Source organism: Suncus etruscus, chromosome 9 (genome assembly GCF_024139225.1).
Source record: "Suncus etruscus isolate mSunEtr1 chromosome 9, mSunEtr1.pri.cur, whole genome shotgun sequence".
Classification (NCBI taxonomy): Eukaryota; Metazoa; Chordata; class Mammalia; order Eulipotyphla; family Soricidae; genus Suncus; species Suncus etruscus.
Genome location: NC_064856.1, coordinates 42,639,203 through 42,711,291, shown reverse-complemented (window position 1 = coordinate 42,711,291; position 72,089 = coordinate 42,639,203). Strand labels below are relative to the sequence as shown.

Genomic DNA, 72,089 nt, shown 5'->3' with positions numbered 1-72,089 from the left:
ATAGTTCTTGTTTTTCCATTTTCTAGTCTAATGTCATTTGTAAAGACATTTTGGTTTTCAAATTTATTTTTATTTTTTATATCTCAACTAATTCAGTTTCAAAACATGAGCTTTAAGTTGAAAGTTTGAAAAACTGAAAAAAGAAGAAAAGGGAACAGCTTCATGGTGTACACAAGAAACTTTAGGCTTGAGCTCGAAAACATCTTTACAAACTAAGTACAATCTCAAAAGTAACAAGGCACCACTTTTTGAGATCCACAGTAAAGTGTGTTAGCAACTTTTTTCCACAACCAAGTGCATCTAAGCATCAAAACTAAACTCTGCAAATTTTAGCAAGTACTGCAACAGATGAGTTAACACCACAACTATAGTAACAACAACAACAAAGTCGTGGGAAGGAGATAAAAATCAATTTAATATAAATCAATAATAAATACATAACCTAGATGTGCATAATAGAACAGGAACTCTTCTGTGTGAAGCCCTACAAAATTAATTAAAATCTGCCAATATATTGTTCAAACATATCATGTCTGGCATTACTTTATTGAATCTTGGTCTTCTTTGCTGCTTGAGTCAGTGGAAAATTTTAACTTTCTAATATCTAAGTTGTTTCTGAATAGAGAAAGATTAGAGTTTATACAGATTCTTATTAATTGAAGTTCATCCACTATTTGTTAAGTTCTTCAAAATTGGTAATACTGATTTAGAAAAATAAAATTGTGACCAGCAAGAAGCTAGGTTTTTACTTACCAAGACACTATTTTGCATAGATAATGTTACAAAGTTCACTATCATACCAACTCCTGCTTAACCTCATTTTTCTACCTTTTCAGAGACCAAAATATTTATACAGATAGTTGCTCATTGGCTTAGCTGTGTATCCAGATTATACTTTTGAAGAATTTCTGTACTCTGGGTAAAATCCAGATATTAAGGGGAGAAATTACTTAATTTCTTTTAACACCACATTACATGCTGATTTTCAGTTCTCTTAGGCCAGATTAAAGAATTTTGATGAATCTGAAATCTTGCCTGAACTTTCAGTTTAGGCTATCACTTTTTGCTTGCAACTTATTTAGTTAGATACTATATATGGTCCCCCAATATTTCCAAGAATAATTCCTAAATACAAAGTCAAAAATAAGACCTGGAAGGGCTGGAGCAGTGGCACAAGCAGTAGGGCATTTGCCTTGCACATGCTGATTGAAGATGGACCTCTGTTTGATACCATATGGTCCCAAGCTAGGAGCGATTTCTGACCGCACAGCTAGGAGAAACCCCTGAGTGTCACCGGGTGTGGCCCAAAACCAAAATAAATAAATAAATAAGGACTGGTGCATTGTGTTTTAAAATCTATCCCCCATGTACAATTTAGATGTTGAATGCAGATATTCCTGTATAATTTACTTTTAAAAATGCTCATCAAATCTATACTTGCAAACAAATCTTCAGGTAGCATAAACATATAGGAAAACGCATCAAGTATTATGCTAATTTTGCTGTGAGTCTTCAACAAGAAAATTGAATTCGCAGCCTTTTTTTTTGTTTGGTGTTGAGCTACACCCAGTGGCTCTCAGGGTCTATCTGTGATACTGCTCCAGCCCCTGAATTTGAAGCGTCAGTAGGAAAGTTTGTGGTCTGTTTTAAGAGAAAATATACACAGGAGAAAACTGAATCTATCTATAACTAAATAGAAACTGAGCCATTGTGTCTGAAGCATTTAAAATATATTACGAAAATTAGAGCTTGGCCAGAGAGTTTAACTGAAGGTGCTTGCCTTGCATGCTGCCAAACCAGGGTTGAAAACTTGGCACTGCCTCATTGGGAATAACTGTTTTGCACAAAGCTGGGAGTAGGCCTTGACCATTGTTGAGTATGGCCAAAAACAAATCAATGCAAACTTATCCAAATTACAGTGAGCTATTTTCTTTATTTGTTTTTTACATTTCCATAATTGTATTTTATTTCGTTATCTATAGAATAATACATTTATATTCATAGTCATACATTTTGAAAAGTAGTAAGGTTTATTGATAGAAAATTTTGCATATTTCTATTATTTTTATATACAGCTTGTCCCCAAAGTCAGGAGTAATTTCTGAGCGCATCGCCAGGAGTAACCCCTGAGCGTCACCAGGTGTGGCTCCAAACCCCCCTAAATCATTTTGGTATACATATGGGAGATTATGTATTTAAGTTTGTATTCTCCATTATTAAATTAAAATTTTCTCTTTGATAATCTCATTTAACTATTAATTGTTTGCTGTTGTCTTCAGGAAATACTTTCTCTTTAAAGTAAATCTGTTTTTATTTTCTACTTTATAAAACATTTTATAGTAATATGATAATATATGAGAAAGTTTACAAACAATGAAATATTTTTGAAATAAAATATATACCTATCAGAAAAATTTCTACAGATTTTAATCTATGTATGTTTCACATCACCTAAATATTTTGTTACTAGAAGAGAAATAATTTCTAAATATCTGCTTTTAGTTGAGTATATGCATTAAATTTGTTATTATTCTTTTCAACATTAGTCATCATTAACAATAAAATATGGCACATTATAGTTTTTCAGTAATTTTAATTAAATAACAATAAATAAAGCAGTTACAAAATTTTCCATAAGAAATTGCTTATATTTATAAAACTACATGAAGTAGTACCCGAATATTGTCCCAATTTTTCCTTCCTATTTAGTTTCTCCCCAATCACTGGACTCTCAACTCTACAACTCTACTGAAATCCATTTACACTTTGAGTTCAATAGCTTTCCTAAAAGATAAGTAGAGTACAAGTCATTTTATATAAAATATGATTTGTTTGAATATGATACACTTAATTTTGGGTCCAGTTTACCTTACAGATTTCCTTTTTTACAATTTTTTAGGTTTTGGTCTCCACATATGCACAATTTGAGTAGTGTGATATATATTTGATCGAAATTAATCAATTGTAGTGTATCAAAATTTGAAAGTCTAGTAACATGTAAATTAATACCCAAATGTTTGCCAAAATGCTGAAAACTGAGAGCACTGCATTTTTTTTCAAGATCTTGTCTAAAGTTATTCCTCTTTCTAGTAGTCTGTGCAGGTATATGCACACAGATGTATGTGAGAGAAAAAAAGATATTAAAAATAATCCCAGAGAAAAGTGATTAATTCTCTTTTTTTCCCAAAAGATATAAATTTTAGAAGTATTTGACCTAAATTTTTTTGAAAAAAAAAATCCTGGGCATTATTATAAGAACTGCTTTGAATCTGAACAATACTTTTGAATCAGTGGAATAGAACGAAATATTATGAGACACGACCACAGGTATATTAAAAGTTAACATTTAATAAAGGAGGAAAAAATGTGAAGAAGGTCAAGGAAAGATTCTTCAACAAGTGGTGCTGGAAACCTGGCCAGCTATTTGTAAGAAAATAAAATCAGACCTCTTTCTGACACCATAAACAAAAGTTAAATCAGACATGAAGCCATAAGGTATAAAGTGGAAAATATAGACAGAACTCTTTATGATATAGAAGCTGAAGACATATTCAAAGATAAAACACTACCAAAAAAAAAAAAAGCTAAAGCAAGGACGGAGCACAGTGGTGGACAATTGCTTTGCATGAGACTGACCTGGGACAGACCTGGAATCAATTCCCGGCATCCCATATGCCCCCCCACAAGTATGCCAGGGGTGATTTCTTAGCACATACCCAGGAGTAACCCCTAAGCACTGCCGGGTGTGACCCAAAATGAAAAAAAAAATAAAAAAGCAAAGTTAAACAAAGGGACTATATACGGAAACTTCTTCACCTCAATGGAAATGAAGACAGAATAGAAAGAACACCAACAGTATGGGAGAATCAATTCACTCAAAACTCGTCTGAGAGGTGGTTAATCTTTAAGACATATATAAGACCCTAGTAGAGATTAATAAGGAGGATCTGGAAGACTGATCTTTGGTAGGAAGCTTGTCACAAAGAGTGGAAATATGCAGTTAAATCAGAGACTGAAGTGACAATTATATTTCGGAATGGTCACTCTGGACAAGAACCTGGTGCTAAAAGGAGCTAAATTGAAATGCGTGGTACACCTTCAATAACTATATTGCAAACCAGTGTTTAAAAGAGGCAAAGGGAAAGAGAGAAAAAAAGAGAAAGAAGAAAAATATTTTCCATAGAGGCAAGGGTGAGGGTGGGGCAGAGATGTGGGTGGGAAGCAAACTGTGGGCATTGGTGGCAGGAAATGTGGTAAATATTCACTTGGTATATATAATACATATATATATGAATACTATACACATATGTGTACATACCAAGCTGTGTCAATCATGGATATACAGACCATGAAGCTAAATATGTTAATCTCAGGGAGTGCAGGTCAAGTCTCTGATCTACCAAGGCCATGCCATCCGCATTCTCCCACCACCCAGCATTTCCACTTTGTCAATGACCCAGCTTCACCATTCAACCAAAAAGATCTGCAGAGATAACAAAACAACCCAAAGTTTCAAGAATGCTGGTATTTGGGCAGACACCTTAAGGTTTTCTGAAGTGAGGGTGGGCACCATTCTACAGCCTAATGTGCTTACAAAAGTCCTAGAAGCTGAGAGAATGTCCCACAAAGGTGTCGATATCAGTCATATAGCTTGGAATTCTTGGGCCTTGCTTACACATCTGCAGCAGTGCAACAACTCCATTTTTTTCAATACTGTAATCTCAGTAGGGTACACCAATGTAAACATCAATGTGGTTTCAAAGCCATCTATTGTTGAAAAACAAATCATAAAAAATCAACTAGCAAGAAATCGCTGATCAAATCTTCTGACAATGAATGATTAAATTACCTCATTGCAATATACATAATTTTCACAATTTTTCTTATTGATGTATTTTTTAAATAATTTTATTTTCTCCCACCTATAAACAAGCAACATAAAAAATCCCAATTTCTAACCCTCATATAACAGCAACCATAATAATGTTTAGTATGTAAAAACATTTTAATTTTTTTACATTTTAATTTTTACAAAAATTATGAAGGATATATACACTATTCATCATAAAAATTGAAATAGTGAGCTCAACTTCCTGTATGAGACAAAGAGTTATTATATATGAGACTGTATTCAAAGAAAGGAATCATTAACCTCAAAGTCTATTTCATGAATTTACCTTTCTACCACACCTCTTTCCACACAGTTACTTGTGCATCTTCTTTAGACTTCTCTGTATGAGCCAATATGAAAATGTCAAGTGTGAAAGCTCCTGAGACCTTTTCATCTGAGAAAATGAGAACCTAGAGAGAAAAGAAAATTAGGCTATACATTTAATGTAGAACAGAGGTCAAACTTGAGAGCTCTTGTCTATTGAATTGCAGCAGTTTAAATAGCTTGAAAGTCTCTTCTCACACATAATAATCTCTGTAAATTCAATTCAGTTATATCAATGTGATTATGAACTATGTAATGACTTATGGAAATTTAAATTTAGGAGCAAACAGATTGATTTGTGGTCTACTGACCAGAGCTTATTCTGTAGAGACAGGCACAGGTTTTCTTTTTATGTAAATCACTTCCAGCACAATTTTTCTCCTAAATTATATGAAACTGGCATTTGCCCATGTGCATTATTTCCTGGGAAGCCAGAATCTTGGCTAGCACCTGAAAGCTCAATGTAAATTCAAATGTGGATGTGAGGGGAAAGGTCCAGAGACTGAAGTCATTTAAATTTTTGTGTGTGTCAGAAGTTAACAAATGCATAGAGATTTCAAGACCATTTAGTGTGCTTCAATAGAAAACTTGTGGGAAGTAGAATCAGAAAGAACAGGGTTCAAATTTCACATGTCTAACTTTTGTCCTTGGGAAAGTTGGATTCTTTATTTTCAGAGTTTAAACATTTTTCATTCTTTGAAAAGCATCTGTGAAAAAACTCAGCAAAAGTCAATCAGTTGTGTAACAATGAAAAATGAACAGTCTTTTACTAAAGCTCTAAAAACAGAAAAAATATAAACATAAATAAATAACAAGCAATTTAATAAAAAAAGATAATTTTTCAGCCTGGAAATCCCATAATGTAAGAAGGATCACCCTGGTTGTCCTTTTTCAATTCAAAATATAGTTTACTACCTGAAAATAATAAATGTAGTCAACTCATCTGTCAAACACTGAAGCAAATATTTAAAATATAAAGCAAAGGAAGAACATAAGTTAGTAGGAATCCAGAAATATATTCCTGTTTCATTATAATTCAACCTTATCTTTCAAAATAAGCAATCTTTAGGTTATAAACTTATTTTCCCCCGTTTTTGGATTATAAAAATATCTAAATTATTGTATTATAGATTCTCTAGAAATAAAGGACTTGAAAAAATTTTTCATTTCATATATAGGCCTTTCAAGTGTAGCTTAAATGCCACTGGGGCCATATTCAGTGTTGTTAAGGGAGCATATGTTGCCAATATGTGAATTTCTGTTCTTTTCACACATGCATGGGATACGGTCTACCCCCTCAAGCTATTATTTTAGTTGACACCAAGTCACTGTAGAGTTTTTTTAAATAGACATCGTCACACTCACTTAACACGGTCATTTTGAAAATTCATCAGCCTCTAAAATCGTGGTTGGGTTTTGTTTACACATATATAATTTCTGTATATAAATATATATGTATATACATTACATAAATATCGCAGGTCATTGCCAGTAGTTCTCAAGGGTTCTGGAGCATCCATGACTTTAAGAATACCAGAACTAGTTTATTACTTTTATATATGGGAGCAATCTCCTTTGTTCTGTATCTATTGATCATAAATACAGAGAAATCATAAACTTTTCTCTTATATTTAATGTGTAAAATTACATTTGTTTCTGTTATTAAAACTAATCTTGATATTGGAAAAATAGTATAACTATAATATCATTTTTAGACTATATTATTATTTTCAGGCACTATTTTTATTTGTTGGTAAATTACTTATTGATAATTTCTCTCAATTTTTATATATGTATTTGATTTGGGATATATCATGCTACTTATTACACTGACTTGAAAAACAAAACAAAAATTGGTAGACATATAGGGAGAAGAAATATTTTATCAAAATAAATGTAAGAAGTTGCAAATACTATCATTCATTATTAATACAATTTATGAACTATTAATATAATGAAGTTCCTAAACTAATATCTATAGTCATTATATAGCCAGTATTATTTATAATGGCCAAATACTGAGTTGCACTTCTCATAAAGGTCAGTACTGCTTGCCCTCACTACTTCTCCTATATCAACTTTGTTCTAAGGCATAAGCAGTGATAATATTCAAGAAAACAAAAACAAATAATATTCATATTACAAAATATAAAAATGTAATTATTCACTGGTGACATAATTATTTATATATAACTGTAAAACTAATAAAATTATTTATATTTGCTTTTACAAAATAGAATATATAAAGCAGCACTTAACAATACTATATGCTAGCAATAAAATATAAAGTTTTAACTTTAAACCATTGCCATTTATAATGTAATCAAATTGGAAATTTTATTTCATTTATACACAATATATACAAATGTGTATCATAATGTGTCATGTTCACTTCCTATTTGTATAAACTTCTATTTTCACATCAATAAACATAAAGCATAAGTTCTCACACTCAAAAATTTATTTATGTATATGTCATTAACATGATGTCACTTAGTAGAGACTCAAAATATGGCAATATTTTCTGTACTTTTATTTTCAGAAGAAAACAGAATTCTGGGCCCGGAGAGATAGCACAGCGGCGTTTGCCTTGCAAGCAGCCGACCCAGGACCTAAGGTGGTTGATTCGAATCCCGGTGTCCCATATGGTCTCCCGTGCCTGCCAGGAGCTATTTCTGAGCAGACAGCCAGGAGTAACCCCTGAGCACCGCCGGGTGTGACCCAAAAACCAAAAAAAAAAGAAAAAAGAAAAGAAAAGAAAACAGAATTCTATATAACCTAATTGTATCACAAACTAATGTATCACAACAACTTTTTAAGAGTAGAGTATGAATGGGAAACTTTATGGTAAATAGGGACATGACTGAATACAGAGAAAAAAAATCTGCTTCTGGAGTTTTGGGGATTAACAAAGAGTGGGAGATGACTATGAAGAATAGGTATCAAGGAGTAATTTAATCAGTTCTAATGCCATAATGCTGAGCATAATTTCCATTATTTATGTTTATCTGATATATTGCTATTGAGATCCATTGAATAAAGTCAATCAAAAATCATAATATGACTTGCTATATAATAGAAGTCTTGAGGTCCCATATAGAGATATTCTAGTTAGTTCTTCAAAACCTTCTATGTGAAAAAGAGGACAAAGAGACAGGGGCTAAATTTGTGTGTCAAGTGGAAGTTAAATGAATTATTTCTATCTTCTAAGAAAGTTTCTCAGAAGATACATATTTTTAAAGGAGATAAGTATACCAAAGGTCCTTAGCTTCATTTTTCTTTAAGCCACCTGGTCTATGTAAGTTCAGTACCCTTTAATAATTTGGTCATGTCTTTTAGATAAATTAGCTGCAAGCTGACTTAATGATACCACTGTTATGTTACCACCTATAATTGCGTACTCATTTTTCAACACTTGACATGAGCAATTAAAATACTGTGAAGTATCAGGACCTTTACTAATTTTCTAATTTATTATGAAGTGCTATTAAAAACACAAGTAGACACTAATAAGTTGTCTATATAGGTAAAAAAACTTCTACATAAATAAGCTTATTCTATATTTCATGTTGATACCTGATTGGCATATTTGACTGACTGGACCAAAGAGTTACCCAAATTGCTCTGTCCTACATGTATCTTGACATCAGATCATTTGTACTTGGAGTGTTAGGCTGAAAGCAACTCTCATAACCTTATCCAATTGTTAAATAAAACCTTCCCCCAAACCTTCTTAAACACCTTAAAAATGGAGTTTTATAAGATCTCAGTGAAGATTTCTCTGATTTTTCTTTTTTTTTTTTTCCTTAGCAAATATAAAAGTAATTGACTGTTCTCTTTATGGCAGGAGGAAGGCACACCTAGTGATGCTTAGAGGTACTCCAGGTTGGTGTTTCAAGATAACAACTGATTATCTTTAGGGTTCATGCATTGCTGGGGCTCCAACTTGGGACTCAATCAGACCGAAAATGTACTCTGATCTTTAAATGATCACCCCAGCTCCAAAAATGGTTCTCTCTTCAGGGCAACTATTCAAAGGAGAATTTTATTTTTTTTTTTTTTGAAATTAGGATCTACATACCATTGAATGTTCGATCTGGCTTTTTGTACACAACATGAGTTCATTACCTGTTCATGACATTTTTACTTCCTGACCCTTTATCCCCTCTAGTTCATAACTGGTCAAGCAATAATTTTAAATGCATAGAAGGCAGTTTTGTTTTTCTTTTCTTCTCATTTAATTTTCTTTAGTTAGATAAAGGACCATGATTTATGAAATTGTTCATGGTTGAATTTTAGGTATACTTTAACAGTAATCCCATCACCAGTGTCAACTTTGATCCACAATGTCTTGGACCTAGTTTATTTTCTATTATTGAAATATGAACAAGATCCTTGATAATTTTTTCTCTTAATAATTTATTTTTCTTAACCAAACACCCAACAGTTTCAACTAAGTTGAAGTGAAATGCAAGATCTTTTAGCATATTAAGCAGTATTTCATTGTATATAACCAATCTTTATATCAAGTATCTTATATTGAGCACTCATTTAAATTTTAAAAAGTATTTATTAAGAAATTTAGACATACTTATGTGATTTATATGATACAGACAGCTATTATTCAAATAAATCTTTACTACAGTTGACGTTTTATTGTGCCTCATATTTATAATTATGGTATCTCTATTACTAGCTCAAAGTTGAAAAGTAAAACTAAACTAAAAGGTTTAATCACAGATTTACTAGGACTAAAAAGAATAAATATATGTAAATACTTTGTATATGACACTATGGAAGATAATTTAATACTAATTTTCACAATTATGATATAATTTTCTTGATTTTATTTGTGTTCTTTAAATGAAATTATTACTCCAAAATGAGTAGGAACAAATTTGTGCATCTTAGTGAATAAAATTTATCTCAAATAGATCATCCAAAATGACTTTGATTTTCATGTAAGTTGTTCTACCTCAACTATAAGTAAATAAAAATATATACTTCTTATGAATAAGTGAGAAATTTTTATTCAAAATGTCCAACTTATTTATTCTATCTTCCATTGCATATATTCTAATTAAAAATTTTAAGAAAACCATATAAATTAAACAAGCAATATGTGTAATTTAATATTCTAATATCATTCAAGAAAAATATATAATATTTTTATTATTCACATTTCAGTGAAAGTGAAATGCTCAAGGAAGGGTTAACTGACTGGCTCAAAAACACATAGTAAATATTATAAGCATCTACACTCTAAAGAAACTGTTATTTCTCCAAATATGACCAATTGATGTAAATTATATTGAATATATATAAATCAATCTTTCCTTAATTTCCTATTTTAGATAGCAGTTTTTATAAATTAAAATTTTAGTTATATAATTAAATATAAATTATTTTGCCTTCTAGTTCTACTGTAAATCAAGAGATCTTTTAGCTTATTAAAGTTAATAGCCTTAAATATGCAATGACTTCCAAATTATTTGGTAAATGAGTTCAGCAACAAATGCACTGATGGTCATAACATTAATATAATCATAAAAGTACCATTACATTAATTAGAACTTTGTAAATGCAGTAATTAAGATATTCTGTGACAGCTGTCTTTCCTGTCCCTGAGTGTTCCCAAGAAATCTCCCAACACCACTTACTCTGAACCATCATCTGCCTAGAGCTGGGAGAAGCCATCTGTTGGTATATAAAATGCTAAAGGGTTTCAAACCCTCATATAACTGAATATTTTGAGAGGAGATTAAAAAGAAGCATCAGTAACCCTTCTAAATGTACTTCTTGTTGCTGTTGTTGTTGGTGGTGGTGATGGTGTTAAGTGATGGTGGTGATAGTGGTGGTGGTGGTGATGGTGTGTGTGTGTGTGTGTGTGTGTGTGTGTGTGTGAGTAGAGATGTGAATGTTTTAAGATAAAAAAGGGTATGATGAGACTTGTTTTTACTCTTGCATCAGCATTAAATAGTAAAAATAATTCTGGTATGTGGAGTCAGATCTGATCTAATTGCTGTTTTGTAATAAAAGTCAACATACTGAAGCTCTCTGAACCTGTTTTCACATCTTCATGAAGAAGAAACAGTTTGTGTATGTATAGATATATATAATATACAATATATTCTATTTTCATTACTGTTAATAAAATAAAAAGATAAATTTATGTGCAATGCCTTATACATTTTCACTAAAGTTTAATTTCATTTCAAAAAATCAGCAGAATGACTCGAGATAATAAGCTATTACACTCAAAATTACTTTTAAAGTTGGACTATATATTTATTCAACTTGTGAAATAGCACGAAGACTTAATAAAAGGAAATTTATTTTCAATAAGTGATACAGAAAACATATTAGGGAAAAGAATTTGCTGTCAGTTTTGAGAGTCTACACCTGGCTCTATGCTCAGGAATCACTCATGGAATGATCCCAGAACCGTATATAATGCCATCTGCCTTATGCTAGATAAGTACCAAGTACCTTATCCCCTGTAATATTCTATGGCACCAGAATAATTATTTGTATAATCTTTATTAAAATATTTTAGATCAGATATATGAATTCCCTGGAATTTAAAAGTAAAGTCATAAGAAAAAATAAAAAAATAAAACATAGGTTTACTATTTGGAAAAAATAAAAGAGGAAAAATATTTTGTTTTCTAATTGTAATACTATAATACACCCCTTACAATTAAGATTTTTCCTGGCCTTTTTGTGTAGAAAAAATGAGCAATTATCAATATTTAACTGATTTTTAACATTATAAATCATTGTTGTATTAATTAAACACAGTATGTTTAGATAAAATTTAAAACATTTAAAATACCAATAAAGTGATTGTAATACAGTTTAAGTGTAGTCATAAAATTGTAATCGTCTGCTATAATTATCTGTGAGTTTTATAGAGCATAATTTTAAAACTTGATACTGATTATTTAGCAAATGTGGATGCACAGCAATTTATTCCCCTTTGGAGAATGATTAGCCATTGCTCCCTTGAGTCTCTGTAAAAACTTATTTCAAGATTCAAATAATGCCCATAATCATTACCTTTCTTATAATAAAAATATATCATGATACTAATTAGCAGCCAACTTTATTTCTTTGATGAACAATTGCCAAGTTATATAAAATGCAGGATAATACTGTCTCATTTTACCAAAAATATTCCCATTTTTTCCTTGATAACTAATGTCATCATAAGTTCCACAAATAGAACATCCACTTAGATTTTTATGGAGAGGCAGATTAGATTGTATTGCCAGTAGAATATTTACTATGCACACTGTCAAACAGGGTTTAATCCACAGCAACCCATATGGTTCCCTGAGCCTGCCAGAGGAAATTACTGAGTGTAGAGACAGGAGTAACCTTTGAGTATCATTGGGTTTGGCCCAAAAACCAAAAATATAAAACTTTCTTTAAAGTGAAAAAATGAATTGACCTTATTAATAAATAAAACTGTCATAGTGAAAACATTGTGTCTATCTCATGATATGCCCTAGTTATAACATTAATTAAAAATTAAATCTGTTATATTTTTTGAAATCATATTTTTATATTTTCATTTTTGTTCAAGAGATTTTAAATTAGTAAGACTATAGGCTACTATTTTTGATTTGATATAAAGAAATTTGCCATAAGAAATTTGATATAAAGAATTCTTAAGAAGCACCTCTTTAAAGTGTCTAAAGCAATTCATTCTAGTACTAGTACACTAATTTTATTGGTTTAATCATAAGAAACAATTATGTTTTACATATGTCTTTAGCTAAATTATACGGACAAAAATCATAGTCAATTACACATTACATTTCTTTTGCCTATGTATGTGTTGGTTTCTTTTTTTTAATAATATTTTTTTATTTAAACACCTTGGTAACAAACATAATGTGGTTGGGTTTCAATCATATAAGAGGACACCCCCATCACCAGCGCAACATTCCCACCACCAATGTCTCAAATATCCCTCCTCCCCACCCCGCCCCTACCTGTACTCTAGACCGGCATTTTATTTCCCTCATACATTCTCATTGTTAGGATAGTTCACAATGTAGTTATTTCTCTAACCAAACTCATCACTCTGTGTGGTGAGGTTCATGAAGTGGGCTGTAACTTCCAGCCCTCCTCTCTTTTGTCTCTGAAAATTATTGCAAGAATGCCTTTCATTTTTCTTAAAACTCATAGATGAGTGAGACCATTCTGTATCTTTCTCTCTCTGACTTATTTCACTCAGCATAATAGATTCCATGAACACATTACATTTCAATTTCTACTATCTCTGAAATATAGTAGAATGTTCTACTTGAGAAAAACTTTTAAAATACCTTGACATCATTTTTATTAGTCCAAAAGGAGTCTAATACTAAAAATAACATAGAAAGCAAGTATAAATTAAAAATAAAATTAGTAATGGATATTAAAATATGTACTATTTATATTCATTGACTACATTTTAACCCTTTAAAATTATTTAAAGGACATATGTACATCCTTATTAACGCCAGTTCTTTTTACAATAATCCATTGTAAAAAAGATTTTGTGATAACCCAGGTTACCAACAATAGATAAGTAGATAAAAAGAGGAATATACATAGAAAAAATACAATTGAACTTTAAAAAAAGGGGTAAATCTGGGACTCTAGATAGTACAGAGTATAGGTATGGGCTCTTCCTTGCATATAATTAACACAGATTTGACTTCTGGCACCCATATCATTTTGAAGTCCTTCCATGTGTGATGTCAGAGAACAGAACCAGAAGGTCTGAGCATCACGTTTTGTGTCCCAAGCAACTCCCCCCCCCCCCCGGAAAAACAAAGGACAAAACCCTACATTTGGAAAAATGTGAGTAAAACTGAACACATCATGCTAAACAAAATAATTCAGGAGAACGAAGAGTAACAGATTGTTTTCTTTAAATGTTCAACATAATAAATTAAAGGAAATTTTAAAAAAAAGCTTGAGCAAATAAAACCCTTGTGTTCTCACTAAAAATTGAAGGTTATCAGATAGAAGGAGGTTTGAAAAGGTGAAAAAGATCAGTGAACTCTGGTGAACATGTGTATTTTGGTAATAGGAATCATGGAATAAAGACCATTTGAAGTAGTGTATGAAACTACATAATTTATTCGATATTTATTTTTGTATTGTTGTGTATTTCAATTCCATTTTTCCTGTCCTCTCTCAAACTGAGGTTGAGTGCCTCTAGAAGGACTACACCCATTTCAGTTTATTTGATTTTTACCCCCACTTTATTGCTTTTCTTTCTTCAAGCAAAACCACATAACTTGAACTATCAAGTTCCCCCTCTCAAACAGAGGGGAAAATAAGGGAGGGTACCAGGACCAACCAGATATATGATCACTATGTAGTAAGCTAGACACAGAGAGGACCATTTATTCTAGCAGCCCGGGGGGGGGGGGTGTGAGGATGGGGGATATGGGATGCAGGATTGAAATAGGGGTGGAGGGAGAGCAAATTTGGTGATGGGATTTTCCCTTATACAATGTTAATATGTACCTAAATACTACTGTGAAAAACATGTAAGCCAATATGATCAAAATAAAAATTATAAATAAATAAATAAAAATATGGGCTTGTAAAACAATGGTCATTCAATAACTAATGCATTAATATATATGTAACAAAAATAATTTTGTTATTTTACTTCAGTGAAAAAATAACTATAAATAGTTAACAAATAACTATTATGTTTTATTATACCATGTTAAGAAGCTGTCTAGCCTGGAGGAGGAAATGATTCAAGGGTGTGAGCTAATGCTTGTATGCTGAAGTTCTAGATTCCATCTCAGGTACATAAATAAAAATTTCTTCTCTTTCTTCATGTTTTTTTTTCTAGATTAAAAAAAAAGTCAAATGTACTTCACACTATTGGTTTCATTTAGATTAAAAGTGTAATTGAAATCAAAATTGATTTCCCTTTTTAATTTATTGTCATGAAAGTTCCAAGTCCGAATCAGTGTGAAATAAATAACTGATTCATTCTTATTCTTTTTATTTTTTTCAGTTTAATTTGTAGTCATCCTGCCTCTTATGGTAGAGTGGATCTCCCAGTAATATGCTGTGGTAAGCTATTTTTTCTGCAAATTGTCACCTTGTTTTTTAAAATTGTTTCTTTAAGGTTTATTCAATGGTATACCAGTTGCTGACAATAAATTGTACATTTTCTTAAAATAAAGAAGCTCAAGTTTTTCTCTAGCATTATAACTAAAGAAAATTTGAAATTTGTTTTGTAAAAAAAAAAGAGTTTCAAGATTTTAATATTATTCAGTATTTCTGTATAAAAAGTGGTTCTGACAATGTCCTCATTTTTAGGACTGTTAATAATATTTAAAATATAAAGTCACTTACCTAAAGTCATGTACAGCTTGGCAGCTCACAAATTAATTTTGATATTCTCTATAGTGCTCACTGTATTTATCCATGCTATTAGAAACTAATGTAACAATGACAAAATATAAGTCACAATACAACTTGTTTGAAATCCTGATCTTTTTTGGTTAATTTTGTTTTTTATATTTTCAATAACTCAAATGCAAAAAACATACATTTTGAGTGTCCTTTATACTGCCCCCAAACACCCTTATAAGCTTTCATGCTTGTAAACCATAGAGGTATATTTATTATTCCAAAACCGTATTATGTAATAATCTCCTTAGAGATATAGAAAATTGTGTTAAGTCAATAAAATTGTTATTATAATTGAAGTATTTGAGTGTAAATTATATTTACTCTTGCCATCACAAATCAATGCTGATTTTTAATAACTCATGAGAATTGATTAATTTGAAGGTCATCCACTTTTAGAAATAAAGCAGATGACAACACATCTATGAAACCTGAATGAAAAAATTTGTGTTTGACTGTACAAAGGAAGTGCAGTTTATTTTATAACATCAAGCTATTCAATACAAATAGCTACAAACTCACTAATGACATATCTAGAAACCAGAATTTGTCTGCTTTGACACTGGGTTTTTTGAATTAGTGACTTCAGCAAAGATTTGAGTAGTTGAAGTACAGTCCATTTAAATTATTTCTGAATCAGTTTGATGTTTTTTACTCAAAAGTCCAAAACACTGGGGGTCGGAGCAATGGTGTGGACGGTAAGGAATCTGCCTTGCCTTTGTCCTCGCTAGCCTAGGACGGACTGTGGTTTGATGCACAGGCGTCCCATATGGTCCCCCAAACTAGGAGCGATTTCTAAGCACATAGCCAGGAGTAACCCCTAAGAGTCACCGGGTGTGGACCCCCCCCCAAAAAAAAAAGTCCAAAGTACTGGCTTATGACTAATGAATAGTCATATGGTGTTTGTTTCTTGTTCAGAAACTGAAAAAGTTCAGAGTAGTATTGATTACCATTTGAGTATACACAAGTTTAGCCTCTCGACAACTTCAGAATTTTAAGGACAAAATCTCTTTTTCTTTCATTCTTCTTTCCTTCTTTCTTTGCATCTTCCTTTACTTCTTCCATTTATTTTCCTCCTTCCTTTCTTCCTTTTCTTCTTTCTTTTTTCTTATCTTTCTTCCTCCCTTTCTTTGTCATTTTTTATTCTTTTCTTCCTTTCTTCCTTCTTTTCTTCCTTTTTTCCATTACTTCCTTCCTTTCCTTCTTTCTCTTTCATTCATTCTTTCTTTCTTTCTTTCTTTCGTTTTTCAGGGAAACAGTGGTTCCCAGGGCTTCCACTTGCCTTCGCACTCAGAGATCACTACTGAAATGACTGTTGGTTCTTATATAAAGCTGTGGTTAAACCCAGTTTGGCATCAAATAAAACTCGTGCCTACCTTTTAACTCAAAGTCTAATCCACTTTCTGCTCCAACCCAAACGCTCCCACTTTCTGCATCCACATTTTGATAGATTGTTTATTCATCTGAATATCATAAGACATAGTTTAAAATTCTAGCAATGCCAAATCATGGGAATGTTTTAACAACTAAATTGAATAATGCTACATGTATTATTTCCTCAGGCTGTGACAAATTATAGGAACATAACATATTTTACATATTATTTTAAATTATTCTTACTTTTGCAGATCTGAAAAATAGCCTAAAATTATCAGCATTCTTACAGAATTAAATATATTACCTCTTTACTGCATAGCTAATGAATGATATAATCATGACCAGAAATTAGGTGTTTTTATTTTACAAACTATAGTGTATATCTATAAAGCTTTATAGCATAAACTCTAAGGTATACTATTTTCTGTATTAAACTATTGTTTTGAAATATTTTCTAACTTCAGACCCACTGCTTAAATTAATCTATAATTTATTTCTATATTCTGAGTATTAATCTACAATTGACAACTAAGACAATATTTCACAAAATATGCATATTTTCCCACAAGGAGCATCAATTGGGGAAAGTAATTGCCTCTGTATTTATCTTACTTTTAAGTTCAATATATCATTTACATGGCAAATAATTTTAACCCCCAAAAGAGTTTTATATGCTTTTTTTAAATTTTCTAAGTTATGTCTAATGATTTCTGCATCTTTCTTGTCCATATAGCAATAAAATAAAAAAAATAAAAAATAAAAACTGTTTTCTAAACCTTTGTTGGCAAGTTCACACAGATCAGAGCTATCAATAAAAAAATTTTAGAAGAAATACTGTCATTAAAATGTAGGAGAAAAGAAGAAAAGAATGTCCCTTTTATGTATTGTGGCATAAAAGGGACAGTTTCAGTCTTTGTAATGATTTAAACTCAGATCCCAGACAGTTCTGAATATGGAAAACAGTTGAAACCAAATTAATTATCAATAATTAATAATATTATCTTGCATATTACAATATTTAGATTGCTTTTCACAGTTTTCTTAATGTGATTATTTACTGGTGTAGGGCAGCTGGATTAGTATGTAGTAGTAGGTGTTAATTTGTGAAACATTTCACTCAACAGCTTAAGAGAATCTATAAAGTTAGTGTATATCATAACTCATCAGGCCTTGTTTATATTAGTAATGAAAAATTTCACATATATTAGAGAAACAGTTGTGAACTTTAGATGAGCAGAGCAAAGAGAGAGTATTGACAATCATGAACAATTGTAAAAAATATACACAGTGATAACTAGATGATCAAACTATATGGTTCAACATTTTGAATCATCATATATTTCACATAAAGTATATAATAATACTTAATGAAAATTTTAACAATGACTTAGCATAAAACAATTTAATTTCTTTATTTCTTAGTTCTGGAGGTTAAACCCAAGCCCTACAAATACAATTCAAGTGATATACCCCAAGAAAACGTCCTTGAACTTCATAGTACTTGAAGTTTGATAAAAATTCACAATAAATTCTTCTTTAAGGTCCTCACTGTAATGTGATATATTAAAGGTTTTTTATTAGTATGAACACAATATAAATTATGCTATTAAAAGCATAAAGTGATATAAACTAAAGAATAATATGAATGAACTACATAATCTTTCCATGTGTTAAACCTTAATCATCAGTAGAAATTATAAAGAAGGGCTAATATTAGCTCAAATATAAAATACACTACTTTTATAAATACAGTAATAAAAATGTGTTCCAGCAAGATAATTCAGATCCCACCAGAATGAAAGATTGAAAATAGAAGGAAAGCAGTTTGACTGGTGAAGTGTATGTTGTGTTAAGAGAGAAGAGTAACATAGATGTAAGTATGAATAATGTATTTGTTTTTGTTTGTTTTTGGGTCACACCCGGCAATGCTCAGGGGTTACTCCTAGCTCTATGCTCAGAAATCGCTCCTGGAAGGCTCAGGGGACCACATGGGATGCTGGGATTCAAACCACCATCCTTTCTCATGCAAGGCAAACGCCCTACCTCCATGCTATCTCTCCGACCCGGATTAATATATTTTTAAAGATGACTTTATTTGATAGTACAAAGTAAAAGAATTTTTGTATTTTAAAGTTAAACTGATTATAATAAAGAAAATATGACATATGACCTTTAAGTTTATGGCATGCATCATTAATAAGTGACATTGTTATTTTCCAAGAAACTTGGGGTGATGCAATTTTTGTTAAATTATACTTTACCCAAAGAACAGCTGAAATTACATTGCTATACATACTTCTATCTCCTCCACTTTTATATAAGGATATCTAAATTTTTTAATAGTCATATTTAAGTCTACCTTGCAAGCGCTAGCATAGGATGAACCACAGTTAGATCCCCCAGTGTCCCATATGGTTCCCCAAGGCCAGAGAGATTTCTGAGCGCATAGCCAGGAGTAAACCCTGAGTGTCAAATGGGTGTGCCCTCCAAACTCAAAAACAAAAAAAAAACAATAAATAAATAAATAAATAAATAAATAAATTTTTAATAGTCATAGATTGGATTAATCTATGTGAATGTGTATAAAAATAATGAACAAAGAATAAGTCAGTGCATAATTAAATTGTTTTATATAATTTAATTTAAATATTACATAGTTTCTCAAGGGAAGAAAAATTGATACTTCACATCACCTTTAGAGTTGGAAATTTTCATATAGGATAATATATATCTTGGTAATATTGCTGTGTTATAAGAAATCATGGAAATAGAGGCTCTAATATAATCCATTTCATTTTCACAACAATAATCTGTTTACTGTACCAATCAATTTCTTACTTGCTATTTATTTTTTCATTGCCTCAGTTCCAATGAACTAAACAACATGAGTTGTGTAGTCTCTATTTCCAAATGAAAAGAGATGCTCATTTTTTCTTTAAAAATATTTGGTATTGGGCCAAAGAGATAGCATGGAGATAGGGTGTTTGCCTTGCATGCAGAAGGATGGTGATTTGAATCCCCGCATTCCATAAGATCCTGAGCCTGCCAGAAGCGACTTCTGAGCATAGAGCCAGGAGAAACCCCTGAGCGCTGCCAGGTGTGACAACAAAAACAAACAAAAAATATTTGGTATTGTGGCATATTTCATAACCAAAAATATCTTCACAATTAATGAGGGTGTGTGTGATGGTAAATGGATCCAACAAGTTGTTCCTATGCTTTGCATATCAGATAAAAATATCAGATGCTAAGGTCTGAATGATAGCACAGCAGGTAGCGTGTTTGCCTTGCATGTGGCCAAACCCTGTTCTAACTTTGCCATCCCACATGGTCCCCAGAGCCAATCAGAAATAATTTCTGAGTGCAGAGCCACGAATAACACCTGAGTGCCACCAGATATGACCCCCAAAAAAAGTAAGATCGAGAGAGGTATTATCAGCATCTTATGGTCATTTTATATGACATATACACACATTACAGAGGGGAAATACTCTTGATTTTCAAGTATACATTTTTAAAATTATATATACATATATAATTTATGGACAAAAGCAGTAGTATAACAAGTAAATATGTGCCTTGTATATGGCTGACACAGGTTGAATATACCTGACACCTCAAGTGTTTTCCTGATTTTGCCAATAGTGATCCCTGAGTGCAGTGACAAAAATGTTGTAAACTTTGAGCACTGTCAGGTGTAGCCCAAAAAAAGAAAATGGGGAGAAACCCTTTATAATGGCTACATGAATAAATATAGCTGTTAGAGAAAACAAAAGAACATAATCAGATCCTACAAGATTATAGGCACTTAATGGGGCCGGAGAGATAGCATGGAGGTAAGGCGTTTGCCTTTCATGCAGGAGGTCATCGGTTCGAATCCCGGCGCCCCATATGGTCCCCTGTGCCTGCCAGGAGCAATTTCTGAGCCTAGAGCCAGAAATAACCCCTGAGCACTGCCGGGTGTGACCCAAAAACCACAAAAAAAAAAAAGAAAAAAGATTATAGGCACTTAAATTTTACATAATCTTCCAAAAATCTGGCTAGTATTTACTGGCATTTGTGGAAATTAACAATACCATCAAACAGAAAAAGCATATTTGGCATAAACATAACTTAGTAGATATTTGCTATTAGTTTTCCCTTCTTGCAAACCTTTGCTATTTTTTAAGAATTTCAGAGATACTCTTATTAAGATTATTGAAAGTTATTAAAGTCAAAAAGGTGAGGTCGAAGAGATAGCATGGAGGCAAGGCATTTTGTCTTGCAATCAGAAGGTCGGTGGTTTGAATCCCGGCAACCCATATTGTACCCTGAGCCTGCCAGGAGCAATTTCTGAGCATACAGCCAGGAGAAAGCCCTGAGCGCTGCTGAGTGTGACCCAAAAACAAAAACAATAACAAACAAGATCTGATCAAATGTCATCTCTTGGGTGAAGCCTTACTATAGATGGAATAAATCCTGTTTAAAAATAAATAAATAATAAATAAAGTCAAAAAGGTATGACTCACTAATAAACAGAATAAAACTAAAATTATATATTTGACGTTCGTATATCCTATGTAGTAAAAGAAGTTTCTGTTTGTCATTTTATCAAGAAGTAGTCAGAATTTTGACTATATGAATTCTAGCCTTTATGTTGTTGACAAGCTTTTTAGATTCATGCTCCAGTGTTTATTAAAAGTTGATAATAATGGATTTTATTTGACAAGTTTTTTGAAGCTATTTAATTGTGCTTTGATTGTGTATTATAGATTAGGTCTTAGAAAATTGCATACAAGAAAATTTATATTTCTAGGGCAACTTCACACAGTGGTAATGTAAAATATAATGTAACAGAAAATGTGTGAATATGTCTTCTCAGTGCAACTCCAGTTTCTTCTCTTTTGCTCTAGGCAACTGAATTGACAGGAGTGAAATTTAAATGTCTGTCATCATTTTGCTTCATTTTTGTTTTTCTCTTTATTGATGACCACTATTTGTGTCGTTCAAGTAGTTCAAGTAACTGGGAAACATTTATGCCAGGGAAATGTTTATTTATTTAATCTATAGTTAACTCATCTATAAGATACACATAAAATTTAAAAACATTATTTGGGCTGGAGGGCTGAAAGAAAAATATTAAAAACATTCTTAATATCGAAAGTCTAGTTAAAACATTAAAAGATCTAAAAAACATTAAAAGATCTATATTTGTTTGTTCAACATTTTCTTACTTAGCATTTTTTAACTTAGCAGATCAGTGTTCAATCACTGGCACTGCATATATTCCCAGATCCCCAAGGGACACCATCCCTTAATGTGGAGTCAGGAATAAGGCCTGGGCACCACTGAGTGTGGCTCCAAAATATTAGATAACAGGAAATTAGCAAAAAAAAAAAAAAAAAAAGGCAACCCTCCCTGAATTTTGGATATTTCCTATATTAGTTCAATAATACATAAGAATTTAAACCAAAAAGTATGTCAATATTTGGGCTGATATTATCAGAATTTTTTTTTTGGAGTGCTTGTAGGCACCGTTTTCCTACCTTGTACTTCTAGAAGTCCACAACTCGGTCAATACATCTCCTTTCAGCTAGCTTCAGACTCACTAGCTTCAGGCTAGCTTCAGACTCACTCTGTTTTCGAAAGGGATGTAAAACAAACTGTAAAATATTATGGGTACACAGGGTATACAGCTGGAAACTGGCAATCTCAGGAAAAGAGGATGGATCAAGCCCCTGCCCTGGCAAAGCCATGCTTGCTGCGCCCATCACCGACAGTCGCTGCTTCACCAATTCCCCTGCTTCACTGTTCTTCTTCAGCTCTCTGCAGAGATATTAATCTACTAAAACTCCAGATATGCTAGTATTTAGGCTGATATCACCCCAGGCATTTTTTTTGAAGTGAGAGCAAGCACTTCTTTACCCTTGTTTTCATACTTCTTGAAGCTGTCTCATCGAAAAATAGACCCCATCAAAGCCACAATATCAACAATAGTGTTTGGAATTCAGCTTGACAACTCCATTTCTGTTTAATTCTGTCATCCTTATAGAAATACACAAATTTAAATTCAAATGTGTATCTGAATCCACCTACTGCTGTTCATAAACAAAACAAATAACAGGATGATCAACTAGTAACAAAAGCTTGATAAACCTTCTGACAATAAATTAATGACCTTGTTGTGAGATATGAAAATTTTCACAAATTTTCTTGTTGCTGTACTTTGTTCTTTTCCTTTTATTTTATTTTATCTTTCTTTTTTTCTCTTTTTTATTTATAATAAATTTGCTCCCATGTATCTGGAAACAAATCAACTATGTCAACTATGTAATACACAACCTTTGAGTAAAGTAAGTTATATTAAAAGGTGGAGTCTCTGGAGTAAAGATAATTCCAAACTAAAAGTTAAAAGTACAGGGATCGGAGAGGTGGCGCTAGAAGTAAGAAGTCTACCTTGCAAGCGCTAGCATAGGATGAACCACAGTTAGATTCCCCAGTGTCCCATATGGTCCCCCAAGGCCAGAGAGATTTCTGAGCGCATAGCCAGGAGTAAACCCTGAGTGTCAAATGGGTGTGCCCTCCAAACACAAAAACAAAAACAAAAAAAATATATATATAAATAAATAAATAAATAAGATAAAAAATAAAAAGTTAAAAAGTACAAAATGAATCATTTTGTAAGAAAATTTTGTAGATAAATTCATTTTGCAGGAAAATTTCATTTATGAGGATCTGTTAGTGTTGGTGGCCATCAGTGGTGAAGGGCTAAGAGTAGGAATGCAGTTTCAGGAATTGCACTAGGAGTTTAACACTTGCAATGATCTACCTTTACCTCAGTTGGGATTTTTTTTCTTTTTTCTTTTTTTGTCCAAATACACCTTTCATGTTGCTTTCAGGTTTTTATTTCCATTCTCATTTATTTTATTGCTTTACTTTTAGTTGTTTTTGTTTTGTCAGTAAATTTTTTTCAATTGATTCAGCTGTAGAATTAAATGATTTGTGATTTTCTTTTTTTTTTTTTCTTTTTTTTTCCCTTTGGTTTTTCAGGCCACACCCGTTTTTGATGCTCAAGGGTTACTCCTGGCTAAGCACTCAGAAATTGCCCCTGGCTTGAGGGGACCATGAGGATCGAACCGCGGTTCTTCCTTGGCTAGCGCTGGCAAGGCAGACACCTTACCTCTATCGCCACCTCGCCGGCCCCGATTTGTGATTTTCTTATTGTTGTTTTGGTAAGCTATACTCAGGTAGTTATTCCTTGCTTTATGCTCAAAGGCCACTATTGAAGGTACTGAGGGAACAAATAGCGTCATTTATGCCCAAGGTGCTGATATTTTTTGGTCCTATAGTCATATATCTTTTAACTTGTTTTTACTAATTTACAGTAATTTCTTGTACTGTTTTTACTAATTCTGGTATTTTATATATTCATTTACTTTTTTCTCCAATTATTTTTTTCATAATTTTCTAAATGGTCCAGTTGCTCAGGAGCACATTGCTTAAATCACATAGCTGAAGTTTTTCTAATTTCTATTTTTTTTAAACTTACTGTTCAATTTTATAGCCTTGTGATTAGAAGTAAAGAAATGTATGAATGACACTCCATGAGTTTATATTTGTTTTGTTATCACCATTCCCATTTATTCCTGAAAGATAAGCAAGTGCCTTTTAAAATATATGTATTTATTTTTATGGTGTGTAACATTTGAGGATTATTTATTTATTTATTTATTATTTATTTTATTTATTTATTTTTTCTACCTGATTTTTATTATTTTTTATTATCTCTGTTAAGTTGATCTGTTCATGGTGAAAGAAGGTGCTGAATATCAGCATCACTTTTATTAATTTTTGTGGAACTTTATTTTATTTTTATTTTTTATTTTGTAGTTTCACCAGTTTCTTTAACCATTCATCTGTTGTTGGACACTTGGGCTGTTTTCAGATTCTGGTTACTTTTTTAAGTGTCTTTATTTCAGGACCAAAGACACCATGATTTACAAAGTTGTTTAACATTGGTTTTGTGGCATACAATGCTCCCATCTCCACATTCCTCTATCTCCCTCCACTGCTTACCCCAAATTCCTACTTACACCAGCCCCAAACCTTGATGGTTCCATTTTTTATTTAATTGTTGTAGTCTGGGCCCATGCTGATGGTAGTGTTGTGTCACATGCTTTAGATACTGGCAGATATTTTACCTCTATCTCACAGAGGGGCCTATGGCCCTTGTCCCTTTGTAATTTTTAATAAGTTACTTAATTTGGTGCATCTATATAAGAATAATTAAAATACCTTTTTATTAGTACTTTTAATATTGCATGGTGTTCTTACTATTTAAAATTATTAATTGCTATAAAATTGTTTCCAAACTTTTAAAATTTTAGCCCCATTTTCATATTTAATATTATTTTTCTTATTATATTTCCCCTCTGATTTCTTATTGATAAATTTAAACTATTCATATTTAAACTGATTATTGAAATACAAGTGCTTTAATTTTATATTTCATTTTTTTGTTCTACTTCAGTTTATTTTTTTTCTTTTGTGTTTGGCATATATGTATTGTGCTATGTTGGAATTAAATTTTAAATATCTTACATATTACCTCAGGGGCTTTGTTCTTGAACTTATTGTGAGGTTTTGTGTGAAATTAAGTACTAGAGACTTGCTCTTTCAAGTCTGTTCTATCTTGAACATATATATCTTTATTTCCCCTCACATATCTCTAAATAAACTCCTTTCTATAAAAACTCTTGATTCACTAAAATGAAAAGTAAACTAAATAAAGCATGTGAAACTATTAGGTAAATTTTTTTAATGCTCTTCATTTAAAATTTTATATTCATCCAAGTTGTCATATGTTTTTAGTATTTTGCTATTCACCTCATTTTATTAGTTACTTTAATGATTTTTAGTAATATTAATGTTTATTGGCAAAGCTGATGAATTATTTGTTTTAACATTTATCTGAAAGCTCTTTATCTCTCCATTTTTATCTCCCTATTTTTGTGTGATAATTTTTCAAAATGTTATTAATAAAATAAAATACTCTTTTTTCAGTTAAAAATACTATCAGCACCTTAAATTTATACTGAAATTTTCTGCTTGAATACATAAAAATAAAGAAAGTATATCAACAGATCTACTGTTTATGGTTAATTTTTTCTCTACGTGCTTTTAATGCTTTATATTTTCCTTGGTTTATACCACTTTTGCTATATTTGGGTTTGTTTCTAGCTGAACTTATTTAGTTTAGAACTATCTTAATCTCATATATATCTGGTGTCAAGATTTTCCTCAAATTGGAGAAATGTTCAGCTACTATTTCTTCTGTTTTTTATATGGATTTCTTCTTCTGTAATCTTTATGAGAATGTTTTTGATGTTATTCAATAAATATTTTATGATTTATTTTATACTTTAATCTTGTTTTTGTTTCTGCTTGCATGTTTGTTTGGATCTTTTCCACTGTTCACTGTAACAGCTCATTGAATCTATTAACTAGTATGCTTGTATACTGCTGAATCAGCCAGTCTTGCATATTTTAAGTTTACCTATATTTTTCTTTTATTTTTTAAATCTATCATTTAAAGTTTTCTATAATGGACTAAAGATAAGGGTACTTGTCTTGCAGGCCGTCAATATGGCTTTAATATCTAGCTCTGTATACAGTCCCCAAGTCTATCAGAACTAATTTCTGAGCACAGAGCAAGGAGAAGTTAGCCCCACACAGAACTAGTTGTGCCTCCAAAGTAAACAAACCAAGAAAACAAAAAGAAATAACTTTACATATAGTCTTATTTGTTATAGTTCTCATTTTGATCCTCAATATTTTTATCCAATAGATTTTTAGAAATATGTATTTAAATTCCTCTTAAATTACTAGGTTTGTTTGCATTAAAATTTTTACCCAGGATTTCTTTTATTTGTTCATTTGAAATACATTTTCTTTATTCTTTATTTAAGATTTTATGAAAATTCCTATACATTGAGATGAATAATTTTCTTTCTACATGATTGTGACATTCAGGTCAGGATCAATAATACTCTGACATTAAATTAAAAATATTAAAGAGAACAAGATTAGAGAGCTATTCAGGGGAATGTAATCAGCAGTTTGGTGTTTATGCGAATGTGAAGATAATAAATTTAAAAATAAAATTAAATCGTTTTAGTTTTTTAAGTTGATTTGTTTTTGTTGTTTTGTTCCTACCTTAGAAAGAGAAGTGAAATAAAGTCACTCTGTTTTTTTTCCTGTGGAAACTCATGCTCCTAACTACAGCAGTAAATAGGATGACAGCAGTCTGGAGGTAAATTAGTCTGGGTATTAGAATGTAAAATGTTTCAAAAATGCACCCAGGAAAGAAGAATAAACATAGCAGGAAAGAAGAATAAACATAGAAGGAAAGAATAGTATTTCAAATATCTGCTGGCTGCAAAAATGAGCCAGGCTAGTAAGAGTGTTTAAAGTCCTTGAAATGTGAGGCTTCCATGGGCAGCAACTACAACAAGAATGACAACAAAATAATAGGAAATTATTGTTTAATTCTGTATGTTAAGGATGCCTTCTGATAACTATATAAAACACCCAGCTTCTGATTCATGTACATAGAATATTGATGCACTTAATCATTGTCCTTAATGACTGTCAGCAATGACTGGTTCACTTGAAGGAATCCAACTGGGTGGTGAGGTGATCTTGTATAAAATAAGATCACTGAAGTCTTCACAGGTGACCAATAGTTTGTCTCCATGTGTTTTTCTTCTTATGTGTTTGTCTCATTCTCTGCCACAAACCTCTGTTAAATTGGAATTGAAAGTACAAATTTAGGGCCCAGAGAGATAGCACAGTGGCATTTGCCTTGCAAGCAGCCAATCCAGGACCAAAGGTGGTTGGTTCGAATCCCGGTGTCCCATATGGTCCCCTGTGCCTGCCAGGAGCTATTTCTGGGCAGACAGCCAGGAGTAACCCCTGAGTACTGCCGGGTGTGGCCCAAAAACAAAAAAAAAAAAAAAAAGAGAGAGAGAAAGGAAGAAAGGAAGGAAGGAAGGAAGGAAGGAAGGAAGGAAGGAAGGAAGGAAGGAAGGAAGGAAGGAAGGAAGGAAGGAAGGAAGGAAGGAAGGAAGGAAGGAAGGAAGGAAGGAAGGAAGGAAGGAGAAAGAAAAAGAAAGAAAAAGAAAGAAAGAAAGAGAAAGAAAGAAAGAAAGAAAGAAAGAAAGAAAGAAAGAAAGAAAGAAAGAAAGAAAGAAAGAAAGAAAGAAAGAAAGAAAGAAAGAAAGAAAGAAAGAAAGAAAGAAAGAAAGAAAGAAAGAAAGAAAGAAAGAAAGAAAGAAAGAAAGAAAGAACAAATTTCATTGTTTTAGACACATTACCTCTATACTCTAAATGCAAGGATATTTTTTGGTTTGGGGGCCACAGCCAGCCGCTCTTAGGGCATACTCTTGGCTGTATCACTCAGAAATCACTTCTGGCAGGCTGCTCAGTGAATCATATGGATGCCTCGAATTCAAACCAGGGTCAGCTGCGTGCAAGGCAAATGCTCTTCCCACTGTGCTATCGCTCTGACCCCAGAAGTGCAAGAATTTTTTTATCACGTTTTTCAGCCTTAATATTTCTGTTTAAAGGTTTCTCATTTTTACTTTCATATGCTCTTGAGTCCTCTGGGCTGTCTGTTTCATTGTTTCTCTAAGTTCATTGAACATTCATAACACTTCTTCTCTAAAGGGGGCATTGTTGGTGGGAATATTGCACTGGTGAAGGGGGTGTTCTTTTTATGCCTAAAATTAAACTACAATCATGGTGCTTAAATAAATATATTATTAAACAAAAAAGAAAGAAATGCTATGTAGGTGACAGGTGTTGGTTGGTTCTCCAGAACTAAATGTGGTGAGTTCTGTGTATTTTTCCCATTTTGAACTTTGTTGTATAGTACTCTTAGTAAGTTTTGTGGTATATATGTGTGTGTGTGTGTGTGTGTGTGTGTGTGTGTGTGTGTGTGTGAAATATATATGTAGAAAATATTTTATGAGATTTATTTTTGTAAATATAAACATCTTGATTTTAAATATATCAAAAAATTCCTCAACTAAATTATTTATATATAATCATCAATTAAATTATTTATAAGGTAAAATATTAGCCTGATCCCTAAATTTAAACGTTAGAAAGTGCCAGACCATTGTAGAAGCAAAAACCACACAGGGGAAAGGTGACAAGTCATGTTAGAGAGGTAAAAAATTGCTACAAGTAGAAATATATCATTTATTTCTGAAACATTATATGCCACAGGGAGGGTTCATGGACTCTTATGAATCCTCAGATTTCTTGTAGTGAATGTTTGGTTCTCCCTGGGAGTCTCTGGATCCAGGGTAGATACAGCTAAAAGAGAGTCAGTATTGGGAAAGGAAGTCAACAATCTTTACCAGAGTCTCCTCATTTTCACCATCCAAACACTGCCAGGATCTCTTCACAGAAGTCTTCTTTCTGGTAATAGTTGCCGTCACAGTTTTCCTGTAAGGATCCCCAGAGTTCTGCCCTCTGTCTCAGGGCTGGAGCGAAATCTCCTCTTCTTTTCACAACTTTCAAGCTATCTGCAGGGATCACTTTCTAGGAGGAGCAGCACCCCTTAATTAGCTACACATTACAGTCCCTGAATTGCCAGTTCTCTTAAGCCCTCTTGTCTTGGAGATTTCTTTTTCATAAGGGAGAAAAGTAAGTCAACTTAGTGCTAAGGTCTAGGCATGAACATAAGTATTCAAGGGCTCACTGGGGGGTTTCATTCCCAAGATCCCATTGTTTTGCCTAAACCAGTGCTTTTCCATTATTTTCTGTCATGCCCCCCATAAGAAGAAGAAAACATTTTTCACACAGCTCCGCAAAAATAGTAAATAGTATCTTTATTAAAAAAAAAAGAAACTTTAGCCTGCAAAATAAAAATATATAAAATCATTTGAGCTGAATTTTTAATGAGAGGTAATGTTTGGATTAATGGCTACAATGAGCACGTTTTGCAATGCATAGTGAAAGGCTTGGTAGTCCAAATACTGCTCCAACGCGGAGAAATGAAGAGAGTTACTCAGGCAAAAGCTCAAGTGGGGTTCTTTACTCTGGCCGGCCAGGGTTCATCCCTTGTTCAGAACCGAACAGGGGCAAAGGACCACATGGCGTTCTGCATTCCTCCTTATATACCATAAGAAGGGGGCGGGGGAAGGAAGGGGTAGTGATGACTTCCTTAAGGGTGGGACATCCGCCAAGGTAATACGAGTTATATGTGGGGGCGGTAGTGATGACTTCCTTAAGGGCAGGACATCCATCAAGGTTGGTGGGGGTGGGGTAGTGATGACTTCCCTTTTCAATCCCCACATTTTGTAGTAAGGCTTCTAATGCTAGAAGCCAGTGTGATAAGGGGCCTCCATCTCCTGATATTCCTGGTCAGAATTTCCTGCGTGAGCTAATTCTTGGTATTGTTGGCGTAATACCATGAGTTTGACTTCCCCAACCTGAGCTCAAATGAATGTTGTGAGGCGATTGATTATGCATGGCCCAATGGCTACCAGAAGTAAGAGGCCCAAAAGGGGCCCCAGTAAGGGTATTAGATAGGGGAGAATCCCACCCCATAAAGACCATAAGGGACTGTCTAATAGCTCCTTTCTTCTTTTGGCCAGCTCCTCTTGATGGTGTCTGATTCTGTCCCACACTGTTCCCGATTTGTTAGTATAAAAACAACATTCTTCTTGCAAGGCCATGCAAAGCCCTCCTTTTTTCTGCCAAGATTAAATCTAACCCTCGCCTGTTTTGTAATACCACTTCAGCCACAGAGTCGAGCTGGTCCTGCAGATCACTAATAGATTTATATACTGTCTCCACATCTGAAATTAGCTGTTGCAAGAGTCTGTCATACCTGTCTATTGATATTGCTAGCCCTGCTCCCCCAGTCGCCAACCCACCTGGTACTCCCGAGCCCTACCAGTAGGGGCAGGAACACCACGGCTCACCGAGACTGACAAGTACTGCCTAAGAGATCTATGCTAGGCAGAGGGATGGGCTCTGTCTCCGGAATGATGTCAATGTTAGGAAGTACTAATGCTGGGGCACAAATTCCAGTCCAGTTTTGAGGTAAAAGAGAGTAAGCCAAATTTCCCCCCAACAATTCCATACCCGGAGGTAAGCAACCTGGGCTGGGGGGGGGGGGAGCAGGTAGGACTTCTGAGCACTGAGCAGCTCCTACCTGACCCATGTCTACAGATTCAGTGCCACTATGCGAATAACAAACAGAAGATTCAAAGCTAAAAGGAATTACCTTACAACTAAAAGAAGCAAAGGTTAGATTACCTAGTTGGACAGGGACAGCCAGAGGCCAATTCTCCCCCCCCCCCCCCCCCGTCTTCATACAAAGCCAACAATCAGCAGCTAAGAAGTTTGTGAGTTTCTTCTAGTATATTCTGAGTATTTGGATTTAACTTCTCAGCAGGCGAGGGAGGGATGCCAGGGGCCACTTAGGCATTCGGGTCTCCACCTCCTTTGTAACCCAGTCTATGGCCTCCTTCTCTCTTTCCTGGTCTCACAATAATTTTGAATTGACCATGTAATGCATCTCAACAGAAAAGAGACAAAGAAAATAAACATGTATGAGATTGATGAGACTACATTAAGATATTGTATAGGGTGCCAGAGAGATAGCATGGAGGTAAGGCATTTGCCTTGCATGCAGGACAGTGGTTCGAATACCAGCATCCCATATGGTCCCCTGAGCCTGCCAGGAGCAATTTCTGAGCATAAAATCAGGAGTAACCCCTGAGAGCTGCACAGTATGAAAAAAAAAAAAGAAAGATAAACTGTATTTTCATTACATAGTTCAAAAAAAAGGGAGATATACAGGGTAGAATGCTACTTAAAGAAATAATTACCCAGTTTGGATAGATATTACAGCAGGTAATTTTGCCTTGCATGCTACCCCTCATGTTCAATCCCAGGTACCACATAAACCCCTAAATCTCACTAGAGTAATCTCTGAGCACAGAGTCAGGAGTATGCCCTGAGATCCAAGGATGTGCCCTCCAAAAATAATGAAAATAAAAGGAAAAATATAAAGGAAAAAATTAAAATAAATGTCTAATTAAATCTGGATAGCAGAAGTGCAGAGCCCCAAACAATATAAACTAAAATGGATATATGTAAGCACATAATATTATATTACTACTAAAATCTTAAAATAGATTATGATAGGATAAAGGGAAAAGTTTGGCAGGGAAAATTTATGCCGGATACCAAGTGTTATCCCAGGGTAAAACACAGCATGTGGAAAAAAGAAAGAAAAGAAATAAAATAAAATAAGAAAAAGTACAAATCTCTTCCTCAGACCATGCACAAATGTCAAATCAAAATAGATTAAATGGGGGGCTGGAGAGATGGCATAGCAGTAGGGCATTTGCGCTGCATGCTGAAGGATGGTGGTTCAAATCCCGGTATACCATATGGTCCCCCAAGCCTGCTGGGGTCGATTTCTGAGCATAGAGCCAGGAGTAACCAGGAGTAGCTAATAGAAGCTAATAGTATGGTTAATCCTATTTGAATCACATCTATTATCTAATAAAGTTATAAAATCATTACTACTTAATATTACTTAAAATCATTATTACTTAATACTTACTATAAAACTGCTTTAAAATGCTATAAAGCTCCTTAAAAATACACTTTAAAATATAAAAGTTTTGAGATGTTATATACATCATCCAATAGATCATTAAGAGAAAATGCAGCAATTTCAAAACTCCTCTCGCATCTCACACAAATTTTAGTTTATTGCTCCTTCAGTTATCTTTCAAGGCTTACCTAGAACAATACCAAGTTTAATAAATGACAAGGGCAAGTTCTTAGCTTCCTGGGTTCTGCCTTTTGCCAGGGCTTCAAGGCTTGGGCTGTTCTGTATGTCAGTTTATTGTTTCAACCTTTGCCTAGAACAATACCTAGTTTAATAAATGACAAAGTAAGGCATTCTTAGCTGCCCAGTTTCTGCCATTTATTGTTTCAAACCTTGGTGCTCTAGTTAGACTTTATATAAAACCCATGAGCAGAAGCATGATTAATATATTTCAATTCCATCATTTTATTTTTAACACTGGTACCCCGGGATTTTTGCCTGGAATTTAATTCAGGAGAATTTAAGGCTATAGAAATCAAATCAAATCCAGGCCAACACATGCAAAGTCTGAAGACACTCTTTAACAGTAAAAGAATATGCATAATATGTATAATGTACATATAAGGTACATCAATTTATAAGGTATATAGAAGAATATATAAATAAAATTTATGACTTTGAAGATAGAGGCATTTTAAGGGTAAAACTTCACTGACCAAGCAAGTGGAAGCAAAGATATACAACTGGGATTACATTAAATTAAGAACTTCTGAACCTTAAAGGAAATGAGCAGAATACAAAGAGAGCCAACAGAGTGGATTTCTTTTTTATTTGTTAAAGATTTAATATCCACTTGGAGATGTTTACAAGAGAAAAAAATACAACCCCATCAAAATATTGGGAGAAGTAATGAACAGAAGCTTTCTCTATAAAGAAATCCAAATGGCCAATATGTATATGAAAAATTGCTCTATATCTATCAATAGTCAGCCAGGAAGTAAAATCAAAACAATTTTCCAGGAAAGACAAATGAAAGCAATCTTATACCACAGAGATTGACACTCATCATTAAAACAAGAATCAATAGTATTGGCATATATGTAGAGAAAAAGGAATTCTTACTCATTGTGGTAAGCATGTTGATTTGTTCAACAGTTTTGGAAGTATATGGGCATCTATCAAAGAGCTAAAATTTTAGCTTCCTTGAGATTCACCAATTTCACTCCTGGGAATATACTCTAAGGGTCCAAAAAATACAATGCAGAAAAGACATCTGTACTACTATGTTAATTACAGCATTAATCACAAGAGCCAATATCTGGAAACAAAATAAGTGTCCAACAACTGATTACTGGTTGAAGAGATAAAAATATATATTCAAAATGAAATAAATTAGGACCATAAGAAATGATAAATTCATGCAATTTGCTGATTCACAATGAATCTGGAGAATATACTGAGTGAAATAAAGAGAGGAACAAACACAGAATGATCTCAGCCATATCAATTTTAAAGAAATATAATAGAGAAATAACAAATTCCCAAAGGCAGGAGAAACAAAGAACAGAGCTAATCATACTGGGGACTACTGAATGGGGAAAGTGTGAGGAATAGGGCTAATAAGTGACCACTAGTACAATGATAGAGGGATGTGTTCGCTCCACATCAGAAGTAGGAGCTAAAAGGAGAAAAAGAGATACCTGTGATGCTCTATCAGTAGCATTAATATAAACTACAAGGCAGCAAAGTATATATGCCATTCTGGCATAGAAGTAGGCTGGGTAGCAGGAAAAAAAAATGGGGACACTGATGGAAGGAAGTGGATTCTGGTGGAAGGATTAGTTTTAAAACATTCTATGCCTGAAACATAATAATGAATAACTGTAAGTTTGTGATTCAATAACTCATTTGTTCTTTAAAAGATGTGCTTCTTATCCACTAAACATTGCTGGAAACTTTCCTTGGTTTCCCCACATATGCTTCAAAACATAAAGCAAAACTACGAAAACCAAACAAAATAAACAAACAACCCCCCCCACAACTTCAATATTATTTGTAACTTTCTACAGGAAAGCAAATTGCATATAAGGCGGTTCCCATAAGATTAATCATGGAATGTGTGTGTGTGTGTGTGTGTGTGTGTGTGTGTGTGTGTGTAGTTTTTGGGTCACTCTTAATGGCACTCAGAGGTTATTCTTAGCTTTGCTCTGAAAAATCATTTCTGGCAAGTTCAAGGTATCATATGAGATGCTGTGGATCAAACCTGGGTTTCCTTATTCAAGGCAATTGCCCTATCTTCTATGCTATCACTCCAACCCCATAACTATGGTCTTTTACAAAGAAACCATGCAAGGAACAAATATTTCAAAGTTCTCAAGAAAAAAACTTTCAGGAAATAATACTTTATGCTACTATTTTTTACTTAGTATTGAAAAAACAATAAAGATTTTTACAAATAGACAAAAATTTAGGCAATCCATCATTAATAACCTTATCTTGCAAGTATTATTTCAGGAAAGTATATAAAGCAAAATGCTCATCTAAAAGTAATCAATAAAACTGTAGTACACCAAAATTAGATAAAAATTATTAGAAGGAGGTGGAGTGGAGAAGAATAAGATAAATGAGTGTAAGAATACTTTGCCTAATAGAACACTTAAGTAAGCTGACATATATGATTCAAAAGAGCCTTCAAACAAATTCTATGGTAGAAAACCATATGGAGTTAAATATTTTATATTGTATATATTACATATTATATAATTATTATAACTATATAATTATATATTATTATATATTATATATAAATATTGTATATTTAACAATATTTTTATTTTGATGAAAAAAATATATAAGAGAGAAAATACCTAAAGGATAAAAGGAATGACAGTTTAGAAAAAAACTAAGTAGTATAAAACATTTGAAAGAAAAAAATCCAAGTTTCTGTTGTAACAGAAAATTTATCTTTATAACTAAGGACAACTTGACCTAAAATATAGCTAAAAAGGAAAAATTGTGCTGTTAATATCCAACACATGGATTTAATATCTATTCTATAAAACCAGAAATTACCCCCCCCAAATTTTTTCAGAAAAATTTAAGACATTATCATTAAACAATGTACAATATACTTCTCAATAAGCATTGGATCACAAAAACAAAATGGAGGGTTAGAATACATGCTTTCTGGATTTGGTGCTTCTATTTAATTTCAGACACTGAAAAATTCTGTGATGCACGATTCCTGGAGTGGCCCCAGAACACTGACTGAGTTTACACCTCCATTAAAAATATATATAAATTTGAAAATAAAATAAAACTTTAAGAACTGATAGTGTGCATTAAAGTTGAAAACATAACTAAAATACATTAGTAAAATAAAAAAACTCACATAAACAATTTAACCTTATTACTAAAACAACTTGAACTAGAATAAAGGCAAAAACTAAAGAAAGTAAAATTCAAAACCAGTAACAAAAAACAGAAAACAAAGGGCCAAGGTCTGTTTTTTTCTAAAAGATAAAAGCATCAACAAATCTTTCACTACCTTCAGATATATAATTAATAAAACTATAATATAATCAGAAACAAATAGTTAAAATATCAACATGACAATAAAATATAAAAGTGAATAAAACACCTCTATGAATAAATATGACAATATGTTAGATAACCTTGACTAAATATTTTAAGCAAAATACAGTATATCCTACCAATATTTAAACAAGAAGCTTAAAAATATGAACCCAAGTATCTAAATAAAAAAATAATCAAAATTATTACTGCCCAAAAAACCATGTCTAAGACTAGAGAACTTTCCTAGTGAAATCTGTAAACTTCCCAAGAATTAGTGTATTATTCCCAAATTATTTCCAAAACTCAAAGAGAAAACATTTTAAAACACATCTTATGAGATCAGCATTACCCTAATATTAAAACCAGAAAAGGTAATAAATCAAAACAAAGCAAAATAAATGGTACAAGCAAAAAATATAGATGCTGACGATGCAAATGTTTTCAGGATTGGAGAGACAGTACAACAGCTAAGGTCTTGCAGTAACTAACTCATATTCAATACTTTAAGCTCTGACCACAGCCCAAAATTTAATGATTTAATTCAACAATACAATAAAAGGATCACATGTCATGTGGAATTTATTCAATGAAGTTAAGAGCTGGTCAACAAAAGCAAATAAATTGATGTAAAACACTACACCAATAGAAGGCTAAAATTAATATGACTAGGAACTAGAGAAAGTACAATGAGCAAGTCATTGCCTTGCATGCAGAACACCTGGGTTCAATCCTCAGGTCTCCTTATCATCCTCAACCTAAGTTCTCCAGCAATGATCTCTGAGCACACTAACAAGAGTAAGCCCTGAGCACATGCTAGTCAAAGAAAGAAAAGAGAAGAGCAGAATCTTGATGATTTTATGTATAGTCATAACATCATTGACCAAATTAAATTTGGAATGAACTAATTTTATCAGCTTTCCCAATTAACCAAAAATTGAAACATATTACAGAATATAGCAGTCAACAGAATGTCTATAGGACTTTATTTCCTGAAATTCCTCTACTTCGGAAGTATTCTAAGGTATTCAATAGGACAAAATAAACTAAGGCTTTCTATTCATTTTGGAATGTTAAATCTATTAAATAAGATTTCTTAAATTTGTAATAATCAGGGGCCAGCGAGGTGGCGCTAGAGGTAAGGTGTCTGCCTTGCAAGCGCCAGCCAAGGAAGGTTCGATCCTCCAGCGTCCCATATTGTCCCCCCCAAGCCAGGGGCAATTTCTGAGCGCTTAGCCAGGAGTAACCCCTGAGCATCAAGTGCGTGTGGCCCAAAAAAACAAAAAAAAAAATTGTAATAATCAAGACGTTCACTAGTAGATGAATGAATAAATAATGTATGGAGGTACACTGCTATTCAGCATTCAAAAAATAGTCTGTAAAATTATAAACCTATATAAAGAAATTTGAAATGCATATTGTGAAAAGAAATTGAATATGAAAGTATCACATACCATATAAGTCACTGTCGTATGGCACTCTGGAAAGAGAAACTGATGGAAGAATCATGTGATTCAGGGCTGTTGGTGAAGGAGGAAGAATAGACAGAGTATACAGAAATTTTAGGTCAGAAAATTAATTCTCTCTGATATTGAAATGGTATGTAGACATCACTATAATATTCACCAAAATCCATGCAATATACAATCAAGAATAAAACTAAATATGAGCTCAGAACCAAAGATTATAAACTGTAATATAAGTCATTCATATAGCAAGTGTATACTTTCTTGTAAGGTTGAAATGTTAGAGCAATAATTTTCAATCACTGCCTCCATATTCCAATTCTGGTCACAGTTGTAGAAGGATTGATAAATAATGGTCTGCTGCCTTGGCTATAACTTTTGATCTGTGGACTGGTATGCCGGGAAATGGCTGTCCAGAGAAGATTGAAGAAAACTGGTTTAGAGAATATATGAGAACTCACTGTATTTTATTTCACTTTTCAAACTCAACAAAATTCTAATAAAATTAAAAACATTCTGGTCATCTGAGTAAAAAGCTTAGCATTATTATCCCCACTTGGGAATCAAAGGAAACTTAAATTATACAATGAGAAAATGTTATTATTGGAATCTGACCTTAAGCCTCTTATTTCTGAATCATTCCTCCTTATTATACAAAGAAACTCTGGTCAAAAATTAATATTTTTCTGATATCCAGAGGAAGAGTTTCAGTCCCTGTTGAACTGTTCAATGAGTTATGAAAATAGATTATTAACATTCTTTTGCTATAGAACTGTGAGAAAACTGGGAGCCATAATTAATTTTTAAAAATAATAACCTAGGGCTATAGTTCAGTGGCAAAGTGATTGCCTTTGTAAGTATAAAACCTAGGTCTGATTTCTGGCACTACTAAAGATGTAAAAAACATATAAGCAGAGGAATTATTGTGGGGACATGAAATTCTATCTCATTATTTTCCTGATCAAAATAATTTCTACATATAGTGACTCATTTGTAGTTAAATGAGTCTTGTGAGCAAATACAAGCTAATAGAATATGGATAGAAAAGTTTATTTTTGTGGGTATATTTTGTGAGAGTATTTTGTGGGGAAGCTCCTATTTAGTTATTCAAGGGCTAAATAAACACAGCATGTTTCTTACGGGCCACTTCTGTCTGCGTAAGGACACCACATCCCTGCCTCTCAAACGCAAAGTACATGTTTCAATCATTGAAGCTATCTCTCAGATCCTGAACACTATTTTCTTTTTTCCCTGTTTCTACCATTACTTTCCTTTCTGATCTTCTTTCTCACCTTTATTTATTTTCTTCTTTGTCCTTCTCTTCCCTAAGCTCAAAGCCCAAGGGTGATCTAGGCAATGCCTTTTATTAGATTACATTTTCTCATCCAGTTAACACGGATAAATGAGACCATCCTGTTTTTTCTTTCTTATGGTTTACTTCACTACTTTTTATTTTATTCAATTATGAATATGCTTTTTAAATTATGGTAATTATACAAAAGTTTATTAATTATAAGTATGCATAAAGTGATGGTTAGAGAGATAGTACAGTGTATAGAGAGCGTTTCTTGCACATATTGTACTGGTTTAATTCCCAACACCCATATAATTGCCTTAACCACCACCAGCAGTGATCCCTGAGAATAGAATCAGAAGTAAACCCAAAGCACCAGCAGTTATGGCCCCCAAAACAGGACAAACAAACAATAACAACAACAAAAATAAGTATCGTGGACAAAATAATAGTACAATAGGTTTTTTATTTGCCTTGTGCAGAAAACAACACAGGTTCACTTCCTGACACTAAATATAATCATCCCAAAACCACTAGAAGATATTCCTAAGTATAGACACAGGAGTAAGCCCTGAAAACAAAACCATAATAGATAGATGATATATAGAGAAATAGAAAGATAAACATAGTAATTAAATAGCCAGAGCGATAGCACAGCAGTAGGGCATTTGCCTTGCACGAGGCTGATTCAGGGAGGACCTGGGTTAGATCTCCAATATCCCATATGGTTCCCCAAGCCAGGAGTAATTTTTGAACTCATAGTCAGGAGTAATCCTCTGAGTGTGATCCCCTGAGTGTCACAGGGGTTGACCCCCCCCAAAAAAATCAAATACACAATGGTAGCTGATACAATTTACATCCTTGTGGTTTTATGGCTGTATGTTTTGTAGTCCATGGTGTGCTCTATCTTGGAGAATTTCCCATGAAGAATTTGTATTCTGCTTTGGAGGAACAGCCATATACATATAAAATATATAATATACTATATATAATATCACATTACATATATTACATATTATGCATAGTATTCTATATTGGTAAATATTACTATATATTATGTTCCATATAGTATGTTATATAGACTATATATTAATATCTATATAATGCAGTTGTCTTAATTAAAATTATCAAAGAGAAAATTCATATGCTATTAGTGTTAAATATATACTAGATTTATATATATATAAGTATATATATGTATATATATACTAGATATTGTTCAAAATTTGACAATATTACTGTGGGCCAAAATCATGACACTCAGTATTTATTTCCAATTCTGTATTCATGTACAACATCTGGTGATGCTCAGATAACAATATGAGTTGATAAGAATTTAACACATGCCTTACCTTCTGTATATTCTCTCCAGCCTCAGGGAAATTTTTTAGTCTAAACAAAATAATTATATTGGAAAGTTATGCAATTTCTTTCCATCTGGAAGGATGCTTTTAAATGCAATAGATAAGCAACTGTTACATTTTGTGATTGAGAATATGGGGAAAGTAAAGTTGTACTTAGCACAAACCCCAACTCTTATCGTCTTTCATTAAATAGACCATGTCTTTACAAAGTATGTTCTATTTTAATTTAGATTAAACATCACAAGTGATTATCTAATGGTAATGTAAATGAGATTCTGTGGTCATTACTCATAGAAAGCAATTTTATCTTTGTGTCTCGAATTTAAGATCTGTTAATAAGAAGGATACTTAATATTGGATGCTTGTAAAGATAACATTTCAGGCTTAAACCTCAATCAAGGGGCTGGAATGAAAACAGTCTCTTCAATAAATGGTGTTGGAACAATTAAATAACTTCATGTTTGAAATTTAAGATAAAAACATATCTTTCACCTTACACAAGTCAATTAATAGTGGATTAAAAACCTTGAGATTAGACCTAAATCCATTAAGTTAATTGAGGAAAGCATAGGCAGAACACTCCAAGACTTAGACCTCAAAGAAGTCTTCAATGAAAGGATGTCAATGGCAAGGACTATATAATCATATCTGAATAAATGGGACTGCATCAAACTAAAAGCTTCTATATGATAAAAAAAAATCCATAGGATAAAACCAAAAGATAGCTATCTGAGTGAGAGAAAAATTTTGCATTCAACACATCAGGTAAAAATTTGGTATCTAGAATATACAAAGTACTCACAAATTACTCACAAAGACTAATTCCACAAAACCTAACAATCCTATAAAAAATGGGTAGAGGAAATGAATAGACACCTCTCTAAGGAAGACCAACAGATAGTCAATTAGAAGAAGAAAAAATGCTCATCATGACTTATCATTAGGATAATTCAAATAAAGACAATGATGAGATATCTTATACCAGAGAAGATGGCACATATCAAAACTACTGAGAACAATCTCTGTTGGGGGAGATGTGGTGAGAAAGAAACTCTCATTGATGGAGGGTAGGAATACTGTCTGGTCCAATCACTATGAAAACACTATGAAGGCTTCTCAGTAAATTCAAAATTGAGCTGCCATACAACTTGGCAATTCCATTTTTGGTATCTATACCCAAGATAAAGAAACATACATCCAAAATTATATATGCACACTATTCATTGCAATACTCAGAACAATAGCTAAGACTTAGCTATACAACAGATATATGGATATTGAAGATGCGTGTTCTTATATACAATGGAATACTACATACCTCTGAAGAATGATGCAATCATGCAATTTATTAAATTGAAACATATTATGTTAAATGAAGTAAGTCAGAGGAAAAATAATAGAGAATAATATCACTTATATGTGGTATTTATAATAGCTGCATGAAGAAATGCAATGGTTTAAATGGAAGTTGTCCTAAACACCATTGGCCCCAGAGCATAGTAAGGATAAAGCAAGAAATTGAGTGGAAGAGGAGAAATGTAGTATATAAAAAAGTTTTCATAAAATTATTCTTGGAATTGTTGTATATAAAAATATTTTCTTAGGATTGTTCTGTGACTATTGCCCCATCTAGACCTTCCAGGTGGGGGCCCTGTGGAGTTGGCAATAAATAGCTTGATAGACAGGGAAAGGGAGTCTTTTTGTGAGAGCTGGTTACAGGCTGCAAGAGGACTCTCTCTCTCTCTCTCTCTCTCTCTCTCTCTCTCTCTGCCCAATCTTTTACACCTTAACCTTCTTGTCTGTGTGGATTATTATTTGCTGTAGATAAATATTACCAAGATCTCCCCCCAGAAAGGGGACAAGGGGGTGGGAAGTAATTTCTCATTCTGAGTACTATTTGTGGATTCACAAACACCTAACAAAGGATTTAACAGCACAGATTCCCTACATATGGCACCCGGAATAGGTGAAACTGGAACCTCAATAACTCTAAGTGAAACACTTTATTGGAAATTGCCTCTGGAGATCCTTGGATGGCTTCTATGGTCATTCACGTTGATTGTGCCACCTTGTTACAAATTCTTTGGTTCTGCATTTGTCAAGTGAATTATTCCATACTATTTAAAACGAATAGGCTGATGATAGGAAAATTTAATGGTTTTGGATGGTTGTGGTCTATAGTTCAAACAAAAATTTATACTCAAATATTTGCCTCGCCTATGTTGTCTCCATCCATCATAGTTTGTGGAATCTCTGTGTTGGCTAATATTGTTATCGTGAGCATAGATATTGGCTGGTGTTTAGGAAGCAAAAAGTGTGGAAAAAGCGAGGCTAAGACCAGCATGGATAATAAGGAGATCTATCCAATGAAAATCCAGGTCAAAGTGCAGGCTGATGAATCTAGCACCACCATAAAAAATATAGGCATTTTTCCCAGCAAAAATCTACTCGGAATTGTAATTTAGAAACTCAGGACCCAAATCAAAATATTAACATTGATGACCAACCCCCAGTGCTAAGTCCACAAGTGAGTCCTGATTCTGTACACAGAATGGAATCACATAATAGTCCCAATTCAGATGAACAATCACAGGCTAGTGCTTCACATGTCAGGCCTCAGAGGCCTGTGTAGAGTATTTGTGCTAATCCAGCCTCAGTTCTGTTACAGACAGTAAATGTGTCAACCTATGAAACCCTTGAAATAGAAGACATGGAACGGTTTAAGAAAGCATGTAAGGACTTTGGGCCAGTTTCTCCATACTGTCTGGAAATACTAAGACTTTGGTGTCGAAATCACTTTGGACCCTGCATAAATTTAAAAAACTAGCTGAAATATGCCTGCTATCTAAACAGAGAACCGAATGGTAGATGTTATATGCGGAGGGTGTGAAATCCAAATTATATAGCACAGATGGAACAAAAAAACAAGTGGCATGGGTCAATCTCTTATATGAATTATTAATGGCAGAAAATCAATATGTAGATATTCAGGCACAAGCTGCTTTACTTAAGGAAATCTTAAAATAATTAAAGATATTGCAGTATCTTCATGGAAAAAATTGATATGAACAGCACTGGTGCAAGAACCTTTTTACGAATTACCCAAGGTCCCCATGAGCCATATGTGGAGTTTGTAGCTAAGCTTAAAGATGCTTTGAAAACACAAATCAAAGATAAGCAGTTTAGAAAATTTCTAGAAAAATGTTTGGCTTATAATGCGAATTTGGCCTGTAAATTGATATTGGCCCCTTTGCAGGACAATGCTGACTTAAATGAATTTTTATATGCCTGCAGAAATGTTTATGATATGCCTCATTCATCAGCAAACCTGGATCCAGTACAAACCTTTGCAATTAGTAAGGGAACAAAGCCTCTCTACCCCTGGGGACAAAGCGCCACCCAAAAGCCAGGTCTCTGTCCAAAATACAAGAGAGGTCACCACTGGGCAAAAGACTGCAGATCCGGAAATCTCCCCAATAATAACACAGCAAGAGGTTTTAACACTATACCCAGGAGACAATTTGTCTGTTACCATTGTGGAAAACAGGGCCATATCAAAAGGAATTGCCATCTTTTTGTAAATCCAGCTTCTCAGGGACCCACATTTTCAATGCAGGGAAATGGCTACAGGGCCCATCCCCAGGCCCTTGCAAATCAGGGGCAAAGTCCTCAAACAGTAATTCTTCCCAGCCCAGCCCAAGAAGATTTCTCACAATTAGCGAATTAATTCATTCCACTCCTGAGAGCGCTGGGCTTGATATAACGTGCCCGGAGGACATAACAATTTACTCAGGAGCATGTCCTTATATGTTAAAAACTGGCATTGTGGGCCCGCCATCCCCAGATAAAATGAGTTTGATTCTGGGCAGAAGTTCCCTCAACGTAAAGGGTATATCAGTAACCACAGGTGTCATTGACTCAGATTCAAAGGGAGAAATTATTGTAGTTATTACTGTACTGGCTACTTAGACATTCAAAAAGGGAGGGGCAATTGCCCAGATAGTAATAGTGCCTTATGTCAAATTTGGGACTTCAGATAAGACACAAATTGGAGGTTTCAGAAGCACAGATGCAGGGGCCACCCACAACTCACTCGTCGCTCTGGTTACTAAATTTAAAGATGAAAACCCAATGATTAAACTTCACTTACAAAGGCAACCCTTTACAGGTATGATAGATACCAGGGCTCAAATTACCGTAATTTCTGATAAAAAATAGCCAGAAAATTGGCTTCTACAAGAAATTCCATACTCACTAGAACGAGTGGAAGGCTTAAGATCCTGTCTGTTAAGTAAAAGGACTATTGTAGTTCACAGCCCAGAAAATCAAAAGGCTATAATTAGACCTCATGTAGGCCCATTATCACAATCCCTGTGGGGCTGTGACCTACACAAACAGTGGAAGGCAGAATTCCACATCCCATTAGCTCCAGAAGAGTCTGGAACTTCTCCTGAAATAAAAACTCATAATTTTTGGTAGGGGCCACTGCCAGAAAAAAAACCCAGCACCGATAAAAATAAAATGGAAATCTGACGAACCGATTTGGATAGGTCAGTGGCTCCTTAAAATTGATAGATTAAAGGTGCTTACCGAATAATTGGAAGGACAGCTAAAATTAGGGCATATTGAGCCTTCATTTTCTCAATGGAATTTGCCTATATTTACCATACAGAAAATGTCTGGTAAATGGAGAGTGTTGATGGATCTGAGAGCTGTGAACATATATCTATGGTACCTATGGGAAAATTGCAAACAAGTTTACCATCACCTGTAGTTATCCATAAGGAATGGCCACTAATTATAATTTATTTGAAAGACTGCTTCTATCATATTTCTATTCACCCAAATGATAAACACCGTTTTGCATTCTCAGTTCCTTTTATCAATAATATCCATCCCTGCCAGTGGTTTCAATGGACTGTCCTCCCCAGGGGCATGCTAAGTTCCCCAACAATGTGTCAATTTATTGTAGATAAGATTTTGAGCCCTACTCCTGAAAGATTTCCCCAAGCCATGATCTTTCATTATACTGATGATATCCTTATCACAATGAACAATGAAACAGATCTACAGGAAGTATATTCTTATATTATTGACTGTTTGCAAACAGCAGAACTGAAAATAGCTTTAGAAAAGATACAGACTATGCCACCATATCAATACTTGGGTTTTATTTTGGACCGAACATCGATACATCCACAAAAAATTTCCATCAAAAAGAAAACTTCTTTTCAGAGACTTTTAGGTGATGTAAATTGGCTCCTGCCTGCACTAGGAATCCCAAATGCAGAACTGTCTAATCTGTTTAAAACTTTGGAGGGTGATCCTGCCTTAGACAGCCCGGGAAATTTAACTACAGCAGCCAAAACTGAATTGGACATCTTCTTGAACAGGTTGCAAAAATCATTTCTCTCAAGATTCATCCCGGAAAAGGTTTCTTTGTTAATCTTCCCTACAAAAGAAACCCCTATGACTGCATTGATGCAACAGGCAGGCCCTCTCGAATGGATGTATTAACATAACAAACAATCTCGGTCTGTGATATCTTATTTGAAATTAATTTCAGAACTCATTATCAAAGCAAGACTCAGATCTATATCTTTATTAGGATTTGACCCTGATATATTAGTATTGCCAATATCAAAAAAGAAAATTGTGTCAATATTGCCTCTTAATGAATCTCTATAAAGGGCCCTTTCAGATTTCATAGGAGAAATTTCCTCTCATTATCCATCAAGAAAGACATGGGACTTTTTGAAAAAGACTCAGTTTGTTATTTCTTCAATCGTTCAGGACTCTCCTATCCCCAATGCAAACGTCTTTTATATCGATGGGTCTAGCCGGGGAAAGGGAGGAATAACCGGAGAAAACATGAAAATAACTATAGATACCAAGTATAAGTCCACACAGAAAGTTGAATTAGCACGTTAATTTACCTATTAGAAAATGTATCTGAAGTCATGAATGTCGTTTCTGATTCTTTGTATGTGGTAAATTTATGTCCGGTGATAGCCACGGCCTCTCTCGATGCTCATACCCAATTATACAGAATTTACTAAAAATATTACAACAGCTTATTCAAAAACGAACTGAAACCATCTTCATCACGCATATTAGAGCCCACTCAGGTCTTCCAGGGCCAATGGCTCAAGGAAATAAAACTGCGGATTTGTTGGCAATGCCCATATTCAAGTCACCTGCAGAGGAACATACAGCACTACACACGAATGCCTGCCACTTACATGTAAATTATCAGATTCCCTGGAGGCAAGCTAGATAAATTATAGAAAGGTGTGACATATCTGCCCCATTAGCAAAAAAGACTCACATAGCAGGAGCAAACCCAAGAGGCTTACAGTCTAATGAACTATGGCAAATGGATGTAACTCAAACAGATTTATTTCCAAAGAAACCTTACCTTCATGTGGTGGTGGACACTTATTCTTGGTTTATTTGGGCAATCCCTATGTCTTCCCAAAAGTCTAAGGCAGTTTGCAGTTTTCTTTTACAATGTTTTTCAGTTATGGGTGTTTTGTATTCCATTAAAACTGATAATGGGCCCGCCTATATCAGCAAAACTTTTGAATTCTTTTGTAAAGAATGGCAGATAAAATAGCTGAAAGGAATCCCCCAAAATTGCCAAGGACAGGCTATTGTCAAGAGGGCCCACAGGATGCTAAAAACTCAATTACAAAAGAATAGAAAAAGAGGTTTAGCACCTACTGAGCTGTTATCTTTGACTCTTCTCACACTATATTACCTAAACTGACCCGAAGGGGAAAGTTACACTGCAGGGGAAAGACATTTTAAAGAAGCTATTCAGAGACAAGAAGCATCACATACACCGGTTTGGATCAAAGAGGATGAAAAATGGATCGATCGCTGGATATCTTCTTCTGAGAGGAAGGGGGTATGCACATGTTGGTACAAATGACAATCCCCCCAATAAATTTTGGGTCCCTTTATGCCTCATCAGAAATTGAATTAGCATGAATGACAAGGATCAGGTTGCTGGGACTATAAACTTGCCCCTACATCAAATACAAAATGCTCAAAACACTGACAATTGTAACATGGCTGAGGCCTCCGGGAAAGTAAACAAGGGATTAACTTTCATGCCCAATACCTTGAATGAGATGGACAAGAGTAAAAAACCCTTACATTCCAGAATGCAAATAGAGAAACAGAAACCTGCCTTTACTGGATTACAAAATTTAGGTAACTCATGCTATATGAACTCAATATTATAATGCTTGTATAATATTTCAGACTTAACTCAGTATTTTTATCAAGATCATTATAAAAAATTATTAACAAAGAAAGTCCAAGCGGACATAAAGGTAAATTAGCAGAACAATTTGGTCACCTCATCAAAATCATGGGAAATGGATGTCATAGGAATGTCAATCTGGAGAACTTCAAAGTGACAATTGGTTTACTTAATGACCAATTTGCTGGACACAACCAACAGGATCCTCACGAATTATTGATGTTTCTGATAGAGGGACTACATCAGGATTTGCTTACTGAAAACTTAAGGGCAGATAAAACTATACACCTGATAGACAATGAAAAACATGAACAATCTAGGCCTAAACACCAAAAGACTCACAAATCTCTTATATATGACCTCTTTCAAGGACAGTTCAAATTTATACTACAGTGTCTCATATGTCACTACAAGTCTGAGGTTTATGAGATATTTGTTCAGTTGTCCCTGGCAGTCAAGCCTACAGATAAATGTACATTAGAGGAATGCCTCATTGAATTTTTTAAAGATGAAGATTTGAGAGATAACAATAGTATTCATTGTAACAGCTGCAACACTAAAAGGGACTTTTAAAAGAGGACATACTTAAGGAAATTACCTCCAGTATTAATAATTCATTTGAAACGTTTTGCTTTTGATGGTAGACAAGTTGAAAAACTACACACTTATGTGGATTTTCCTTTAGAAAACCTCAACTTAGCAGAATTCACTCAGGATAAAATTACAAAACTGAAAAATACATCTTATCAGTGTCTAACCATTTTGGTAAACTTCATTTTAGACACTGTACATCATACTGTAATATTGACTCAAGACAACACTGGACCAATTTTGATGACAAGAAGATTAAGAAAATTCCTATTGCATTGGTAAAATCTAAAGCAGCATACATCCTGTTTTATATTTCTCAGAGATCTACTATAAATGCCTAATAATCATTTCTTTCATTTGTCAGTTGTCATTAATGCTTTATGATTCATTTCACAGGTATTACCGCTGAATAGGATTGAATATGATGAATCCCCATAGTGGTTGCTTGTATGATGTATTTATGTCTTAATGTCACTATTGATCCAGGCTCACTCGAGAGAAAGCTTCCTCATCATATTAAGGGTTTTATATGGCAATATATTAAGATATACTTATTTAACAACTTTCACTCTTTCACTCTAACATCATTGTTTTATTTCCCTCAATTTAGGCTTCAAGATGGAGATGAATTCATAATTTTGACATAACAATACCTTTTAGGTGGATTCTATTTACAGTGCTCATCATCTATGATTATGATAGAATTACTGGTCTATACTTGTATTATTGGTTTCCTTGGTCATACTGTGCATGAAATTCTCTTTCAGATTTACTCGACTATGCCTTAAATATATATCTTTTGTTGTTGTTGTGAACTTGAAGATATTCATCTAAACAGTTTGCTGGCTATTGTATTTTAAAGCGCTTTTTGTTGATTCAGCTGAATTCTTTCTTTTTGCTCTATTTGGGTTCCTTCCCAACAAACATTTTTTAGTAAGTATTGTTGCATTAAACTCTTAGGATGGACTTGGGTGGTGCATGGAGGCCTTTGTTCTTAGGCCCTGGTCACGTGGCTTCATCCCCCATTAAAAGGCGGGTTTGGAGGTTCATGAGAGTGGCGGGTAGAAATCTCACTCACAGGCAGGCTTCAGGAAGTATCAGTTTTATTCATACCCTATCCACCACACGTGTGGTCAATCTCAACCATTTATGCATGCTATCCTTAGCTTGCCCTGCGTCTTAACTTGTCCGGCCATGTCTTTTCCTCATACCTCTCCATGCTGGCAAAAAAGGGCCTCATCCCCTTGGTCAAAGGCCTTAAGTAACCTTTGCCCAGACCCCTCCCAGGAAATGGGAGGGTTCTAGCAGGTAAAGATAACATAATATCCCCTTCCCAAGACCCCTCCCAGAAATGGACGGGTCTCAGGTAGATACACCTAAATCCAGGGTAGAGTCACAAGTATGAGTGAGTGATGGCCATGTTTTTGTGAAATATGTATATGTATGTCTTGTTGTGTGTCTATATGTCTTACATGTGTTGTATATAGTTCTCTTTTCCTGACTTTATCTTCCCCTATTTATTCTTCCTTATCCTTCCCTCTTTCTCCCTAGTCCCTAACATTCTATTTCAGGAATCGCTTCACATGTGCAAATCATCTCTGTCACCCACAATGACAAGCCTCCTGATCTCGGACTGAGAAAGACATCGTACACTGCTGCAGTGCTGTATCCTGTTTCAAATTACAACCCTCTTTCCCTGACTCATCAAGTATCTTTGTTTGGACTTTTGGGAGTTCTGGACTCTCCATCCTTTCAGAGTGGATTTGTACGTAGTAGAAATTTCAGCTCTTCTATTTTTTATAATTGTAATCCTGTAAAGTTATATTTGATTCTACACTTTTGTTGATTACTGTAATTAATGTTTTTACATTTTAGTTTTTAATTTTAGAAATTGATGTTGTATTTTATTAAGGTTTTACTTTTGTTACTTTGGGTTAGGGGTTAGATACTGTCATAAATAAGTTACTAGATTGTAATTTTGTCTGGTATTTTGGCCTTTTGCATGGGCGCATCATTGAGAAAAATAGCATATGCAAAAGGAGGTTTTATCCATTTTGGATGGACCCTCAATTTATTCATTTACACGGGGAGGATCTCTGCCTTAAGCATTTTGTTTTGGTTTTTAACTTAAGCTCTCATCTAAATAATCTGCCATACGTGGTTATTCAATCTCGGTCTTCTTATAAACTTCTGACTGGACTAGAACTCCTCTTGGATTGAGTTCAAATACCCATGGATCTTCTTTACTATGGCCCCCATTGTGCAGGGGTGTGTGTGCCTCTTCCTTCAAAATAGGGGTCTAATTCACTGCCTCCAAAGATGGGCTTTCTTCTGCTCAATCTGGACTGGAAGCCTTGTGAGCATCTCACCTAAGGATCTCTGTCTCCAAATTATTTTCGGGCTTTGTGATTTTCCCGGGAGCTCCACATGGCCTATTAGGTCCTGAATCTTGGAATTTTAAATTCGACTTTTGCTTTTCCAAGGAAAAACTTTCTTGGAATTGTTTATCTTGGACTCTGTATATTTTTTCTGCTCTGGAGCTTGTAGTTGATTCCTTTACATCTGTTTCTGGTTTTGAACACCCTGTGTTAGGTTAAAATTTTTTCTATACTTTTTCTGGTGATGTGTGTATGCAGCCACTCTTTTACCATTGCTAAGTTGTTCTTTTTACAATGGTAAAAAAAATTACTTACTTCTGTACATTATTATTGTTTCTTTACAAAAAAGGGGGAATTATAGTATATGAAAAAGTTTCCATAAGATTATTCTTGGAATTGTTGTATATAAAAATATTTCCTTAGGATTGCTCTGTGACTATTGCCCCACCTAGACCTTCTAAGTGGGGATGCTGTGGAGTTGGCAATAAATAGCTTGATGACAGGGAAGGGGGGTCCTTTTGCAAAAGCTGGTTGCAGGCTGCAAGAGGACTCTCTTTCTCTCTCTCTCTCTCTCTCTCTCTCTCTCTCTCTCTCTCTCTCTCTCTCTCTGCCCAATCTTTTACACCCTAACCTTCTTGTCTGTGTGGATTATTATTTGCTTCAGATAAATATTACCAAGATCTCCTCCCAGACAGGGGACAAGGGGATGGGAAGTAATTTCTCATTCTGGGGACTATTTGTGGATTCACAAACACCTAACAAAAGATTTAACAGCACAGATTTCCTACAGAGAAATACAAGTATGAAAGGATGGGACCAAGGGCCAATTGATTTCAGGTGCATTGGTGGTGTTAAAAAGAACAGAACTTAATTTCCAAGCCAAAGTCAACAACAATGAAATTAAGATACCCAAACTTTAACAATAAAAACTTAAAATGGCCTATTATACTTGTAGGCTGGTGGGGAAGGTGGTGGTGGCATGGGATACACTCTGAGAACATTGGTGATGAGAGGTCAACACTGGTTGTGGGTGTGGCCCTGGAACCCAATTATAAAGAACTTTGTATTTTTTTCTTTTGGTATATATATAAGGCCTCCCAATGCTTACCACAGGCTGTTCTTTACACTGACTGTATAGAAAGAGGTGGTACAGAAAATGTACCCCATATACACCTCAGCCCAGGCTCTTTGCCTGGTCTATATTGTGAAGAGTGCGACATAAAAAAAAGAACTTTGTAAATCATAATAGTTGCAATAACAAATAAATTACATTGCTCATAAATCAGAAAAAAAGTTTTATGTCAGGAAGAACATCAACATTTTTCACTCTATTATATAAATATTAAATTAAATTAATATAACTAAATCATGATTTATTGAATATTGTGAAATATATATAAAGTAATTGAAAATTACCCTTCTATATACATTTAAATAGTTTATTTTTATTTTATATTTTAAAATATTAAACATTTTATTTAAATATTGTGATTTATAAAATTATTTATACTTCTAAGCATAAAATGTTTCAACATCAATCCCACAACCAATGTCAACTTCCCTCCACCAATGTTCCCAGAATCCATCCCATATCACCACCACAGCCCCCAGCGTGCCATCATAATAGGCACGATTTTAAGTTTGGTTGTTGCAACATGGGTCTCACAATTTCATGGTTGTAGATTCAGTGGCTTGGATATTTAGATTTGTCCTTTCTTTTTTTTTTGGTGGGGGTGGGGGTTTGGGTCACACCCGGTAGTGCTCAGGGACTACTCCTGGCTCTACACTCAGAAATTGCTCTTGGCAGGCTCAGGGAACCATATGAGATGCCAAGATCTGAAACACCATCCTTCTGCATGCAAGGCAAACGTCCTACCTCCGTGCTATCTCTCAGGCCCTAGATCTGTCCTTTCTTAACACTACCTATGCACTCAAGCCTCCTTGGCCCCTCTTTTGTTATTTCAATCTGTCTTTCTCTTCCTCCACTCATTTGTTTCCTTCTCCTCATTATAAAATGGGGCCAAAAGAATTTACGAAAACCACCATTTAAATAACTAATTCCTTGCATGCAATTACTCTAAATATCACATATAAGTGATGTCATCTTGTATTTATCCTTCTTCTGGATTACTTCATTTAATATAATGTCTTCCAAATCCTTCAGTATTGCAATGAGTTGCATGATTGTATCCATTATATTTATGTATATTGTATATAATGTAGTGAATTAATTTATATATCCATTATGTTCATTCTATTATATATATGTATTTATGAATATCACATATCCACTCATTCATTGTTGGACATCTAGTTTTATTTCAACTCTTAGTTATTTAATGAGTGATGCAATGAATATGGTATACATATGTCCTGTTGAATGAATGTTTTTCTTTCCTAGGGATACATACCCAACAGTGGAATTGCTAGCTCACATAGCAGCTTAATTCTAAGTTTATTAAGAAATCTCCATACTGTTTCCCATAAGGGTTGATACAGACAGCAACATTGCTTCTTTATTGCAGTATGCAACACTTGTAAAAGTTTATTCCTAAAACGTTCACAATTTATTTAGTTCCTGTATTCTAGAAAGGTCCTATTGGCTATTTTCCTAAGTTTAAAAAATATCTTTGTATTTATGACTGTTAATGCTATATTACTGATAAGGTGAAAATTAGAAAATTTTTTGCTAGGGCAGTGTTAGTCTCTAATTATGTCTCATAATTTTCAGACAACAATAATAGCTATAAATGTTTAAATAAAAAAGTTTTAGCTCTCTATTGCACATTAATGTTTGTTTTGTTTTTGTTTGTTTTTATATGGAACACTTCATGAATTTGTGTATCATTCTTGAGCAAGGGGCATGCTAATCTTCTCTGTAAAGTCAAATTTTTAAATATGTTAGAGTAGAATTTCTTTTACAAATTGAAAATTCAACAGAACAGATTTTGCAGGCTATATCTTATTATATATAAAGCATATTTAATAAGCATTACAAGGAAATAACAAAATTAAATTGAGAATTTAATTAAATTTAGACTAAGCACAAATGTGCTAAATTTGAATAGTTAAATTTGACTTAGTATTTCTTAAGTAGAAATTTATTTTTTAAGATGAAAAATCAGTAAAATTGTACGCACACACCATCACACAAATATACTAACATGCAAATATACAGTTTCACATTTGCCAATTATACCTATAATTAACTAATAATATAAACATATAGATAATTTGGTACTTAACCCTTGGAATAATTCTTTGTAAAGTCTCATAAGTGCACAAAATTGTTCAAATATCTTGCTTGTTCTGTTTTGTTTTGTCCTCATTTTTTATTTATTTTTAAAATATACACAAGTATTCTATGGTAAAAGGATTATTTTTGCATGAAACTCTCTTCTCCCTAAACATATTTTGCCATCCTAAGATACCAGTCAAATAATAAATTTTATAAACTTATAATAAATGATAGCATCAAAATATCAATTTTTATTTTCATGCAAGACCTATACAGGTAAGAAAAAAACCTTTCTTATGAAGGAAAAAACAGAATTATGGTCATCAATTGCTATGAGATTCAGAATGTAGTGATGTTTTTTCTCTCATATGATATATACAAGTTTTTCAATAAATGGATGAAAATCATTTTTTTGTTTTGTTTTGTTTTGTTTTGGGGCCACATTCGGTGACACACAGAGTTTACTCTTGGCCATGGTCCCAGAAATAGCTTCTGGTTTGGGGGACCATATGGGAAGCCAGGGGAAATAACCATGGTCCATTCTAGGTCAGCTGCACCACCGCTCCGGCCTCATGAAAATCTTGAAATAAATGGAAAGTTATTTACTATTATGACTCATGATAATGCAGTTGATTCTCTGACTTGATATTTTCATAAAGCCATGTAAAATAAATAACAAACATAAGTGCTATTCTTATACTTTTTCTGAAAGTCAGAGGGGCACCACTATATTTACTTTGTAATTTAAATAAAAATAACAAAATTATTAAGTTGCCTGACACATACCTGACAAACCTCTGAAAAATTAACCAACCCCACTTTTCAAATATAGCAATATTTAGATTAATACTTTCTCCAAAAAGTATGCAAGTTTTGCTTTGTATGAAACCTACTAGTGAATAACTGATTCTTAGAAGTAGATGTATCACCTTGTCTAACATTTGAAAAGTCTTGTAGGGTAAAAAACCATAGTTTTAATAAACTTGAATTTGAATCCCAGACCTACTCATAATCATTATGATATTGAAAATTTTTCCTAATCTCTAGAGTCTTAAATTTCTGTATAAATTGAAATGAAAATTCTTACTTTCCACTCTCAGATGAAATAGTCAATGAAAATCTTTGCAAAATAATTGTCTGCCCTTGCCCCTCTATAATAAAGGCCAGTTCTGCACTCAGTTTTTATCTGTGTATCTCCTTGAGCTTATTACTATAATAGGAAGGCAATAAAATGACTATGCAGTTTGTTATGAAATTCTGAAGTAAACAATTTGTTCTTTAACCAGTATTTATAGCTTGCGATACTGGATTCTTTATACTTCTGTATTTTTCCCTCAAGTTTTATGTTACTTCATTTTCTAAAGTCATATTCGTTACCATGACTACTTCTATGTTCCACACTGGAAGAATGTAGAATTTTTTAAAGTTATTTGATTTGATTCAATACTTATTACTAGGAGAGTTTTTATTAATCATAAGTAGCAAACGTTAGCAATATCTCTTTTAGAAAGTACACACAAGGATTCCCGACTGTGAGTGTTTGCCTGTGTGTGTTTTTCCACTGTCCTGTCACCAAAACCTCTTGGGAGTGGGCTGAAAAGGGCCTAGAAAAATAGCACTCCCAGAGGCTCCAGAAGAGCATGCTTCTCTTTGCGGTTGCACACTCTTTCTAGCCAATAACCCCACCACAACATGCAAAAAGGAATCACACTACAAGCGGGAAAATGGGGAAAACTCACAGGCAATCAACATGCACAGAGAATGAAGAAAATAGCTCAGATGACATAAAAAAATTCGACCATCTAAGTAACCTTTCAGACAATGAGTTTAGAATAGCAATATGGAAGATGTTTGTAGAACTCAAAGAAAGCATAGATTGATCTGAACAAAACACATAGAGAGAAATCAGAAAACCTCAAACTAAAATAACAGATCTGAAAAACACGGTAGCTAAACTGAAAAACTCAGTAGATGGCCTCGCCAGCAGGGTAAAAGCAGCTGAGGACAGAATCAGTGTGCTGGAAGATGAGATGCAGAAAAACTTAACACAGCAGAATAAATTGGAAAAGAACCTTAAGACAAATGATCCGGCAATGGAAAAAGTACTCAACGTATGTGAACAGATAAAAATAGAAGTCTTTGATAAACTCAACAAAAACAACTAAAGAATCATTGGAGTCCCAGAGACCCAGGTAGGAGATCTCCAGGAAGAATCAACTGTCAAAGACATCATCAAAGAGATACTCCTAGAGTTAAAGACTACATGCAATCAAATCCTGCATGCCCAAAGAGTACCAGCTAAAAGAGACCCAAAGAAAAACACCCCAAGACACATCCTTGTTACAATGACAAATCCCACAGATAGAGAAAGAATATTGAGCAGCAAGATCAAAAAGGAAAATTACATTCAAAGGAGCATTCCTAAGACTTACAACAGACATGTCACAAGAAACTCTGAAGGCCAGAAGACAGTGGTGGGATATTGTGACAAGACTGAATGAAATGGATGCCTCACCAAGAATACTGCACCCTGCCCAACTCACATTCAGGTTTGAAGGAAAGATACATAGCTTCATGGATAAACAACAGCTCAGAAACTTCACATATTAAAAAACCAGCCTTAAAGGAAAAACTGAAAGGTCTACTTTAAGACAAGAGAGACCAACAAACACAGCAAACTTATCTACAAAGATGACATTAAATCCTATGACAATCATATCCCTCAATGTCAAATGGACTAAATTCACCAATTAAAAGACACAGAGTGGCAAAATTGGTCAAAAAGATTAATTCAACCTTCTGCTGCCTACAAGAAACACATCTGAATAGTCAGAACAAACATAGACTCAAAATCAAAGGCTGGAGGAAAATCATCCAATCAAACAACACACTTAAAAAGCTGGGGTGGCCATATTAATATCTGATGACACCAACTTTATACTCAGAAAAGTTGTAAGGGACAAAGATGGACACTATGTACTAATCAAGGGATATGTGCAACAGGAATAAATTAGGATATTAAACATATATGCATCCAATGAGAGGCCAGCAAATTATCTAATATAGTTACTTACAAATCTGAAAGAAGATATCAATAATAACACAATAATTATGGGAGACCTCAACATGGCCATGTCAACACTTGATAGATCAACCAGACTGAAACCCAACAAAAACATACTAACCCTGAAACCCAACAAAAACATACTAACCCTGAAAAGAATAATGGAAGAAAGAGGACTAGTAGATATATATAGGACACTCCACCCCCCAAAACCTGGATACACATTCTTCTCCAATGTACATGGGTCATTCTCCAGAATAGATCACATGCTGACAGATAAAACATACCTTCATAAAATCAAAAGACTAGAAATTTTGCAGGCTACCTTTGCTGACCACAAGGCTCTAAAATTAGATGTGAACTACAAAGCCACACAGAAGAAAAACTTTAACAATTGGAAATTAAACACTCTGCTACTAAACAACCAGTGGGTCCGAGATGAAATGAAAGAGGAAATCAAAACTTTCCTGTAAACAAATGATGATGAAGACACAAACTGCCAGAATCTATGGGACACAGCAAAAGCGGCCCTGAGAGAAAAATTTATAGCTTTGCAAGCACACATCAGGAATGAAGAAGGGGCATACCTGAATAACTTAATGACGCAGGTCATATAATTAGAAAATGACCAACAAAAGGAACCAAAAACAGGGAGACAGAAGGAAATAAGAAAAATGAAAGCAGAAATCAATTAAGTGGAAAACCAAAATATATCCGAAATACCAACAAAGACGAAGTTGGTTCTTTGAAAAATAAACAAGATCGATAGACCATTGGCAAAACTCACAAAGAAAGAGAGAGAGAGAGACAAATCTGATAACCCGTATTAGAAATGAGAAGGGGGAGATCACGACAGATACTGCAGAGATCCAAAGGGTAATCAGAGACTACTTTGAGAAACTTTATGCTACTAAACATGAGAACCTAGAAAAAAATGGATAAATTCTTGGACACATAACATTCCACAATTAAGTAAGGAGGATATAGCATATCTAAACACGCCCATCACTACTGAGGAAATTAAAACTGTAATCAAACATCAGCCTAAAAAAAAAAGCCCAGACCCAGATGGATTTCCTAATGAATTTTTTCAAACCCTTTAAGAGGAGCTACTTCCAATTCTAGCCAGGCTCTTCCATGAAATTGAAAAACCGGGAACACACCCAAACAGCTTTTATGAAGCCAACTTCACCTTGATACCAAAACCAGACAGAGAAGCTGCCAAAAAAGAAAATTACAGACCAATATCCCTGATGAACACAGATGCAAAGATCTTCAACAAAATCCTGGCAAATAGGATCCAATGCATCATCAAGAAGATCATACACTACGACCAAGTAGGTTTCATCTTATAAAATGAAAGAATGGTTTAACATCCGTAAATCTATCAATATCATATACAACATAATCAGAGGGAGAGAGAAAGATGCAGAATGGTTTTACACATCTATAGGTTTTAAGAAAAATGAAAGACATTTTTAACAGTATCTCAGAGACAAGAGAGATGAGGGCTTGTAGGTGCAGCTCATGACATGAAGCTCATCACATAGAGTGATGAGTGCAGTTGGAGAGATGACTACACTGAAAACTATCATAACAATGTGAATGAATGAAGGAACTGGAAAGCCTGTCAAGAGTACAAGTGGGGGTGGGATGGGATGGAGGGAGATTTGGGACATTAGTGGTAAGAATGTTGCACTGGTGAAGAGGGGGTGTTCTTTACATGACTGAAACCTAATAACAATCATATTTGTAATCAAGATGTTTAAATAAATAAAAAATACTAAAAAAAGAAAGTACACACAAAACTATTGAGATTTAGTTAAGCTGAATTAAGAGAAGTCATATTTTCTGTAGTGGAGAATTAGTAATTTCACTATTAATATAAGAATAAATAAATTCTTAAAGATTATTTTCAATTATGAATCATTTTCTCAGTTTATCTTTTATATATTGAACCAAATATGATCAGAAAAATAGTTGAAAATTTTATATATTTTCACCTTTACTCAATCTTTCATTTGATAGAATACAGAGATGGCAATTTAATTATGAATGTTCCTGTGGTTTGCCATGTATAACAAGTGAAACAATAATGAATCATTTATGTTTCAGTAAATGCTATAATATTAAATATTACATTAAATTGAAAAACAAAGTTTAATAAGGGTAGATACATAACTCTCATTTAACAGAAAATGATTATCAGAGGATAAATGACTTGGCAAAAATCATAAAATGAATGACAGAGCTTATGAGAAGAACCAAGCATTTATATTTATGTTTCTGACTTCATAACTTTTGGAGGGCGATATGGGACACTTGCTGGGAAAAAAGGTGGAGGGAGGACAACCCTGGTTGTGGTAATGAACCTGATCAATTGTCACTCTGTATCTCAAATATTACTGTGAAAGATTTGTTATTCACTTTTTGACACAATAAAAATTATTTAAAAAGAAAACATTTTTTTAGTATTTTTCTCCCCTACCCCATAATATAAATTTGAGCTTCAAGGGAAAGAATTCAGTGCCAAATTGAACATTATTGACAGTGCTCACTGCAATGTCTAACACTTGATATATATTTTTAACAATTTATTCTGAATCACTCTGGACAAGAAATGAATACTGAAGGGAGATAATATCATATGCATGATACACTTCAGTGACAATATTGCAAACCATAGTGTCTAAAAGAAACAGAGGGAGGAAGGCAGGGAGACAAAGACAAAGAAAGACAGAGTAAGAGACAAAGAGATAGAGAAAAAAATATCTGTCACAGAGACAGGCATAAAAGAGGGCAGGGGAGAGAGTAGGAGGAAATCTAGAGATATTGATAGAAGAAAATGCGCACTGTTGAAGGGTGTTATATGTTATATGACTGAAACTCAATCAGAAAAAAATTTGTAACCATGTATTTCATGGTGATTTAATTTAATAATTTATAAAAATAAAATAAAACATTAAATAAAAATTATTCTAAATATTGGGGAAATAATATGGAGATAAGATGTTATCTTTCCTTGGATTGGCTAATCCCAATTCAATCTCAAGAAACACATAAATATTCCTAAACAAGAGGAGTGATTTCTGAGAAATAGAATAGGCAGTAAGTAATAAGCACAACTCCCAATTTCCCAGAAAGGAAAAATATCATATAAATAATCAGTCTTCTTTTTTCTTTATTATCTTTATTTAAACACTGTGATTACAAATATGATTATAGTTGTATGATTACAGTCATGTAAAGAACACCCCCTTCACCAGTGCAACATTCCCACCACCAATTTCCTAGATCTCCCTCCTCCCCACCCCCTCACACCTGTACTCGAGACAGTCTTTCTACTTCCCTCATTCATTCACATTGTTATGATTGTTTTTAATGTAGTCCTCTCTCCAACTGCACTCATCACTCTATGTGATGAGCTTCATGTCATGAGCTGCACCTACCAGCCCTCATCTCTCTTGTCTCTGAGATACTGTTAAAAATGTCTTTCATTTTTCTTAAAACCCATAGATGAGTGAAACTAATCTGTGTCTTTCTCTCTCCCTCTGACTTACTTCACTCAGTATAATAGATTCCATGTATATCCATGTTTAGGAAAATTTCATGACTTCATCTCTCCCGACAGCTGCATAGTAGTCCATTGTGTATATGTACCACAGTTTCTTTAGCCACTCATCTGTTGAAGGGCATCTTGGTTGTTTCCAGAGTCTGGCTATTGTAAATAGCGCTGCAATGAATATAGATGTAAGGAAGGGATTTTTGTATTGTATTTTTGTGTTCATCGGGTATATTCCTAGAAGTGGTATAGCTGGGTCGTATGGAAGCTCAATTTCCAGTTTGTGAAGGAATCTCCATATCGATTTCCATAAAAGTTGTACTAGACGGCATTCCCACCAGCAGTGAAGAAGAGTTTCTTTCTCTCCACATCCCCGCCAGCACTGCTTGATTTCCTTTTTTCTGATATGTACCAATCTCATTGGCGTGAGGTGGTACCTCATAGTAGTTTTCATTTGCACCTCCCTGACAATTAGTGATGTTGAGCATCTTTTCATGAACCTTTTGGCCATTTGCCTTTCTTCTTTTTGAAAGTGTCTGTTCATTTCTTCTCCCCATTTTTTGATGGGGTTAGATTTTTTTCTTGTATAGTTCTGTCAGTACCTTGTAAATTTTGGATATTAGTCCTTTATCTGATGAGTATTAGGTGAATAATTTCTTCCACTCAGTGGGTGGCCTTTGTATTCTGGGCACTATCTCCTTTGAGATGCAGAAGCTTCTCAGCTTAATACAGTCACATCTGTTTATCTCTGCTTCCAATTGTTTGGAGAGTGCTGTCTCCTCCTTAAAGATGCCTTAGTCTCAATGTCCTGGAGTGTTTTACCTACATGTTGTTGTATATACCTTATGGTATTAGGTCTGATATCAAGGTCTTTAATCCATTTGGATTTTACCTTTGTACATGATGTTAAATGGGAGTCTATGTCACTTTTTTGCAAGTGGCTAACCAGTTCTGCCAGCACCACTTGTTGAAGAGGTTTTCCCTGCTACACTTAGGATTCCTTGCTCCTTTGTCAAAGATTAGGTGATTGTATGTCTGGGGAACATTGTCTGAGAACTCTAGACTATTCCACTGATCTGAGGGTCTATCTTTATTCCAATACCATGCTCTTTTGATAACTATTGCTTTGTAGTACAGTTTAAAGTTGTGGAAAGTAATACCTCCCCTTTTCCTTTTCCCCAGGAGTGCATTAGTTATTCGAGGATGTTTATTGTTCCAGATGAACTTCATAAGTGTTTTTTCCACTTCTTTGAATAATGTCATGGGTATCTTTAGAGGGATCACATTCAATCTGTATAATGCTTTGGGGAGTATTGCCATTTTAATGATGTTAATCCTGCCAATCCATGAGCAGGGTATGTGTTTCCATTTTCGTGTGTCCTCTCTTATTTCTTGGAGCAGGGCTTTATAGTTTTCTTTGTATATGTCATTCACATCTTCAGTCAAGTTGACTCCAAGATACTTGAGTTTGTGTGGCACTAATATGAATGAGATTGCCTTCTTGATGTCCATCTCTTCCCTATCATTATTGGTGTATAAAAAGGCCATTGATTTCTGTGTGCTAATTTTCTAGCCTGCCACCTTGCTATATGAGTCTATTGTTTCTAGAAGCTTTTTGGTAGAGTCTTTAGGGTTTTCTAAGAAAAGTATCATGTCATTTGCAAACAGTGAGAGTTTGACTTCTTTCTTTCCTATCTGGATTCCCTTGATATCTTTTTCTTGCCTGATCACTACAGCATGCACTTCCAGTACTATGTTGAAGAGGAGTGGTGAGAGCAGACAGCCTTGTCTTGTACCAGAATTTAGAGGAAAGGTTTTTAGTTTTCTCCATTGAGGATAATATTTGCCATTGGTTTGTGGTAGATGGCTTCAACTAGATTGAGAAATGTTCCTTCCATTCCCATCTTGCTGAGAGTTTTAATCACATGCCAGAAAAGCCATCCCTCTTATTTTTTTTGGTATGTCAGGGTTGCTGGTCAGACAGCGGGCCACAGATCTCCTGGACTGAACACTTCGTACAGGAGACTGGGACCTCGCCACGCCTGGTGGGTCTTCATGGCCGGCCCTCGGGCCCTGTGGGGCGGGCGGAGGAGGGAAATCCCTCCCTTTTCAATTTTCAAACTGGAGAGAGAGCCCGCAGTTGGCCCGCGCGATGAATATAATTTTTTTTTTGGGGGGGGGCACACCTGGCGGTGCTCAGTGGTTACTCCTGGCTGTCTGCTCAGAAATAGCTCCTGGCGCACGTACTGGAGACCATACGGGACACCGGGATTCGAACTAACCACCTTTGGTCCTGGATCGGCTGCTCGCAAGGAAAACGCTGCTGTGCTATCTCTCCAGGCCCGACAAATATACTTTTTAAGCATTATCCAAAAACGTTCCTGATCCTAGACTGTTCCTAGGAATAGAATCAGGATGCCAAAGATTTGGATAAAACACTCAAATAGACCTTTATTGTCTAGTCTTTTATGTATTGCCTCTCCCCTCACCCGTGTGTCTCTCCTACCTCCTCATCCCCCAACCCTGAACCATTATCTTCCCATTATTCAACCCTTTTTATCCTCAGTTCCTAACTGGGTAGACACCAAGACTGACCTCTGCCCCAACACCACCATCCAGCTCCTCATTGAAAGACACCTTATCGGTCCCCAGCTCATGCCTCTACAAATAACTACAACCAACACGCCTGATGACCCATGCTTGGTGGCCACCATGCCTCCATCAAACTATGGACTGTTGCATGATACCAGAATCATCTCCAGCAAAACCCCTACTTCAAGGACAATAAAGCGTTCCATAATGCCGCAAAACATGTCGTCTTCAAATACCCTTGTTTTCTTTCTTACTTTTTTTTTCTTTTTTAAAACATAAAAGGGTCACATGTATCTCCTTTGTATATCTCAGATGTATTCCCTTAACATCTATAACTCTTTTTGAATATCCTCATATAGTGACAATTTTGCCCACTGGATTTGTTATATGATTGTTTGATTTTCCCCCTTGAGATTTGTTTTATAAGCAATACTGGTAGAAGAGTATCTCTGTATAGATTTCACGTTTATCCCAAGTTACAGGGAATGTTGGACTTTATTTGTGGGCCCCCAGATGCACCAACAATATCTTGTGGCATTGCTTCTCTTTTGCATAGGCACATTAAAATGGGAAAATAATACATATGCAAACAAGTTCTTATCTAATAGAGATGGGAACATAAATTTGGTAATGTAATTAGGCCTTTTACCCTGAACATTGGCATAATGATTTGGCTCAGGCCTCAGAAGAATGGGCATCTCCCACACACACACCTGAACAATAGATACCATCTATGAAAACAACCACGATTGTCTTTAATATTACCAGGATCCAAGCCTCTACCAGGGAAGACCTATCACTGCTTTGGCATTGACTTACTCCAAAGAGTGCTCCCAACACCCAGACGACTCAGGAACAGTCTGCATGCAGGGCAGATGGCTCCACATTTAATGATATCCTGAAACTAGAGGATGCTCCACATCAGCCTGACATCTATGAAAGAAATGCACAGAATCCAGAGTCTTTAAATATAAGAATCTGATACCAACAATAGCTAAAGTGTGAAAAAGTTTCACCGGGTCCTTTAGAATGACTGGAGTTGGATAGACTGGTATGCCTGGAAACAAGAGTCTGTCTTATGCCAATAAACTTCTGGGGTGAGGCCTTTTTGTAATCAGGTCAAGGATATTTTTCTATTTTCCCCATTTTTCTGGACCTATGCAAACAATGGTGATTGCTACTATCACACCTTTAATATATTTTTTACTCTTATCCTTTAAGGAAAAAAAATACAACTTACTGAACTTAAAAACAAATTACTGTAGTAGAATGCCTGTCTCAAATACAGGCAGGGGTTGGGAAGGGGGGAGGGGATAATGTTACACTGGTGAAGGGGGGTGTTCTGGTTATGACTGTAACCCAAATATGATCATGTTATGGAAATAAAAAATATATTAAAAATAAAAATGAATTAAAAAGTATAAAAAATAATTCAAAAAGCAAAAAAAAAGAATGGGTGTTGGACCTTATCAAATGCTTTCTCTGCATCTATTGATATGATCATGTGATTTTTATTTTTCTTGTTGTTTATGTTGTGTATTATGTTGATAGAGTTATGGATGTTAAACCATCCTTGCATTCCTGGGATGAAACCTACTTGATCAAAGTGAATGATCTTCTTGATGAGGCACTGGATCCTGTTCACCAGGATTTTGTTGAGGATCTTTTCATCTGTGTTCATCAGGGATATTGGTCTGGTTTTGGTATTAAGGTGATGTTGGCTTCATAAAAGCTATTTGGATGTGTTCCTGTTTTTTCTATTTCATAAAAGAGCCTGACCAGGATTGGTAGTATTTCCTCTTGAAATGTTTGAAAGAATTCATTCGTGAATCCATAAGGGCCTGGGCTTTTGTTTTTGGGCAAATTTGTGATTAAGGTTTTAATTTCCTCAATAGTAATTGGGGTGTTTAGATATGCTATATATTCTTTATTCAACCGTGGAAGGTTATATGAGGTCAAAAATTTATCCATTTCGTCCAGGTTCTTATATTTAGTGGCGTAGAGTTTCTCAAAGTATTCTCTGAATACCCTTTGAATCTCTGCAGTATCTGTAATAATCTCCCCCTTTTCATTTCTAATATGCATTATCAAGTTTCTCTCTCTTTTGCTTTGTGAGTTTTGCCAATGGTCTATCAATCTTGTTTATTTTTTAAAGGAACCAACTTCTGCTTTCATTGATCTTTTGGATATTAGTAGACTGTTTAATTTCCAGGTGTTAAATTTTTTCTTCTGTGTCCCTTTGTAGTTCATATCTAACTTCAGAGCCTTGTGGTCAGCAAAGGAAGCCTGAAAAATTTCTATCTTCTTAATTTTATGGAGGTATGTTTTATATGCCAGCATGTGGTATATCCTGGAGAATGACCCATGTATGTTGGAAAAGAATGTGTATCCAGGTTTCTGAGGATGGAGTGTCCTACTAGGCCTCTTTCTTCCATTTCTCTTTTCAGGTCTAGTATAATTTGGTTGGGTTTCAATTTAGTTGAATTATCAAGTGTTGACAAGCCTGTGTTGAGGTTTCCTACAATTATTGTGTTATTATTGACATCCTTTTTCAGATTTGTCAACAATTGTATTAAATACTTTGCTGGTTTCTCATTGGGTGCATATATGTTTAGGAGAGTGATTTCTTCCTGCTGTACATATCCCTTGATTAGTACATAATATCCATCTTTGTCTCTTACAACTTTTCTGAGTATAAAGTTTGTGTCATCTGATATTAGTATGGCCACCCCTGCTTTTATAAGGGTGTTGTTTGCTTGAATGATTTTCCTCCAGCCTTTGATTTTGAGTCTATGTTTATTCTGACTATTCAGGTGTGTTTCTTGTAGGCAGCAGAAGGTTGGCTTCAGTTTTTTGATCCATTTTGCCACTCTGTGCCTCTTAACGGGTGCATTTAGTTTATTGACATTGAGAGAAATAATTGTCATGGGATTTATTGCAATCTTGTGTAGAAGTTTGGTGTGTTTTTTGTTCTGTCTTGTCTTTAGAATAGATCTTTCAGTTTTTCTTTTTTTTTTTTTTTTTTTTTTTTTGGTTTTTGGGCCACACCCGTTTGACGCTCAGGGGTTACTCCTGGCTATGTGCTCAGAAATCGCCCCTGGCTTGGGTGGACCATATGGGACGCCGGGGGATCGAACCGAGGTCCTTCCTTGGCTAGCGCTTGCAAGGCAGACACCTTACCTCCAGCGCCACCTACCCGGCCCCTCAGTTTTTCTTTTAAGGCTGGTTTTAAGTCTGTAAAGTTTTTGAGCTGTTGTTTATCTGTGAAGCCATGTATACTTTCTTCAAACCTGAAAGAAACCAGCAGAAATACTGCTGGGTGCAGTATTCTTGGCAAAGCATTTATTTCATTGAGTTTTTTCACTATATTCCACCACTGCCTTCTGTCCTTGAGTGTTTCTGGTGACAGGTCTGCTGTAAATTTCAAGGATGCTCCCTGGAATATAATTTCCCTTTTTGATCTTGCTGCTTGCAGTATTCTATCTCTATCTGTGGGATTCATCATTGTGAGCAGGATGTGTCTTGGGGTGTTTCTCCTGGGGTCTTTTTTAGCTGGTACTCTTCGGGCATGCAGGATTTGGTCACATGTTTTCTTTAGCTCTGGTAGTTTCTCTGTGTTGATGTTCTTGACTGTTGATTCTTCCTGGAGATTTTCTTCTTGGGTCTTTGGGACTTCAATGATTCTAAAGTTGTTGATGTTGAGCTTATCAAAGACTTTTATTTTCATCTGCTCATATTCTTTGAGTAATTTTTTCATTGTCTGATCATTTGATTTAAGGCTTTTTTCGAATCTCTTCTGTTGTGTAAAGTTGTTATGCATCGCATCTTCCAGTGCACTAATTCTATCCTCAGCTGCTTTTAACCTATTGGAAAGCTCATCCATTATGTTCTTCATTTTGTCTACTGAGGTTTTCAGACCTGTTATTTGACCTGATATTTCAGTTTGGAGTTTTCTGATTTCTATCTTCATATTCTCTTGATTTTTATTAGTGTTCTGATCTATACTTTCTTAGAGTTCTGTGAGCATCCTCCATATTTCTTCTCTAAACTCCATTTCTGAAAGACTGCTTAGGTGTTTGGCCATTGTTGGGTCATCAGAGTTTTCATCTTCATTCTCCATGACTGATGTTGGTCTGCGTAGTTTCTCCATTGTCATGCTTATGCTGTGGGTTTTTCTACGTGTTGTAGTGCTATTCATTGGCTAGGTGGAGTGCGCGGCATTGAAGCTTCGACCCCTTATAGTTGGGCTTAAGGGGGCCAGCAGAGTCAGCTTTATTCACAACTCCGGCCCAGAAAGACTCACCTCAGCCAAGGCAAGCTGTCAGGGGATGAATGCCAGAGAAGATCAAAGTTACCAGGTTGAAGCAAGCTGGGGGAAGCCCCAAAATGTCTGCCGAGTCTAAGGGGCCCAGCAAAATCTGTCTTATCCACAACTCTGGCCCAGAAAGACACACCTCAGCTGAGGCATGCCCTCAGGGAATTAATGCTCAGGGGACTGATGCTCAGGGGTTACTGCTAGCTACAGTAATAAATTTTTCTGTCAGTAATGGGGAATGATAAATATTGCTAGGGATTAAACTGGGGTTGGAAGCTTGCAAAGCAAGTATCCTAACATGTACAATCTTTCTGACCTCCAAATATACCCTTTAAGACATACAGATTTCTGCATAAAAATGTATATTTCCACAAAAAGTACTTTGCAAAATTATGATTCCAAATTCTAATCTTAATTAGAATTAAGGTAACTCTCTCATCAATTCCTGAAAACAATCTTTTCTGATATAATTAAAACTGAAAAATAAAGGACAGAATTTAAAAGAATTTTTCAAAAATTATGCAATCAAGGAGTTGGGAGGAAGAGGAAATGCTATATATCAAAATACAGAGACATTTGTGAAGACCAAGATTCTAGAACACAGGCTAGGCTAACTAAATATTGGTGCAAATCAGAATATTGCAGAATGGTCTTCCCTTCATTTACTGTCATAACAACAAAATGTAATACAATAACATTACATAACAATGAAATGTAATAATAGTAAACTAGGGACCAGGCGGTGGTGCTGGAGGTAAGGTGCCTGCCTTGCCTGCGCTAGCCTAGGACGGACCGCGGTTCTATCCCCCGGCATCCCATATGGTCCCCCAAGAAGCCAGGAGCAACTTCTGAGCGCATAGCCAGGAGTAACCCCTGAGCGTCACAGGGTGTGGCCCAAAAACCAAAAAAAAAAAAATAATAATAATAGTAAAGTAGAGAAAAGGACAGTGTACTATTTCAAGATCTCAGTACATATAAAGTCTCAAAATAAAATGTAAAAGAATAAAATGGAAGTATAGCTCTGCAATAGACTACTGCTTTGTGTTTTTGAGACCCAAAGTTTGATTCCCAATAGCACAATAAGCATACAAAAGTTAAACACGACATCCCATATGATCCCCCGAGCCTGCCAGGAACGACTTCTGGGCTCAGAGCCAGAAATAAACCCTGAGCACCGCCGGGTGTAACACCCCCCTCCAAATTAAACAATCAATACATGTTAATAGATTAAACATGCACAAAGAATTTCAGACTTCATCACTCTAGCTATAATATGAATGAGCACAACAAATTAAGAGCTGGTTATATAAAAATTCTCACACTCAATCATTTATTATATAAGATTTTGTGTCTGTCAACAATCTTTATAAGGTATATGAAAATAACAAGGGAAAAAAAAACAATTTGAATGTAGAAAACATGTATCACAGGGCCTGAGCGATAGCACTGGGGCCAAAGCAATAGCACTGCAGCTGGGAATTTGCCTTTCATACAGCTGACCTGGGAAGGACCAGGGTTTGATGCTGATATTCCATATGGTTCCCCGAGCATGCAAAGAGTAATTTCTGAGTGCAGAGCCAAGAGTAACCCCTGAGTGATGCTGGTGTGGCAAGGAAAAAAAAAAGAAAAAAAAGAAGAAAACATATCAGATATAGAATTAATTAGGATATATATAATGGAATGATCAGAGACCTTCAAAAATTATGAATAAAGATAAGGACCTAAAGTAGAAAATAAACAGCATGATTAATACATGGGTTAAAATCAATGAGCTATTAGTTATAAGAAATTAATCAAAGGTAAATAGTATAATTAAAAGGTACATAGAGCAAAGTAAAATAATTTTATACAGGTTTATTAGTAGACTAGAAAAGAAAAAAGAAGAAAAGTTATATTAAAAATATGTGAACTAGGGGCCAGAGTGGTGGTGCAGAGGTAGGGCATTTGCCTTTCATGAGGCTAACCTAGGAGAGACCATGGTTCAATTCCCCCTCCCAATATGATCCCCAAGCCAGGAGCAATTTCTGATCACATAGCCAGGAGTAACCCCACTGGGTGTGGTCCCAAAACCAAAACAAAGACAAAATATATGAACTAAAATATCTGAGACTAATAATATACTATCTAAATACAATTTTTGAAGAAATAACCAAGAATGAAATGGCAATATCAAAATTATTTTAACTATATTAAATCATTGTAGAACTGAAAGAAGTATCTAATACAGAAAGTTATTGGCCTAGTAATATTCTAGAATTTCCTCATATTAACAGTATGAAATAAACACATTCAGAAAATTTAGAAATAATATAGCAGCATAATCACAAAATTATGCATAATACATATCTTTAAAGACAAAAGAACAAAAGTAAAATTAAAATATTAAACTATGGCTCCTTTGATGTGCCTGCACCATAACCTTCATTATCTCTCTCTTAGTGGGATCTGGGGATGCAGGAAGCCCTGACAGCATGCCTCTCAAATGAAAAGCCATGGACAATAATGCATTGAAAACAATTCATTCATGCAGTTCAAAGAAGTATTGGTTCTAATATCTTTGCTCAAATGCCACCATAATAATCCTTTGTAAACAAGAAAATTAGATATTGCATGACCATTGAAATAGTATCCTAAGTCACAGAAATTGTTACAATAACAGATTATTAGGAGTGACCTCTTGCTAAAAATATTCAGATCAGATTTCAAATAATTAATATCTGAAGATCAAATCAGTACCCACAAATATTTAAGAGTAATAGGAAAAAAGTGGAACTCCCTTGCTCTGGCAGGCAACAGTTTTGGAAAATCAACCAGCTCAATAAAAGCCTTAAGCCATATCCATGAGGAATCCAAATCAATGCCTATTGCAAATGGTCATGGAAATAAAGGAATCAGTGGAAGGAACATTCAACAACTCAAAGATGAGCTGATCCAGATTATCAAAGAATATGTACAATGGGCCTGAGTAAGAGTACAGTGGGTAGAATTTTTGCCTTACATGTGACTGACATTGGTTTGAGCCCAGGTTTCCCATATGGTCCCCAAGCCTGCAAGAAATAATTCTTGATAGCAGAGCCAGGAGTAATCCCTTAGCACCACTAGGTGCGGCAAGAAATAGTATACAAATAACATTATAATACTGAAGGTAATAAAAACATAATAGAATGTCACAGAAACAGAATTTAACATGCTGAGAAATATTGAAGACAAAATACTATCTATCACTAATAATGGAGTGAAGAAAAGAGAAGTAAACAAATGGAAGAGAATGTATAACCTGTAATAGTTAATTGCAAGAGGATTATACTTTGAATCAGAGAAATACTAGAAAGAGTGGGTGGAAGGAGACCAGATAACTGATGTTAGAAATAATAACAGAACAATTCTCTGGTCTCTGGAGAGAGGCTTCAGCATAAATTCAAGAAAGCAAACAAATACCAACAAACAAAAGAGACTCAAACAAAACACCAACACACATAGTAATTAAAACGGAAGTAAACAGGCTAACATACCAATCGCAGGTAATAAAATTGAAATAGTTATTAAGACTCTCTCCACAAAGGAAAGTCTTGGTCCAAATGGGCTCACTTGTCAGTTACAGCAAAACTTCAGATATTTACGCTTTTACTTTTGGGGGAGGAAGGGGGGGTTGGCCACACCTGTGATGCTCAGTGGTTACTCCTAGCTATGCATTCAGAAATTGCTCCTGACTTGGGGGACCATATGGCTGGGCGATAAAACTGCGGTTCATCCTCAGGTAGAGCGGGCCAGGCATATGCCTTACCACTTGTGCCACCACTCTGGCCCTATGCTTTTATTCTCTAAGCTCTTCAAAATGTAATGTAATGTAGAAAAAACTTTAAAAAAACATATATGTATCTTTTGTAAGTGACTCATTTTATACCTACTGAAGTAAAACATTTTAAAATTTAATTATGGAAATGATATATCTTATTTTAAATAAAATTTTTATAGGTCAAAGTAGTTGTTTGTGAATCAGTAAAGAAATATTTTTGATAAAGAACTATTGAAAACTAATGATAAATAAACAAATTGAAATAATATTTTTCAGAGCTGCCTATGATGTGACACTTAAGAAGATAAATTATACCTCTTTATTTTTATCAATCATAGCATCTTAAGAGAAATCAAGCTTTTCACTAAATTAGTGAGTATAATTTAATGTTATCTTTTCAGATGTCATTCAAATAGAAGCAGCTATAATGATATATTTCATAAAGTTTGGAATAAACTATGGAGTCAATCTTCAAAAATATTCTAAATTTAAGTTTCACACAGGAAATAAGTTTGACACAAATAAGTTTGAATCTTGCATTACAATTTACAATTTGAGATATTCAGAATATTAATAAATAAAGTATTAAATCAGTGTAAACCTTCAATGGACTATCTTGTACAAGTGTTTCTTTTAAAAAATGATAATTATATGTAGGTATGCAAATGTCATTTCTGAATAGATACTTTTGGTTCTTGAGGTTTATGTCAACTAAAAAAGGTTGGATCACAAGAAAATGCAATTCTTAGTTGGGGGAGAAGTGTCCATATTGTTTTCTCAAAAGTTTGAACCCGTTAACATTTCCACCAGCATTGGATGAGTGTTATTTTTACTCAGATCCACATCAATCCTTGTACTAACCCAGCTGACTGAATATAATTGGGAATAGTCTCCACTCTACCCAAGCACAACTTGGAGACTATACACATATA

The 72,089-nt window shown here is 34.4% G+C and overlaps 2 non-coding genes across 2 annotated transcripts; one reads left to right on the top strand and one right to left on the bottom strand.

The window, feature by feature from the left end:
- The first annotated feature begins 51,681 nt into the window (after positions 1-51,681).
- Positions 51,682-51,812, top strand: LOC126019398 (small nucleolar RNA SNORA51). Its single transcript, XR_007499119.1, has one exon. It is a non-coding gene; the product is annotated as a small nucleolar RNA SNORA51 (small nucleolar RNA).
- Positions 51,813-53,403: 1,591 nt separating this feature from the next.
- On the bottom strand, positions 53,404-53,508 carry LOC126019178 (U6 spliceosomal RNA). The gene has a single exon (XR_007498934.1). It is a non-coding gene; the product is annotated as a U6 spliceosomal RNA (small nuclear RNA).
- Positions 53,509-72,089: the final 18,581 nt, after the last annotated feature.